The 69,368-nt window shown below is 37.9% G+C and overlaps 6 protein-coding genes across 12 annotated transcripts in view; 3 read left to right on the forward strand and 3 right to left on the reverse strand.

Moving 5' to 3' along the window:
* Positions 1 to 11,969, forward strand: part of HIAT1 (hippocampus abundant transcript 1) — a 13,518-nt gene extending 1,549 nt beyond the window's left edge. Inside the window, exons 2-12 of the mRNA XM_010563609.1 lie at positions 3,774 to 3,869; positions 4,974 to 5,036; positions 5,645 to 5,772; positions 6,882 to 6,996; positions 8,143 to 8,361; positions 8,624 to 8,737; positions 9,223 to 9,294; positions 9,783 to 9,895; positions 10,078 to 10,175; positions 10,792 to 10,955; positions 11,622 to 11,969. Coding sequence (XP_010561911.1) covers positions 3,774 to 3,869; positions 4,974 to 5,036; positions 5,645 to 5,772; positions 6,882 to 6,996; positions 8,143 to 8,361; positions 8,624 to 8,737; positions 9,223 to 9,294; positions 9,783 to 9,895; positions 10,078 to 10,175; positions 10,792 to 10,955; positions 11,622 to 11,828 — 1,389 coding nt within the window. The 3' untranslated portion in view covers positions 11,829 to 11,969. The remainder of the gene's footprint in view (positions 1 to 3,773; positions 3,870 to 4,973; positions 5,037 to 5,644; positions 5,773 to 6,881; positions 6,997 to 8,142; positions 8,362 to 8,623; positions 8,738 to 9,222; positions 9,295 to 9,782; positions 9,896 to 10,077; positions 10,176 to 10,791; positions 10,956 to 11,621) is intronic.
* A 1,405-nt stretch (positions 11,970 to 13,374) lies between these two features.
* SASS6 (spindle assembly 6 homolog (C. elegans)) lies at positions 13,375 to 27,458 on the reverse strand. 2 transcript variants are annotated; one of them, XM_010563608.1, is made up of 18 exons: positions 27,372 to 27,458; positions 26,097 to 26,157; positions 24,242 to 24,321; positions 23,034 to 23,138; positions 21,912 to 22,083; positions 20,873 to 20,950; positions 19,760 to 19,879; positions 19,464 to 19,655; positions 19,059 to 19,253; positions 18,577 to 18,666; positions 18,304 to 18,483; positions 17,605 to 17,686; positions 17,062 to 17,171; positions 16,058 to 16,180; positions 15,651 to 15,739; positions 15,078 to 15,184; positions 14,873 to 14,975; positions 13,375 to 13,546 (listed from the first exon to the last, which is right to left on the reverse strand). In XM_010563608.1, exons 1-17 carry the CDS (start codon positions 27,437 to 27,439, stop codon positions 14,890 to 14,892), a joined length of 1,938 nt encoding a protein of 645 aa, XP_010561910.1. In that variant the 5' UTR covers positions 27,440 to 27,458; the 3' UTR covers positions 13,375 to 13,546; positions 14,873 to 14,889. The 2 variants fall into 2 exon arrangements, with proteins under 2 accessions (XP_010561910.1, XP_010561909.1); XM_010563607.1 differs by lacking the exon at positions 13,375 to 13,546 and having other exon boundaries at positions 14,792 to 14,975.
* TRMT13 (tRNA methyltransferase 13 homolog (S. cerevisiae)) lies at positions 27,449 to 35,431 on the forward strand. Of its 2 annotated transcripts, XM_010563606.1 has the most exons (11): positions 27,518 to 27,664; positions 28,112 to 28,158; positions 28,246 to 28,312; positions 29,165 to 29,227; positions 29,357 to 29,426; positions 29,854 to 29,960; positions 30,937 to 31,104; positions 31,409 to 31,481; positions 32,189 to 32,263; positions 34,294 to 34,708; positions 35,025 to 35,431. In XM_010563606.1, the coding sequence occupies exons 1-11, from the start codon at positions 27,530 to 27,532 to the stop codon at positions 35,221 to 35,223; spliced, it is 1,419 nt and encodes a 472-aa protein (XP_010561908.1). In that variant the 5' UTR covers positions 27,518 to 27,529; the 3' UTR covers positions 35,224 to 35,431. The 2 variants fall into 2 exon arrangements, with proteins under 2 accessions (XP_010561906.1, XP_010561908.1); XM_010563604.1 differs by lacking the exon at positions 32,189 to 32,263 and having other exon boundaries at positions 27,449 to 27,664.
* Positions 35,432 to 36,147: 716 nt separating this feature from the next.
* Positions 36,148 to 43,125, reverse strand: LRRC39 (leucine rich repeat containing 39). The gene is made up of 7 exons (XM_010563603.1): positions 43,013 to 43,125; positions 41,983 to 42,088; positions 40,740 to 40,896; positions 40,029 to 40,165; positions 38,342 to 38,487; positions 37,796 to 37,948; positions 36,148 to 36,717 (listed from the first exon to the last, which is right to left on the reverse strand). The coding sequence occupies exons 1-7, from the start codon at positions 43,123 to 43,125 to the stop codon at positions 36,540 to 36,542; spliced, it is 990 nt and encodes a 329-aa protein (XP_010561905.1). The 3' UTR covers positions 36,148 to 36,539.
* Positions 43,126 to 47,697: 4,572 nt separating this feature from the next.
* On the reverse strand, positions 47,698 to 60,283 carry DBT (dihydrolipoamide branched chain transacylase E2). 4 transcript variants are annotated; one of them, XM_010563612.1, is made up of 12 exons: positions 57,472 to 59,802; positions 56,736 to 56,800; positions 55,629 to 55,752; positions 55,381 to 55,456; positions 54,325 to 54,506; positions 53,837 to 53,964; positions 52,808 to 53,051; positions 51,849 to 52,015; positions 50,750 to 50,827; positions 49,644 to 49,835; positions 49,410 to 49,481; positions 47,698 to 48,486 (listed from the first exon to the last, which is right to left on the reverse strand). In XM_010563612.1, the coding sequence occupies exons 1-12, from the start codon at positions 57,557 to 57,559 to the stop codon at positions 48,319 to 48,321; spliced, it is 1,584 nt and encodes a 527-aa protein (XP_010561914.1). In that variant the 5' UTR covers positions 57,560 to 59,802; the 3' UTR covers positions 47,698 to 48,318. The 4 variants fall into 4 exon arrangements, with proteins under 4 accessions (XP_010561914.1, XP_010561913.1, XP_010561915.1 ...); XM_010563611.1 differs by having other exon boundaries at positions 52,808 to 53,078; XM_010563613.1 differs by lacking the exons at positions 56,736 to 56,800; positions 57,472 to 59,802 and adding an exon at positions 60,214 to 60,271 and having other exon boundaries at positions 52,808 to 53,078.
* Positions 60,284 to 61,173: 890 nt separating this feature from the next.
* Positions 61,174 to 69,368, forward strand: part of RTCA (RNA 3'-terminal phosphate cyclase) — a 9,451-nt gene continuing 1,256 nt past the window's right edge. The window contains exons 1-9 of one of the 2 annotated variants that reach the window (XM_010563615.1): positions 61,174 to 61,349; positions 61,474 to 61,574; positions 62,597 to 62,740; positions 64,203 to 64,326; positions 64,835 to 64,893; positions 65,415 to 65,556; positions 67,330 to 67,454; positions 67,588 to 67,646; positions 68,278 to 68,372. In XM_010563615.1, the coding sequence (XP_010561917.1) occupies positions 61,305 to 61,349; positions 61,474 to 61,574; positions 62,597 to 62,740; positions 64,203 to 64,326; positions 64,835 to 64,893; positions 65,415 to 65,556; positions 67,330 to 67,454; positions 67,588 to 67,646; positions 68,278 to 68,372 (894 nt within the window). In that variant the 5' untranslated portion in view covers positions 61,174 to 61,304. The remainder of the gene's footprint in view (positions 61,350 to 61,473; positions 61,575 to 62,596; positions 62,741 to 64,202; positions 64,327 to 64,834; positions 64,894 to 65,414; positions 65,557 to 67,329; positions 67,455 to 67,587; positions 67,647 to 68,277; positions 68,373 to 69,368) is intronic. The other variant, XM_010563616.1, reaches the window with a different exon arrangement.

Genomic DNA, 69,368 nt, shown 5'->3' on the forward strand with positions numbered 1-69,368 from the left:
TTTAATTAGCCTTCTCTGCTCAGTCTCCTTAGCTGCTTTGCTTACACAACATGCTATGTGACATTATGGGAAACATGTAAATGAAAATGGCCCATGTCTTGAACAACTCCAACTGGCAAACCAGTAATTCATCAAGCATCTAAGTGTACAGTCTCCAGCCTGATTGGTTTGTTTTGAAACTATTTGACATCAAAGAAAACTCTGTGACTCTTTTGCCGGCAAGAATATACAGCTCTTTAATGAGGCAGTGTCACAGGCAAAAAGAGTTTACTGATGGGGAGCTTCAGTCAGTTTATTTATTGTCACTTCTAGTCACTGATTCTGATGTGGAATGAAAAAAAAAAAAACCAAGCAAAAGGGGAGAAAATCACGCATTGCCTCTGCAGAGGCTCTCCTTCTGCCACAGGTTACGCAGGGTCCCCTTGGTGAGGCAGTGGGTGGTGCAGGAGGTTGGATTGCTACATGGTGGTCTTTTTGTGTTGTTCTCTTTGCAGCTTAGTTAGTAGCTGTATCACAGAAAAAAATGTGTAATGGTGTGTGTACTCAAGTGTGTGTGGTCAGATTCACTGAAGAGGCAGTAACACCACTGAAGTGGTTTCAACACTGTTCTTAATTTTGCCTTCCTTTATGACCAGTTGAAATTCATCCTATGTAAGATTATGCATTTTTGAAGCAGTCATGAAATGGATTAGGAGGTGCACGCCTGGGCAATGCTGGAGAGAATTAGAGCTTAGCGCTTTCTTTGGTGCCTTTTCCTTTGCAGCTGAGGAGCAGCAGCTATGATCTTCTATCTGATGCCTCTGTGGCTTTGGTAGTTATTCTGTTGTTGTCAGATGTGTGTTCTTATGGTTGCCTGGCATAGACACTTTTTATCACTGGCATGACTGACAGTACAAAGTGTTTGGTTAAAGACATTTTCTCTCTAACTAGAGAAGGGGGCATTCTTACAGCACTGTTTTGTGCCACAGATTTTGCCAAACGTAAATACACTCTGCTCTGGCTACATGGTTGCAGAGAAGGGTTGCTATTACTCTGGTTGGAACATCTCAGTTTCAAGCTGTTCATGCAGACGGTTCCTATCTTTTATTTCCAGGTGTAAGGCCTTCTGATTTGGTTGCACTTAGGTATTGGGTTACATTATGCTACATGAGACAGTTTGTAAAGCACAGCGGAGCAGGTTTGTAGAGTTAAGACAGGGCTGAATACCCAGCCTCTGCACTATGCATGTTGGGGTAGGAGAGTACATCATACTGGTACTTAAGTCTTGTGGACTGAATGCACATAACGTATCTTGATGCACTGTAATGTAACCACTTATTAATCTCCTTCCCTCTTTCTTTCACCTCAGGAGTATTTTTGCTACTTCATAGTTGCAACAGTCTTTAAAAATAGCTATAGAGGTGATGGTCTAAATGCGACTAAATTACTTCTTTTTTTTATAGGTAAGAACAAATAATAATAACTGTGATAAGTGAGCATTAGCAACAAGAAAGCAAGGAAGTTTAACCCTAGTGAATTAAATGTCAGTTCTGTTTGTTTCTGCCAATGTAATGGAAACATCCGATAAGGTTGCTTACAGCTGGATGACAAGGCAGAGGGCAGCCAGTCACCTGCTTGAATGCCTCAAATTGCCAACGCTTTAGCTGTGCAGAACAGCCACTGGTTTCATTCTACTGTTTTGGTTTGCTGTTTTGGAACAGCCACTGGTTTCATTCTGCTGTTTTGGTCTGAGTAGCTGCCCAGAACTGGACGAGGGTGGCATAGAGATGGATGGCTGTTGAGCCTGTGTTTGCTGTATGTGAACAGTGCTTTGGACCCCTGGTGCTTGGAGGGGCAGGGATGGATGATTTGTGACTCCTACCTCACCATCTGTAATACTTTGGGGAGTCATGAGCCAGTAACTTGACAGGAATCTGGGGACTATGAGAGTGAACCTGATTTTCTGTATGAGACTGAGCCAAACAACCAAGATTGTTACTTACGGTTTGTGCGGAGCTGGATAAATTTTTAACCCAAAACTACAGTAAGGTTTGTGGGTGGAAAGGGAAAGGAATTGTCGGAAGTGAAGATCATTATAGCCACTTTCTGTACCTATAAAGACTGTTAATTTATCTCCTTAAAAGAATAGGCTGAAAAAATAGAAATATCTGTATGGTATGTCTGTATTTACTGAAGAGGGCTTGGGAAAGAAAAACAGCACAGTGCTAAGGTACTTTTGTAGCTCACCTTCTAGGTATTGATATGGTTACTTTTGAAAATTATGATCTTTTCTAGCAATAGGGCTGAACAGCCAGTGTGTTTTTCTGTATTTATTTCCTACAGTTGTTCAAAAGGCTTTTTTTTTTTTCTGTGTTGAAAGTATTGGAATCTGGAAAGAAAAGCTAGGTATGACTTGCATAAATCTTGTAATAAAAGAAAGACTCTAGTATTATGTCACTGAAACTTAAAATTGTGTAGTATTGGAGGTTGGAAGACACCTCTGAACATCTCTAATCCAACTACCCACTCTTCCCCCAGATAGGGTCAGCTGGAGCAGTTTGCTTAGGGCTGCATCCAGTCAAGCATGGGGCATGGAGATTTCACAACCTCACTGGGCAGCCTGTTTCCAGGGATTGGTTTTGTTCAAGTTTTAACTTTAACTTTAACTTTAGAATTTCCTGTATTTCAGTGTGCGCCTCTGGTCCTGTCACTGACACCTCTGAGAAGAGCCTGGCTGTGTTGTCTTTACTCCCTCCCATCAGATACTTATACACACGTTGATAAGGTCTCCCTGAGCCTTCTTGAGAAGCAGCTGAGGACCTTAGCCTGTGTGTGTTTGCTCAGTATAAATCCTAGGTCTAATCAAATTGGCCACTCTGTTAGTAACTCACCTTCACACAAAGCCAGGAAAGTAGATGTTAAGGCAGCACTTCTAAGCTTAAAGAATGCATATGAGATTTCTGATGAATTGTTCATGCTACCTTCACATGACAATAATTAGCGCACCGTTTCCTCAATTTGCAAATGATGAACTGTGGCATGTTGTTTGACAGGGTAGCATTTATAGAGTATATGAGATGAGCAGGTTGTCCCACCCATGCCCTTTTGTTCTCCTCAAAAGCTACTTCTGATTATACTAAATCACCTAAGAATCTGAAGTTCCTTATTTCAAATCTTTTATCCAGCTCTCTTCCTACATTTAAAGCACATTGTAGCTATTAGGCCTGCTCTCAGTATTTGGGAAGCAGTCAGTGCTGTTCCTGAGATTCACTTCTGGCATTCATTATTTCAGTTTTTCTTTCCTGATTTAGAGCTATCAAAATTTTGTACGTAGCCATGATGCCTTTTAGTAACAGAAGTACTATAAAGCTGTTTGATAGAGCTGGTGATTAGACTTTGGGATAGCCAAGTTTGAACACTACCATGTTTTGAAATTATGAAAACTTGATTTCCATGCAGCATTGTGTGGGCTTAAGCATTTTTCTCAAGGAAAAGGAACTAATTCTCCGAAGAAGAGTCTGTTTCTGCTTTCAGTAGCATCTTTGTTTCCCAGACTGGCAGTATAAGTGGTTTATTTTTTTAATTTGAGATGGGAGCATACTTTGTGTTCTCTGGAGGATTAAGACACTATAGGACGTTGGCAGCAAAGGGTTAAAAAGGGAATTTCACTCAGTACCAGTTAGCTTGAGTCCTGTTTCATTTCTTAATCCTTCTGTTTATAGTGTTCACATGCATTTCTCATGACTGTGATAGATTGTTAGATGTTTAATTACCTGTTTTTTCGCTTGCTTTAGCCTCAAGGAATAGGTTCACCGAGCGTCTACCATGCTGTTATAGTGATCTTCTTGGAGTTTTTTGCTTGGGGACTCTTGACAGCACCCACTCTGGTGGTAAGTGATATGCTTAAGCTTTTTCTTACTGTATGGGAAATAGGGCAGTTACTGCAAAGGCACTGAACATCTTCTGAATTCAGTGAAAATTACATATCGTAGAACTGCTCTCTTGTGCAAGTGAAAAGTTTTGTGTTTTTACATGGAATCAGGAATTTAAAATTATTTCATTAAAGCAGTGTAATGATGCAGCATAGCTGTTTATGTGCAAGCTGGCTAATGGTCAAGCTCACATGTAAATATTTTCTGACTTGAAACCAGTAAGACAGTAATGAAATTATCTTTCCTTTCAAGATCCTACAAAAAGTTGACACATTACAAATGTAAGGACAAAAACACACTTGGAATTTGGTAAAATTATGCAAGCATGTGTGTGTAGGTAGGGAGATGTGCTGTGCTTGAAACAGAAGCTTCAGAGCTCAGACCCTGTTACACCAGTCAAAGCTTCCCTATGATTAGCAAGACAGTCATACCAATGTGTTTGTACCAAATTATTTTCTAATGTAGTTTGTTGCTTTCTATTTGGATTTAATCTTTGAGAGTGGCATATGCTTACAAATTAAAAGGAGCAAAGGCTTAAAGATCTCCAAGCAAACTCCACGTAAAATGCAGTCTTGGTGCGGCTCTGTAAGCTGATGTTAACCATGAGCAGTCTCTTGGATATAAACTGCACATCCGTCACTGAATGGAATCTGCCTCACATAATACAAGTCAGACTGAGAGAGGTGCCTGTTTTAACCTGCATGTCTAGGCTCTGGTCACTGAATTGATAACACAGTAACATGTGGAGAGTCTGGTCTGAGATAATTTTCTAGGTTCTCTGTGGCGTGTTTAGATTTCAGACACAAAAGTTGGAAGACATGGATCCTTCCCAAAGTGTTGAGAGACCTGAGGTCCCTATCACGTAAAGCTAAAATCTCAAAATACCTTCCATGTGAATTAAAGATTAAATACATTATTTGTGGTGTCTTTTTTTTTTTCTTTCTCTGTATTCTATGAAAATAGAAAACTACTGTGCATGTGCCACTGTAGAAGTTGGATGCATCATGAGCAATATTTGTAGTTAATATTGTGTAAATGACAGTGTTCATATTTCTTCTCCAGGTTTTGCATGAAACCTTCCCAAAACATACGTTTCTAATGAATGGTCTGATTCAAGGAGTAAAGGTAAGGTGACAAAAATTAATCACAAGTACAATTTAAAGTGAATGGTGTGAGAAATATAGAAATTACTGTCAACTGAGAGAAGCATTCAAGAGGTTTTTCAATATAGATTTCATGGTATAAATAAAACGGGAATAAATTATTGCTAAAAAAGCAAATATGCATCATTTTACTTTTATTAAGATATTGCTTGGTCTGTACCTGCTGTTTGGGTTGAGCAAATAAAAAGGTATTTGAGTAATCCCAAATGACACACATGGTGTTAAAATTTGAGAATTTTTTTACTTGGAGCTTGTTGTTCCAGTAGGGTATTTTCAATTACTTACATTTATGTGAATTCTAAATATATAAAACACTGTTCATGAAACTGCTAGTATGACTGGATCATCTGCATTTTGTACTTTGTTTAGTTCTGAGGTAACAAATTTCAAATTTTATGTAACCAGACATGTAATAGATCAGTAATGCTTGATCATATTGCCTTTGATGCATTGTACTGTAGTCATCAACTTTAATGAAAATAGAGCCCAGGCTGCTATCAGATTGTGGTATGGTCAGCTATCGCGATTCTAACCACTTAGTTCTAACTTAAAATATTTTGTTTCATGTAGGGCTTATTATCATTCCTCAGTGCCCCACTCATAGGTGCCCTGTCTGATGTGTGGGGACGGAAGTCCTTTTTGCTGCTAACAGTATTTTTCACCTGCGCACCGATACCACTAATGAAGATCAGCCCGTGGTTAGTAAATTTTTTTCACACTAGATTTGCCATTTCTTGTCAATGTTGCTATACAATGCTTATGTTTGTAGCATTGTTGATAAAATATGGTTTGTGCTCCATGGAAAGTTGAGGCTTTAGTATTACTTCAGTGCAAAGTTGGGAGAACAGAGTCAAAGTGAAGTGGCTACCATGAGGCCAAACGACTTGATCAGAATTTTAAGAGCTGCTGGTTTTGAGCTCTGTGCTGTAGGCCCCACTTCCTACTTCAGCACATTTGCAAAAGATACTAGAATGCTATCCAGTAAACTGTGCAGGTCTTTATTGTGGCCATATTGCTCAAATACTAGCCAACTATGCAGAAATTAAAACCTTATCTAATGCTAGCTAGTGCATGGAGTAACAATTTGTAACCTTAAAACATTGCTGCAATTTTATACTTTTGTTTCTCAAGTTTTAAAATCCACCAGCTTTCATGCCGTGTGCAAGTTGGTAAGCTCTTAACTGGCATGTACGTTCCCCAGGTAGTGCGTGAGTCAGAACTGTGTTGTTGGACTACCCGCGTGCTGTACCTGAGGGTGTAGCTGAAGTAACACAGACTGCACTGATGCAGGGCAGAGCCAGCTGTTCTGGTAGCGCCGTGAGCCTTTTCAGTTTCCTTTCTGGTCACACAGATTGTTCATGGATTCTTCATCCCTTTCCTGGGAAATTGCTTGTTTCTAAATGTAGACTAATGTTTCAAATAATGAGTGCTAGTGTCTATAGCATAAAGGTAAGGCTAATGTTGAAACCTTTCAATGACCAGATTCTCAAAATACTGAAGTTCCTAATTTGCTTTGTGTCATAGGCATCTGGCTGAAGTTAGTCTAACACCCCATTTCCTAGAAGTACTTAATCACAGCAGCTTTTTGTAGATGTTACAAAATTATGCTGTTTATCTGTGTACTCAGTGCGCTAAGGAGGAACTACACAACTGTATCGAGACACGTTCGCATTGGCTTTATCCAAGTTTATCTTAACATTTATCAAGAAAAGTTGGACAAGATAATTTACTGTTGAACTGTACTTGGACTGTAAATAGAGAATTTTTGTTCTCTTTACCCATTCTAATTTTTTTACAATGCTCTTAGGTGGTACTTCGCTGTCATCTCTGTCTCTGGAGTTTTTGCAGTGACCTTTTCTGTGGTTTTTGCATATGTAGCAGACATAACCCAAGAACATGAAAGAAGCATGGCCTATGGTTTGGTATGTATTTTTTTGGCTCTGTTTCTGTGGTATTCAGTACTAAACACTTCAGTAGGTAAAGCTTTTCAAAATTGTATTTTTGTTTCTTCTGTGGCAAGCTGATTTTAGTTTGGAGTAAGGTTTTTCTGTTTAATTGTTCTTGTCATCCAGTCCTATATCTCTTGAATATTCTGCTTCTAACTTCAACAAAATACGACCATGTTAAAAGCTGTCTTTCAGACGTCTGTCTTAACAGTTACTGTCAGTGTTGATGTAATTTGAGGGGCTTCAGTTATTCCTCCATTGTTTCTCACACTAGTACTACTCTGTCATCTTTTCAAAAATCTAACCTTTTGTTCCTGGATAATTTTGGAACTGCCATGGTATATCATCTTGACTACTCCTGCTTGTGTCTTCAATCACACTGCTGTGCTTCAGTTCAGAACAAATGTAGTGAAGTAACTTGTCTGTCTTAAGTTCTTGCAACTCGCCTCCATTATCTCCTGATAACCTGCCAGATCTTGGGAGCCTCCACCGCCCCGTGTATTACGGATTAGCAGAATTACTTGTTCCATTCAAGTTACAGGATCCATTACCATATTCAGCAGGAAGAGCCAAAAGCAATGGATGTAGAACTGAATAGTTTCTTTCTGCTTGTACGCATCAGAGATTGAGATGTGTTGACAAAGTTCCTTCAGGTTTGAAGTTAACATCTTTCACAACAAGGCCAGCTGGTTAACTGAAAACTACTTTGTGAAGATCCATTGTACTCAGTTGGATTAACCAGCATATTAAATGTAATATGCCCTTGATACGTGTGATTTTTTTTCTTAACAGGCGTTGCATATTTCACTAATATGAAGATTAAATACAGCTCATCACTTCCCAGAGATATCAGCAGACTGTATAATTAAACCTAATTATGGCAGTACATGCAAGAGTGCTGTGAGCCTCACATTGCTGTCCACTTACAAAAAACCCCCCTTGTTTTCTGTGAAAAATTTTGACTATCTGAAATACACAGCTGCTACCACATAGTCACAGGAAAGAAGTTACTTTTAATCACTACCTCATTAGAATGGTTAGGCTTCTGAAAATGAGGAAAAGTGGGTAATAATACTGTTGACTTCTATCATTGAAAATCTTACCAGCCGTTATTTGTTCTAGGTTTCAGCAACTTTTGCGGCAAGTTTAGTTACCAGCCCTGCTATTGGTGCCTATCTTGGTCGAGTCTATGGAGACAGCCTGGTTGTGGTCCTGGCTACAGCAATAGCCTTGTTAGACATTTGTTTTATTCTTGTTGCTGTACCAGAATCGCTGCCAGAGAAGATGAGGCCAGCATCCTGGGGAGCACCCATTTCATGGGAACAGGCTGACCCTTTTGCAGTAAGCTATTAAAATACAAACTTTGTTACTTGTAAATGTTGAGCTTTTCAGACAGGGAAGAGAATGAATTTACTATGTTTCAGGCTTGAAAAACAAAGCTCATATTTTTTCAAGTTTAACCTTGTGTTGCTGCTAATACTTTTGCCAACGATCTTGCTAAACATGCAGGGAATGTTTTGGTACCACATAATAGCTTCATTAATTGACATGCTTTTCTGAATATGAAGATGAAATGTTTTATAATACCTTTTTATTGCCGTAGTCACTGAAGAAAGTCGGCCAGGACTCAGTTGTGCTGCTAATCTGCATAACAGTCTTTCTTTCCTACCTCCCAGAGGCAGGTCAATATTCCAGCTTCTTCCTATACCTCAGACAGGTAATTTAATGTTTTGGTATGGATTTGAACAAATGTAAATTTATAGGAAAGTTTTCAGAATTGCTGAATTAATACGGAAAGTATAAATCGCTAGTATAATTTAAAAGCTTCCAGCAGCCGACTGAAGTCGTCTTGCTGTTCTGTTTTTGTCTCTTTTTAGAGACAAAAAGAGAGAGAGATGAATGAGTTATAAAACAATTTCTTGTATTTTGTAATTATTTGCATTATTCTTGGGCTATGAGGTTCACTATGTTAAACTGTTTTTTTATTTTTTGAGGAAACCATTTACTTGGTTTCTATGCATGCCCCTTTATTTTTGTATACTTGCTTGATTTAATAGAAAAAAGAAAAACAACTTTTTTTCTAAGTTAGGGAACAGTTGAATAATACTGGTTTTCTGCATTGTGTGTTCCCCCACTGATGTTTGTGACATCATGGTACATGGTTTACAGTTAATAATCAAACTGCCTTTTTTTTTAATATAGATAATGGGATTTTCATCTGAAAGTGTTGCAGCATTTATAGCAGTCCTTGGGATTCTTTCCATTATTGCACAGGTGAGTTACTGTTGTGTATTTTTTTCATTGATTTGGTAATGTCAAAAGAGTTAAGCGTTGTGGGGAACTTGTGTAACACTGCTCGCCTTTTCTGTAGCTGTTTTTCTAAGTCTCTTAACAATTGATTAACACTCTTACTTTAACTTAGATGAAAAAACAGCTCACCAACCAGGGTTTGGTTCATTAATGTCCAAGTGTATTGTGTTGGGAAAACAAAATCCTTTGTGCATCAAAGAAGGGGTAACAGTTTGTTCATATTACTTGCTAAATGATTGCTGGTTTTTTGGTAGAGGCTCCTTGAATACTTGGCAAATACTGCTTTTGGAGAATTTTACTTGGCTTTTAAAAATAAATCTATTTATTTGCATGTATTTAACATTTAGAATAAAATGTTTTGAGGTGTTTTGTTGCTTTTTAAATTTATTTTCATGTATTTAACATTTAGAATAAAATGTTATTTTTTATCCCCCCCCCCCCTCTTCTGTCAGACAATAGTTTTGAGTTTACTTATGCGGTCCATTGGAAATAAAAATACCATCTTACTGGGCCTAGGATTTCAAATACTACAACTTGCATGGTATGGCTTTGGATCAGAACCATGGTACGTAAATTTAATTTTAATATCTAAATGATACAGTATTTTTCTGCATTTTATCCTTTACCCAAGGGAGACACTTAAGTATGTGTACATGTGTATATATACATGCATACATACATACACATGCTCCAAATGCAGAACGCTGTCCACACAAAGCAGTTACTTTGAGTCTGTATTTTTTGCAGGATGATGTGGGCAGCTGGCGCTGTTGCAGCCATGTCCAGTATTACTTTCCCAGCTGTAAGTGCACTGGTTTCACGAACTGCTGATGCTGACCAACAAGGTAGGTTTTGTCCTAATATTTTGAATTCTAGTCAAAGCATACAGTGAAGACAGACATGTCAGGGTGTTGTCATTGTGCTAGTCAGCCAGCTGGAATCTGGGCACAGAGTAGCCCATACACCTGAGCACAGGTCACAAAATGTTAAAATCCAAGTTACTTGGAAGTTGTAATAAATACGTGCGTGTCAAGTCCTGGCACAGAGGGAAAACAAACATTCAACCGGTCCCAACAGTAGCAAAATATTTAGCATACTTAATATGCTGTTCATTTTCCTCACTATTGACAAAAGTTTCTGTAGTTGTGCAGGTTGCATACGGCGCTTTCTCTCCTGTGTGAGACTGATAGCAAGGATATTGCGTACATATACTGGTCTGTGCACAAGCACAGCATGGGAAGTGCTACTCAGTGCCTATAGGGAGATGGAAAAAAAAAACTTGAATATACTATAATGCCAGTTTTTCTGTGCCCCTTGTTTATTGCTACCCATAGTGCAACACCATGTAGAGAAGCTTTCCTGCTTGCATCAGTTCAAAGGTGAATAAGTCTTATTGATCCATTAAAAAGTTAATTATATATGTATAAATAGATAGATAACAGCGTATTTCACTTTTCCTAGGTGTTGTTCAAGGGATGATAACAGGAATTCGAGGACTGTGTAATGGTTTGGGACCAGCACTTTATGGTTTTATATTCTATATATTTCATGTTGAACTGAATGAACTCCCCATGCCTGAATCACCATCAGGAGGTAGCGTGGTCACACAATACCATTTACAACAGGTAATCTTCTTTTATTTACTGATTCCAAAAAAGAAATTAGGAAGGGATTATGTGCCCACCAGTTCTTGAATATGATGCTGTATTACATTTTGTTATGCTAACTGTAAATGAAGCATGTAAAAAGAGGTTCTGAAATCAATTGGGAAGGGTTGTTGATCTGTTTGTTTTTACCTAGCTGGTATGTTTTAGTTTAGCTTTCAAATAGATACAGCTGATAGTAATTAGACAACTGATGACCCTTGTGAAGAGAATAGAATGAGGGAAGGATGGACTGATAACAACAGCATCCTGCTCTGCTCTTGTCTCCAACACTGTACTTAGCTCTCTCATATGTTTTTGTTTTGTTGTCATTTAACCAAGCACTCCGTATTTTGTTAGTTCCTAATAGATATTAATTTGTTGAGGAAACGCAGCAGCAAGAACTTGCACTAGCAAAGGAAGTTGGCAAGCATTAGTAAGAACCATGTGCTCCCTCTCCTCAATCTTAGGATGCAACATTCTTTCCCTATTTCTTCTAGAAGACTCCACATGGAGACAAATGCTGTGTTGGCTAGTGTAGCAAGAAAAAGTTCTTCCCACTCTTGAAACTTGTAACTAGCAATTGTAGTCTGTTAACATGTATCTAAAGGCTCAGTTAATACTTGGTGGTGTTACTGTTGATTGCAGAATTCTATAATTCCTGGACCCCCGTTCTTATTTGGAGCGTGCTCTGTGCTGCTGGCACTACTTGTTGCCTTGTTTATTCCTGAACACACAAACCTAAATGTACGATCCAGCAACTGGAAGAAACACTGTGGCAGTCATGGCCATCCCCACAGTCCACAAGCTCCTGGTGAAGCTAAAGAACCATTATTACAAGATACAAATGTATGACAAAAATCCAGAAAGATCTTTTGGACTTTTTTTTCATCAGCAGTTTGGGATACACATTCCAATTCCATCAAAAATGTCATTTCTTAAGGTAATCTTAAGAAGTATCTTTCTGCATGAAATCCATAGGAATTTAAAAAAAAAGGAAGTTTCTCCAAAGATGTTGCCACTGAATTAATAAGTTGCTTTTGAAAACAAACTGTTAGGTACTTGTCTCTTGCCATAAAATACTGTTACTACTAAACTTTACATTCTAGTTCAGAGACAAAAAAGAAGAGTCAAGGCATGAGCATGTGTCCTTCTGTCTCCTTAAGGTGGTGAGCTTTAATTCTAGTCATGCTAAGTCTCAATGAGACATACGAGCATCCATGTGGACCCATTCATTTTAATGTTGTAAAATCTTGGGTCAGATGATTCAAAGCCTTAATGTAAATGTACTCAAGTAGGGAGGTGGTGAATTGGTATCATTTATTTTAAAAGTCACATGGCAGGTTGTTTTTTTTAAGTTTGTACTAATATACAAATCACATGAGCACGCTTGCTGAACAGTAAAAGTTATTTTTATGTAAGTGCATTTACTCTTTCTATTTTTGAATAAACGGTAGTATCAAACACTTGTTTAAATATTAAGTGGGTGATCTGAGCCTACAACTTTTAATATTGGCTCCAAAACTCTGCTTTCCTAAGTACCGTTTATTATACCACTATCTTTCTGATGTTTGCATAATCATAAAGGACCTCAAAACTTGAATACACAGACTGAACTATAAGCTGATAGCCTTGAATATGTCCGTGTGCTATATAGTGGCCTTTGAGGACTGTCACAATAACCCTTTTGCATTACAGAGCTAATGTTTTAGTCCTAAATTTTCAGGACCCTTAGTACAGAAGAGAGCTTTATACAATTACTGATGTGAATTTCTCTAAAAGTGTATATTTTTGTGTCCAGTTGTATTATTTAAGTGTTCCTTTGTATAAATTTGTGTATAAAGTATTGTATAGGTTTAAAATGTTTTCATCTTGTGGTTATTGCTTAATGCTTTTTTACCTTTGAACATTCACCATGGTTGACCAAGAGCAAGAAAAAAAATGTAAATATACTGTTAATAAAGTTGAATATTTTAATGAATTTTTAAATAATTGTTAGTGTCTCTTAAAACCTTAATTGATGTTCTGCAGTGTATGTATGTGTGTTATACTTCAGCAGGTGGGAAAAAAGTCTGGAGTACAGGTGGAGGACTGTGTTTTCTCTGTTAGATAAGGCAGCCTTGAGCATGCTGACTAGCCCTTTGCTTAGCAGCACAGGCTGGCTGCAGCTGGCTGATTGGTTCCTTGGGCACCTAATGGAACAGGACTGCAAAAGGAATAGGTCAGTACCAAAGACCCTCAGCCTTTAGGACACTGCAGCTTCTGCCTCCCCTATGCTGCAATGTTGTTAAGGCTTCCCAGGCCCACTGCGGTTTTGTTTCATTTTAGGTTTGAATGGGACTGGGAGATCTGGAAACCTCCCACATTTGAATTACCAGCTTCCTGTTTGATAGCAGCTTATATATACTTCAAAAGAAATGAACCTGATTCGCATTAATTTACATCTACTAAAACTTAACTAGAAATAGTAGCATAAGCACAGACCTTAGAATGAGGTGGCTGCCACCTGGGGATTGTATATGCTGGTCCAGTAGCACTGCCTCGCATGGGTAATGAACAAGCTGGGAAGAAAACTCCCCCAAAATATTCACCTTACCTAATAGGACTGTTCTGGCACTTACCTCATCTTGGAATTTCAGTACAGTGGAGATGTTGGTTTGGTACTCTTAGAATTAACATTACTAATCAGAGTTTTTGATAAAAACCATTTAATACTTCCATTGAAACTTACACATGCCAAAACAAGTGAATGTACATTAACATGGTGCTGATTTATAAACAAATATACACACTTTGCACTGCAAAACAAACCACTTAAATATACAGTCCTCTGGCTGCACCTAAACAACTAAGGTAAAAGGTATGAAATATCTTTAACAACAAAAGTATGTAAATAGTAATTAAAAAAAGTCTGTGTTACAAATACTTGCATGCCCATTCTTTATTGGGACAGCAAATAAAAGATGGCACAGAATGAAGCTGTTACATGATTCTAGCATTTGAACCCAGGTAGTAAACAAGCTGAATAGACTCAGTCCACCTAAACTTGAGTGTTAAGAGTATCTTAAATTTCTGTACAGTCTTACAGTTGTAAAATATGATTAGTAAAATTAAAGTAGCTTTTAGGTGTTATGATACTTTCAATAGTTAACTGCTCAGATACTTCATCTTAAACAATGTTTTATGCATGGAGGCCTGTGGAATGTAATACTGACAGATTAATAGAAAAGTTAGGGTAACCAAGAGTAAGAATTTTAAATTATAATTTTATACTTTCAGTGAAATAATTTAGCATCTTTAATATTAATTAGATTATTTGTAAGTCCATATGCAATTCAAATAAGCTGGATCCAAAATTAAGCAGGTTTTTAAAATTAAAACTGTATGGGAGGATTTAGTGAGGCAGTCATGCTAATTTATGAGCTTGACCATTATTAAAACTGAGAGCATTGCCCAGTTCTCCAGTGCTATCTGTTTGTATCATCCTTTCTCTGAAAGGAGTCAAGAAAAGTATTCATGGAGAAATGTTCTCTCTCAGGGAATACTAGAGTGTATGTTTCATCTGTTAGAGAGCCACGCTTGTCAATTCCTATAATAAAAAACTCAATGCACTTTGGTAGGTTTTTAGGAAGACTACAGCATCTCTACTATACTAAAAGTCTGGCACAGCCCCAGTGAATGACTGACTGAACTACAGCATTGTTCCCACTAAGGCTGAGGCTGCTTAAAGCTTTTATCTTTTCTTTAGGCTCAAGTATCCTGAAAAGTCACCCAAGATACCTTTCTCAAAGAAAACAGATTCAGACTTATAAAATCACGTCAGTTCACATTGATACTTTACTAATACATTATTACAGGACATCCAAAAATTCCCCAAATAGTTAAAAGAGGACTCTTACTTTAAGAACCCTGTCTACTATCCAGGAAAATAAGCTGAGGCTGGTGTTACTGCAGCTTTTGGTGACGGTTGGGCTTTAGTTGGCAAGTACGGTTTCAGATACTCTGTAGAATAGCAGAAACAAGATACTGTTCTTAGAACCATAACTATTATTACCCTTTAAGTATATTTCAAATAAGGTCTTGTTTTACTATTTCCATACATACCTGAGTTAAGTGCATTTTGACTAAGCCCTCGTAAAGGAATGCTGTCATCTTTTTTCTTGAAATACTTTGATTCCAGCCCCAAATTATCACCAGTAGAAGTAAAAAGGCTAATTAAAATTTAAAACAAATGTAGTTAGTTAGCCATGCATTAACAACAAGTGTGGATACAGAAGAATCTTAACTTGGAAGTGGAACTAGTGCATTTCTATGAACTTTATCATTTAAAGGTAAACCATGACCAAGCAGGTTAAGAACAGTCTAGAACTAATTTTTTGACTGACCATCACTTGATAGCCTTAGATCTGTCACTAGGAGGGACAATGAACTTTTGTTCCTTGGGACCCACTCCTGAAAACTCTTCATTTGTTATCTACAAACCATACTTAATGACGAATTAAGTCTGCCACAACTTAAAATTCATTAACATATTGATGGAGAAAGGCAGGTGACAGAACTAGCTTGGTACTGGAAAAGTTTTGTTAAGTTCCAGACACACATAGAAGACAAATGGCTTTATAAAACATAATAATAAAAACAAACCCCCACACTAAAAATGCAATAGATGACACTTACTTCTCCTTATTTGCTGGATGACTAGTTGCAGTCACTATCTGAACATCTGAACATTGATTCATTTTTGAAAGCTGTGTGTTAAACTGAATCTGCAGAAACGTAAGAGTTAGAGGTTAGAGAGAACTACTCCAGATATGGTGGTCCACCAGTAAGCTTATTTAGAGAGTGAACTTTTCAGGGATTAATGTTTCTATACCTTGCATAGCACTTCTGTGCAGCAAAGCATGCAAGAATAAGCAACTTAAAACCAAGCATTAGCTATTACTAATAATAATGTTGAAGACAGAGTTTAAAAATACTAGGATATATAGTAAATATTTATGCATTTTCAGAAATATTCCAAACATTAAGCTTTGATATTTTATGCTATCACATTCTTAACCAAACAGAAGAGTCAAAGTGCCTGCCTTTGGTACTGGACATTGTGAATTGACATTTTTATTGTGTGCTGGTTCCAGAAAGTTCTGGAAGGCATACAGAGGAGAAATGGGATGACTGATTCCTGAGCTGGGAAAGGACGGTCGGTCAGGCTGTAAGAGAATAGAATACATCCATAAAGGAGAAGAACAATTCTTGAAATAATTGTTTGTAGAGATTCAAAATTCCCAGACTAACAGCTAACAACAACTACAAAGCTAATGCTCATTTGAGTCTTCCTGACAGGAAGAAAACGTCACTTTTCCAAGATTCTTCAGGAAAACCTGTAACTTTTAAGAAGTTAGACGAGTTGAGCACTCTTAGCTAATAATTCTAAGCTCATAATGAGCTACACACCCTGTAACTGATTAATATATTAGATGTACCTAGCTATAAATCAGAGACCTCTTTGCACGAATATGCCTTTCCACTACAGAATAAGAAGCTCATCAATTGCCAGGTGACAACAGGTATCCGTACACACAGGGGCAACAATGAACAAGAACCAGTAAGTCATGGTATTTAACAAAGATGATAGGTAATGTTTCCTGCCCCTTATTTTCAAGTTTCTAAATATCACTAGTAAGAGTATTCAAATAGTAGACTTTCCTTTTCAACCTATACAAAGACAATTAGTATGTAAGTTAACCTCACAACACAAAAATGCTACCTGTTTTTGTCCCTTCACCCTGCACTTCATCTTTTCCAAAATAATTTTGCATTGTTTTGTGTATTTTAATAAATAAGAGCTTAGAAAATTCTCACTTAGAAGACCAGGGCATCAAGTAGCACCCAACAGGGTATTATGTTATTACAAAAACAAACAAACAAAAAACCCCCCCCCCCCCCCCCCCCCCCCAAACACACCCACCAGAAATTATAGGGCCCAAAGAAGATGAAAGCACTTTTTTTTTTTTTAGTTCTTCTTTTAAGGCCATACATTTCAGGAATTAATGACTACATCATAACCATGTTATTTATAGTTATATCTTACCATGCCATGAGGTGAAATGGCAGTCCTAACACCACCATGTGTACTGGCAGAAGTCTCTAGCTTCTTTGCCATCTGAATTTCATTCAGCTGTTTGTTTAACCATGTGATTACTGAAGAGAGAAGAAAAAGGTCAAGCTCACTTCCTACCTCTTACAAGCTGTTTAAAACAGCAAGTAGCCCTTCCTCAGAAGTGACAGCTTAGTGGGCTGTTTTTCCTCCTTAAGCTCAAGCATCACTAGAAGGCCTAGTCTCAAGCTTCCTCCACCCCTACATGCCATTCTGTTTCTTCCTCTAGAGTTGGCCCCCCACATGCACACCACCCAAAGCACCAGCTGCAAAGAAAGTCTTCTCTACATGCACCTCTAGGTTGTTGCATACCTACTACAGACAGAAGCTTATTTTCCATAAATGACAATAATCACAGCCCTTTACAAAAAAAACCCCCCACAGGTAAAGCATTATAGTTGCTCCCATTAATTTTCAGTAGCAGCTCAATCACAATGTCATTTTTACAGAGGGGGAAATGAAATTGTATAAACCTACCATTTTCATTGGTTTTCAGTAACTGCTTACTTTCTTCTAGTTTTTGCATTGTAGTTTCTAGCTGTTCTTGTAGCTTGCAAACCTGCAATATTCCCATAATAAGTAAGTATAACACCATCAGGAGCTACTACTAATTACAAACTGAAGAAAAAAATATAAATACATAAAAAGGATCTATGAAATTGTTCTAAAATTATTTAGAGAAGTCTTTTACAAAAGCAATATGAGCTAATTCTTTTAAAATAAGCCCTACTTTTAGCTAGAGTTTTGACAAGATGACCGCCAGAAACCTTTCTGACCTTAATTTTTCTATGATTAAATAATGCAAGGACTCATAAGCATGAAAATATACTTAATGGAAGAAAAAGTTCACTCTGTTCCTGTTCTTGCCACCTTCCCCAACTTTGACATGAATATGCCCTCTAAAGTATGTCAGTTCATCCATTATATTGCTTTGTACTGTTAATACAATTTCAGTTTTCTTCCATATGGATGGATGGCTCTTACAAATCAGTTTAACATGAAAAAAATGAAAAATTGATTACCCATTTAAATAAATGTGTTAACTAAGTAAAAGAGTACATTCTATTCCACAGAAAGATTTAAGACCTTATTGCTGTAAGTAAGTTAAAAAACATAGAACTCAACACACTACATACAATAGCATTTACAGGACAGAGGGTTAACCTATCACAATACCTCCTGCTCTTTCATTTGAAGAGATTGTCCCATGTCCTGCAATTCTCTCTGCTCTTTTTGAAGTCTCTCTTCTTTTTCTGCCAATAGTTTTTCCTGCTGAATTGTTACTGTATTTTTCAATTTTAATTTACTCATTAGAGTTTTCAAATCTCCTTGTAACTTCTTGATAATTTCATTAGCCTATTAAAAAAATAATAAATCAGATGTTCTTAAAATAAAACACCTAAAAATAAGGAAGACATTTCATAAGGATAACGGAATGTTCAAACAAACCTTAAGAAGTTCAGCTGACAGTGACTTAATTGTTGTCTCTAGTTTTTCAATATGACTTTGTTTTTTCTCTGTACTCTCTTCCAGTATTGCCTTTAAAAGAATATTAAAAATACTATAATAAAGATACATGATAGACACCGCTTATGATTTCAAGTAGAACCTCAATAATTCTTTGAAAGATAATCCTTACAAGAAATTCAGTCCTTGCTTTTCAGTCAAATTACATAGGATCTCAATTCATCCATTTTTTTGTTTACAAAAAGTACCACTAACTTTACTCCAGTACCACAATATTAAAACAGTAGCAACCTTTGTAAAACTGAATCCAGTATACTTTTGATGCCATTATTTAGAATCTTTAATTACATATGAAAGCTTACTGGCTGTATTCATAGGAACTAGTCAGCTGCTAATCTATAGATACTGCAATTAAGAAGGTTCTACAGAGCTTTAGAGAAAGTTATTTTGAAACGTGAAGGAACCTTTTGTTCTTGCGTTGCATCTAATACTTCTTTTGTTCTAATAACTAGCTGATCTTTATCTTTGATCTCTTGTTCCAGAACAGCAACCCGTGTCTGTAGCTGATTAATGAGTTTCTCTTTTTCATGACATTCAGCATCCAGAGTAGCGTTCTCCCGACGCAGTGACAGCACCTCCTGCTTTGCTCTTTGACATTCCTAGAATGTTGGGAAGGAATTTTATTTTCTTTTTTTTTTAAGAAAACCTGTAATAGTAATTTAAACAAATCTATCTAAATAGTAAGCATAACGTGGAGTGAAGAGGAGCTGAACAAACTTAATATGCTATATTTTCTATTACATGCATAGGCAGGCAGTGTTAATGCTCTAAAAGTAGTAAGTTTGGTTATGGAAATTAATAAGCCATACATCTTCTATTCCAGAAAGCTTTGCTTTCAGTTCTCTGACTGTGGAGTCTCCTTTGTATCTCCTTTCTGTTAGATCTTTGTTGATGACCTCGAGTTCTGAGAGTCTGTTCTGTAACTGTTGAATACTTTTCTGATGCAAATTTTCTAACTCCTTTTTCTGTTGTTCGTGCTGTTGTTGGTACTGAGCTTGTGCCTATGAGAAGCAAAGAAACTAAGTAGTTATTCAATGAATCTGAAACTTAAGCCAAGAAACTATTCACATATAAGAATACTGTTAATTCTTTTCTGTTGTCATACCTGGAGAGCTCTTTCCTTTTCATTTGTCAGCTCCTGCGTGTGTTTGTTTGTTAGAGCTGTAGTGTATGATGTCCATTCATTTTTCAGTTTGTCTAGTTCTCGGCTCTTCTCTGACAAGCTCTGTTTAAGTTTGATAAAGCATATAGGGTTTTAAAAATTTAAGCATTTCAGTCAATACTGAATGAATGTTTACTGTTACTTCTTCAAAAGGACACAGAATTATTAAGAAAAGTCTAAATTTCAGCACAAGATGCCAAAATGTCTGTTCATTCTGTAAACAGGAAAGTAAGGCACTGAGAAGCTAAAGAGCACCTTTCTGGCACTGTGGGTAAAATAATCTTCATTTCCACTTGTATTTTCTTCCAACCACTATTTAAGAGCGAAAAAACAGTCTGCTGATATTCCCTACCCTTATAACTCAGTGCTGTAGTGGGAGGGGGGGGAATTCTTCAGCAGCGTCTTTTCCTCTTTTTGATTTGTAATTCTACGTTCCAATCTAGCAAACACATTCCAGTAACTCCAACTGAAACTGCAAAGATGAGGTAAACAAGTATTCCATTCCAAAAAAGGTCCAGAACAGGAGTTTTAATGGAATTTTTCTGTTTCATAATAGTCAAAAGTCACCTTGGTAATTCTAGAATTTGGCCTAAATCATCCTCTTGAAACACAAATGTGAAGTCATTACTGGGCTGACTGCAAAAATCAAGAAGTAGTACAGTAACATGACATCCAAGACTTCTGATTTACTTATCATGGTTTCACAAGTTTTCCAAACATAAGGCTTTCCAACCACTCACGGAATATGTAGAGTGTACTTATCTTCACACTACCATTATTTAGTACATAATTTGTGTATGCACATACAGGCAGACCTCTGTACAAAACCAAGTAATATTCTGTTTTAGTACTGTAAGAACTAAATTTTATTCTTCAGTTGCATGCTTTACTCATTCTTAAGAAAAGCTACAGTAGACTTCTTTTCTTCTTTTCACTCGCTCCCAAGTCAATTATCTTGGCTAGGTAGTGGCTAACCAACAAGCCCACAAGAAGGTACCTTTTCCATAGATTAAAAGAAGTGCAACTTACAACAGGAAAGTTAAAAATTTACACTACCTGTTGAGTGTAGCTCAGTTGTCTGGTAAGATCCTCTTCGGTTTTTCTAAGCTTTTCTTCCAACATCATTTTGTCTTCCTATGTACAAATTGACATCAAGTCAAATTGTTAGTTCCCAAAATACAAGTACTATTTAGCTTCCATTTTATCAGCATACCCTGCCTAAGCAACCACATACCTATTATATTTGTGGAAAAATCATCTTATTATATCTTATTCAATATGAAGTTTACTTAATTAATAAATTTAAAAGAAAAGGCATTAGCTCACAAGGTAAAACCCAAATTAAATTCTCACCAAGTTTCTATAAGGAAATAGTATCTTATCATAAAGACTTGTTTACAAAGGAGTTGCATGAACAACAAATTAACTGAAATACTGTAAATTTATGTTATTAAAATAGCTTATTAGGTGGCTATAGACATGACAGCACAGCAGGAGAGGCACAAATCCCAGGCTATAAACGGAAACAGACAACAGTCAAACTATGAGGCCATTAATTTCTCATTAAATAAAACCTAGCATGCTACCAACTGCATCAACATTACAATTTTAATTTGCTATTTATAGCTACTAGCCCTTAGAAGTCCATAAAGCCACAGAATTATATACACATGCATGCTTTCCCAAACCCAACTGCAGAACAAAGAGATTGAAAGTTTACAGTATTTTACTTTTCAGTTGATCTGGCAATCAGCACAAGGCTATGAAGCACAAGACACTGGAGCATTCAGAAGCATTGGACAGCTGCATACTGCATGCATTGCATGTGTAAAATACCTGATTTTCTGCCAGTTCAAATTACAGTGCTTGGCTGAATATACATGTAATATTTTCATTGCTAGAGTGACAGTAACAATTTAGTTTTATAACATGCACCCAAATAACTGCATGCAATGACATATGTGAGCTAAAAATAAAAAAAATAAACCAGAGCATACAATTTGGGACATACTTTTGAAGTATTAAGATGGAAAAAAATGCTTAAGTACACATAGCATCAAGGTCTAGTTGCAGCTTAGACAAGCCCTCATTTTACCTTAAGGCATTTCAAACAGCTGGCTAAAAACTTCTTTATTTCTGCATCATTTCCTGGTAGGAATTTTAGAGAGAGGTGAGTAAGATGTTTAAATGGGTTGGTCTCCACTACATTTAAAAAGACAGGTGTGTGATCTAGAACAGATGCTGAAGAAACTAACTGCAGCAAAAACCTAGGGAAAATAAAAAATAATCAAATATTTAGCATATTTCTTTTCCTGAAATTACTTGTAGGTCCTACAAGCTATTTTCAAATAAAATAGGTTTTTATATGTGCAATAAAGGGCTGTCCAGCTTTTGACGAAGAACAATGAAATTCAGTCCCGATATTGTAGTTAATACTACAAACAAATACCAACTAAAATGCTTGTACCTTACAGTAAGAAATGTACAAAACTGATTAGTTTGTTTATTTGTAAAATTTTCAGAAGCCCATCTTAGACTTAAGAGTCCAAAACCAAGTAAGGCCTTTGTAACCAAATTCAAAAGGAAAACAGACTCCTGACTTTTAAGTATCCTACAAGCTAGTAAGATTCACAGCCCACAGTACATACTTCAGGAAATGACCTGACTACTGAAGTGGAGCTAGGTACTCTGGACAGGCCTTTCTACCCACACAAACAAAAATAATATATGAAAAGGCCCCTACAGAGAAGAGTGGACTTCAGGTCTCCCCCCTCACATCTTAATATCTGAAATGAAAGTAGAAGAATCCTTGTCAGAATGCCTTATAACTTTGCCTTCTCCTGTGAAACAGAATTATTTACACCTTGGTCCACCAAATTCAGATTAGCTCTCTAGCAGTAAACTGTTTAAAAGAAAAAAAAAAAAAAAAAAAAAAAAAAAAAAAAAAAAAAGGACCAGTGCTGCATCCTTGCACATCTGCTAGCTTGTGAAGCTTGCCAGCTTCAACTCAGATGGGGAAACTATTACTAGACATCAATTCCACTGCTCAGTCCTCCTGAGACTTAGGTTTTGTCAGTAACATCCACTGACTGATACTCAAATGCATCCAGGGGAAAGTTAAATTACCCTTGTTGTACTGACCCTGAGAGTGGCTGACAAGTATTTTAAGAACTCAAAACACACACACAGAGTAATATGGCACTCACGTATTACCTACCTTGGGATATCTTTGTTCTGTTCCTGAATGCATTGCTGAAGCAGATCTATAAATTTTTGTGGGAAAGCAGAGAAGTCTACCAAGAGACCTTGCTGAGATTTTAAACTATATAAACAGAAAAAAAATAATTAACCATATGTGTAAGTGTAGTTTATTTCCTATGAAATATTTTGTTTACACTAGTAGAAAGAACTAATTCTGATCATGTCATTAAAGTTCGCTAGCATGTTATTTTCAATTCTGAACACAGAAGAAATGTGATCACATCTTGGATAATAATCAGCAGAGGATATTTTTGATTTCAAGAGTTTTTGCAAATGGGCTGCACTGAAAAAAAAGAAGTTACTGTAGCACAATAAATGTGCTCGTTTGAGTAGATGTCTTTCTTACAGCACAGAGTGGTACAGTTATTCAACAGAGGCACATGGAAGAAGCAAAGGACAATGAGGGGAGACTCAACCATTATGAAGACTTTATCTGCCTACTTGTTTATTTAATCGTGCACCTTCACCATAGACACAGTAAATTCAAAGACAGAAACATTCAACACTGTATGCACAAAGCCATACCTCATGTAACAAAACACTGCTTCTGCATACCTGTTTTACAAACACTATTTCACTTTTGCCTTTTGATCCCACACTGATCACATCCCTTTAAAAAAAAAACACAAAAAAAACCAACCAAAAAAACCCACCAAAAAACAAAGCAGAAAACTGAACTGCTCATGCCTGGTGCCCAAATTTGATGATAAATTCTGAGCAAGTAAAGTAAAATGAGACCCAACAGTACAATTAGTATGCAAGAAACCCATACGACAAAGGCTCAGGTCTATGAATCCATGTCCATGAAAACAGACTTTCCTCTTGCAATTATTTCTTGAAATAGTTCACACACATATAATAGTCAAGTAGTTACAATAAACAGAAGATGCAAGTAGTAATATTAACTGCGTTAGTGTAGCTATGCAGGGAACTTAACATCAGGATTCTGTCTTTCATCTGTATAATCCTGAGCCAATCACTTTCCTGTACTTGGCTGTTTAACCAGCTGGCCAAAGAGAGCAATACTACCAAAATACTGACAAAACTCTGCAAGTGAAAAATGCCAAAACCTAAATTCTAAGATAGACCATTCTAAGCTAAAAATATTCCTTCATTCTTTTTTGCCATTTAGAAATGTTTTACAGACATTATAATTTCACTTACCTTTGAAAATCTTCCTCAGATATGACAAGATTATAAAGGAAAAAAGGATCAGTATCATCAGTCAATCGAACAGCTAAATCCTGAAAAGACAGACATTTAAATATGATTTAAAATACTATAAACCACCCTGTAGGATTGTTTAAATATTGTAAACCAATATCGCAAACAAAAAATAAGATAGAATTGTGGCAACTAATTCAGAAGGTGAAAAACATTAGGTTTAACACAACTTCAAATATTACAGTGGGAAAAACAGGATTCCTCACAAAAATAAACCAAGTAAAAACCTTCAACTTTGAGCAGCAAAGGTTTCAATGTGTCTTCTTCATTTTACAGAAAGAAACCTATTTGCTATTCTTCCCCATCGTGAAATAGCGTAGCACTAGCAGTCCACTGTAATGGATCACAAACACATCACTCCCATAACTGGAAGTTTTTCAGAGCATAGTGCTCCTAAACATTTAAGAAACCACCTTCTGAGGAGTTCATGTATTTGAATACAGAGCTTTGCAAAGCAAGCATAAAAAGGATACAGCTGAAGCCCAGTAAGCTCATAAGGAAAATTGTAGCATAAAGCTGCTTAGCTTTTAAAAATAAACTTTTTTGTTCCCTGGAGGTCTACACAGAGTTTTGGAAAAACTGCCTTCTCTATAAACATTAGTCTTTCATTACAAGGCTGGGTTATGCAGAACACCTGGTACATTAGGCCCAGGCACCTGTTCTCTATGAGGCTCACACCCATGTGAAGAATATTCCCTAGCAGAGGCAAGAAAGGAAGTAGAAACCTGACAGCTCTTCCAACATAACTCAAGTGTGACCATAGCACATGTACATACACAGATCTGAAACAAGTTTCAGTAATTCAGATACCAGTAACACTAACAAAACTCTCAGTTGGAGATGTATAAACAAACTTAGGGATTTACATGTGCAGCTAGCTTGTTAAAACTAATATCACCCCAAACCAACTAGGGCAGACTGTTGAGCAGGATAATAATGTCCACTTGGTTTGATGTGCCATTAACTGATCCAAGCATTTGAAGGTATCTTTTTAGACTGATCACACACTGATGTACCCAACTGGATTTCCAGGCTCCTGCTGACACAGGCTGCAACTTGGTACACAGTTCTTGACTGAACTGCTTCTTCATGCAATATTATCATTGTCACAGTTAGCAGGATCTTACAAAAAAAAAAATGCTGTGCTCCTTTACAAACAAATCTTTACTCAATAACACTATAACAAACTAATGACCAATCTTAACATCATGGTAGGTGGATGTACAATTTAAGTGACAAATTAGACATACAACAAAAAAGATTTTATAACCTCCAGTAGTAATCTCATTGCTATTTTTCCTGAGAAAGATGATTTTTTTACTGCAAATTTAGTACATTCCTTCCTACCCCCACTGGATAAATTCCAAACATTCAAAGACTAACACACTTATCAATAAAAAGCAAATGTTACATCCACATACAAGTTGTCATTTTTTGCTAGTTGAGGACTTTGCAAAGACAACTGCTGCTCTACATTCTTAAGTAAGTGTTGAGTATATTTAAAGTGAGACCGCTCTTAAGCTCCAACTTGGGTTCCCCTGAGGGTCTCCAAATACTTTTAATTTGCAAGTTTACCAAGACCCATGAACAGCCAAACTAAGAGATATCTAAAAAGGCTAGGAAAAAAACCACCATACCAAACCAACTAAATTACTCAAGAAATGTTATAAAAAATAAGGTCAAGTGACAAACATACTAAAATCCTATTTTACTTTTCCTTTGCCTATTTATCCTCTTATACAATGAAATTCAGATAATACCTAATGAATGACACAAATTAAACTAATCCACAAACCTTTTTATGAACAGGATTAGAAATTGACAGTAGCTCAATATTCACCCGAACATTTACTCTCCTGTGTACAAAAAGATGAAGCTTAGTAACAAATCAAGAAAACATTCCCCAAATAACATGTGTTCATAGCCACATTACAGGAATCAGATGACACTTTGAAAACAAAAATTTAGGCAGAACTATCAAGAAAGTTCCCATTGATGACTACTACTAAGATACATGAAAGCCCCACAGTTTCAGTTATCATTACAGCTCCTCAGTCAACTCAGGTTTTTTTGTTGTTTGTTGTCCACCAAACTTTAAATAGCAAGGCAGAAATTTTGAAACATCGTCCAGAAACTAGAACCTTTGGAAAAGCCTGTTGAAATTTATTAACTATTGCTGAAAATTTTGATAATCATTTATACAGTGCTACCTTGTCTTCATTTACTTCTTGTTGAGTAACCCGAGAAGTTACTTGCGCTACAAAACACACCCACAGACATCAGCCTTTCCCTGCCTTCTAATACAGGCATGCCAGAGTAGCCCTAAGGCCTGCCTGCACACACTGCCTAATCCAGATAGGACCTATATTACTGAAATTCACTGTATTTTGAATAGACACTTAACGTCAAATACTCCCGGGCTTTCCCAAACCCCAGTGCTAAGCCATGCACACACGCACACGACTGCCCACGCCGCAGAGGCAGTAACGAAGGAGCTGAAATGCCCCAGGAGACCGCGGTAAGGCCGGCTCCAGCCCGCGAGGAGGAGGAGGAGAAGGCGGGCCTGCCCGCGGGGCAACCGCTGCGGCCTGGGAGACGCGCAAACGCAGCGCTGCGAGGACCCCTGCGGGGCCGAGGCAGGAATCCCGGCCCTCGCATCGCCTGCAGGGGGGACGCGTTTGGCCCCATAGCCCTCAAGCGTTTCTGGAAAGCCACTGCGTGTCTCCTCCGCCCCCTCTCCCCTGGCAAGGCACCCGCGGCAGCCACTCCAGCCCTCACTGACTGCCTCCAGCCTTGCTGCGACCAAGCCCCCTTCCCTCTGACCCAGAGGGTCCCCATAAGCAGCCCCAAAGCAAAAACAACGCAGGCAGCTACTAAGCTCACCGCCCGCACTACGCGCGGGGCCCCACCTCTCGCCCAGCAGCTGTTAGGGCACAAGGCAGGAAGAAAAGAGAGCAGGAAAGAACCTGCCGCTCAGCAGCCCTTCTCCTGAGGAATGCGATAAAAGCTCCCCGCAGCTAGCGAGGAAACCAAGTCAGAGCCCGCCGCACCGTTCAAGCTAGCCCCTCACCTCTCCTCGCAGCCCTGGCACCTCACTTGCACGCACACCGGCCGGTTGAACATACTCTCCGCCGCCATCTTGCGCTTCGAGTTTGGCGCCCGGCTCCCACGGAGGAGGAGCCTCAAGATGGAGGCGAGGCGGTGACCGCAGGGGGTCCTGGGAAGGAAATGGCGGCGGCGGAGCAGGGGTTAGGGTCTCCAGTTCCAGGGCGATGTGCCTACTTCGTGGAGAGGAAGAAGCGCTTCTGCAAGATGACCCCGGCTCCTGGGAGGCGCTTTTGCGGAGAGCATGGGCAGCAGGAGGTACCGGGCCTTGCCGGGCGGAGCAGCAGGCTCCCTTCTCCGGCTGGGGAGGATGGGCTCCTGGTCTCAGGGGAGCCCCGGCGTCTCTGGGAGGGGCTGGGGCAGGCGGAACCCCCGGCGGCACCCCGGGGGGCTGGGGGTGGCATGTCCGCCTGAGCTGGTCCCGCAGCAGGGGCAGGAGAGGCAGCGCCTGCGCCTTCCTTTGAGCCCTGGATGTGCTAAGGCTGTCGGTTCAGCCCAGCATTTACCCTGCCATTACATCATAGGCTTATTCTTTTAGGATCCGTTTATGTATAAAATTCTCGTCTTAGTTTCTCCATTCCGGTTAACCCACCTACCTCGGAATAGTTGTTGTATGAAAGTCAGATGTCCCTCAACAGCTTTTCTAAAACAGGAACACTGAAAGCATGCTGAAGTGTTGTCTAAAACTTTTTCTTTTGTAACTAGGAAGAAAATGATAGAAAAAGAATTCCGTGCCCTCTTGATCCAAAACAGTAAGTATATGTAAATGCTTTTCCTACTCTTTGTCAGAGTTCACATGATAAATGCTGTTACTTACTTTTTTTCCATTTGGATTTTAGCACTGTATATGAAGACCAACTACAAAAGCATTTAAAAAAATGTAATTCAAGAGAGAAGCCAAAGCCAGTAAGTGCAGTGTAAATTTAGCACTACTCCCTCTCAGATTTAAGACCCTAAACATTACAGGTCTGCAGAGAATTTATTGTGCTGACAGCAGCTGTGAACTGGAGGACAGCAGTCTTAGCAAGCACTACAGTAAGGACAGTGTGGAAGCTGAATAAGTACTTGCTGAAATGGAAATCACATTCTAGTCTCCTCATCTTCTATGTCCCCTCTCAGTGTAGTTCAGTACAACTTTTCAGTTCTCTTAGTTACAAATGAAAATGCCGAATTCATTTTTCTCAACAGCGTTCTCGAAGAACAGTCTCACAATGCCATTCATTTTAGAGGCATGATGAGAGATTGTCCTCAGAAAGCAAAACTAGCAGGGAGGCTCTAGGCATTTTCCTGCCTCTGGCAGTCTGCTGCCCTAGCCAACTGCCTGCTTCACTCCAGCTAGCAGTGAATTATGGAAAGCTAGGCTGACAGTTGCACCCAGTGCTGAGGGAAGGAATAGGATGTATGTCTTCAACAGCTGTTTCTAGAAAACAGAAGATGGCTTCTTTATTGTCTGCCTTTCTGCCTGATTGGTATTGCACCTTTAGTATTACCTGGAAAACCTTAAAATGGTCTCTGGAATCAGTCTAGTAAGCATTGACAGCTTAACTCTTATGAACATGTTCAATCTTGTCCAAATGTGTCCAAACAGTCATTTCTGCTGGGGATTCCGGATCAGACTATAGGAAAAAAATTACTTGGAATATCTTCTTTTGCAGTGGATTCCTATTGCTATGTACCTTATGATAAAACACTGAAGAATTTAGCTTTTTGCTTCCTGGTAATTACAGAATCAGATTGCTTTTCTTTTGATTTTTAAAGGTCTACTTTGTTCAAGATATTAATGCAGGTTTAAAAGATGTAGCAGAAATACCAGAAAAACAAGTAAGTACATTTATTTGTTCTAAAGCTCAGTCCCTACATAACATGTTGCAATTTATCATATGACTAAAGAACTAGCAAAAATAAAAGGGTCTTATATTTATGGGTGGTGCTTTTTTTTTCCTTAAAAAGGTACCTATCTCTTCTCTATCCAAAGAAGAGCTGGAGAACTTAATTATCAAGTTGAAAAAAGCAAGTAATGGTGAGCTTACTTAATACTGAAAATAAGATGTTTTAAATTGAATTGATTAAATATTTGATTGTTATTTTTTGTTAGATATCTGAAAATGTGAGATATTTGGCACTAAACACCTCTGAAGTAATTATCAACAAGATGTAGGCAATCCTCCAATAGCTAAATTTTACTCGGAAGAATAAACTAGATTGAGAGAATGTTCATATAGCGAATTTCCCTTCTTTTTGTGTTTTTTGTTTCCCACTCAAATATCATTACAGATAACAATACAGCTGTGTTATAAACATATGATGATATATTTATGCTCCCAACAGACTATGTTGTTAGCACTACAAATTGAGCTTATGTCTGAATATTGTAACTTGTGTGTTACAAAACCAGAAACCCTTGGAAACTGGAAACTTCTAGGTATAAGTTTTGCATTTGCATGCAGGCCTGGAACTTTGCCTTAAGGAACGAATACTGTCCCACCAGGCTTTACAAGAAGCCTTAAATGACCCAAAGAATGGGGAATCTGCTTTCAAACACTTGAAACAACAGGTATTGTCACTGCTTTACTAATAGCTATAGATGTTTTTGAACATGTGGAACTCTGCTGTTGTAAATTTGAGTGACTGTGCATGCATAATGCTAGTCAATTCATACAGAGGAAATCTGATATGGTCTATAACTCTGTGCTCTTCAAATAACAGCATATATATAACTTTTGAATGGCCGCTTTGTTAAGCATTAGTAACAAAAGTCACAAAAGTTTATTAGGATACTGAAATAAATTACAAATTGTGTGGTGGTGGTTTGAATTTTTACTTATATATTCTTATTTTATATTAACTCATAATAAATCTGAGCTATAAAAGGTAAAATGTTGTATTTGCTAAGAAGTAAAAGGAATTTTTTACTTTTTCTCTAAGAGCTGGTCCTAGATTTCCTGGTTATGTAACAGATGCATAAAAAGTATTGGAGAGCCTGAGTTTACCTTCTGCCTTTTTAATGGATATCGAACAGCAGGAATTTTAAGGAAAATGGATTGCATACTGTAGCAAAATAGAAAGTTTGGGGAAGAAAAATTTAAAAGTGAAAAATGTCTGTTTCGTGTACTTTCTTCCCATGCTCTACTTTCCTATGTATTACAAAATGTGTAACTGCAGCAGAGAGAAAGGGCTCTGTAGGCACTGATGCTTCACAGAAAATTCAGTATACTACCCATATATTGGATGGCTACTTCAAGAATCAGCAGAGAAAGATATTATAATGGGTACCTGATCCCAAAAATCCATTCCAGGAACTACTGGGTGGAGCTCTGTGAGCAGTGGAAGAAGGGCAGGGTGATGCTGACTAGCCAGAATTTATAATCCCTTTCTTCTGTACACACAAGATCTTTTCCCTAATCCCTCATAGAAGGGAAGGCTTGAAAAAGTCCTCTGCAGTTTGGTGAAGTAATCATTTTTCTATCAGGCATTACAATACATAGTGTATGTATTTGCTTGGTTCATAAATAATCTTTTGATGTTTGTAGGCTTCTATTTTAGGTAACATGGAAAAATTACATTTACTTGGTCCAGGAAGATGTTTTGTTGAGTTTGGAGCTGGGCGAGGAAAGCTGTCTCATTGGGTTGATGTTGCCTTACAGAATGTTGAAAATGTGCAGTTTTTGCTTGTGGAAAGGGCAACTACAAGATTCAAGGTAAGAGAGGATATCGTCACATTAGCAGAGTATAGTTTTTAAACTGTTGTCATTGAAGCTGTTAGTATTTGCTTTTTATCTTCAAAAATAACATAAAGCCTTTAAATTTTAAAGTTTTGAAAGTGTGATTGTCTATGTTCCATACTTCGCCAATAGTAAATTTATTAGAAAAAAATCCTGATATATAATGTTGGAAATGTGCAGGTGTTGACATGACAGGAAGACAGTCTGGCATTAATACCTGGAGCAAAATTATAATTATTACTGGCCAGCCCTACGTAATGATCTTCTTCTGTTTACACAGGTGGATGGAAAACATAAAAGGAGAGGTTCTATATTTGAAAGGCTTCAAGTTGATATTCAACATCTATGTTTAAGTAAGTTCCTTCTTGGCTTGCATAATTCTGAAATAGAGGCTTAATTTTAGATTTCAAATACTGGAGTTTAAGTCAGTTTAAATGGTTTTGAAGATTATTCTCAGTGGTTGCTTGGACACGTTAATGCTGTGTGTAGATACATATGTACACACATGTATATTAAATGGAGATTTAAAATTTTCTGCTTTTTATACACTTATAGGACATCATTATAGGTGAGAAATACCAAAACAAAAACATTTTGAAGGTTTTTTTAGAACTTGCAGGATTAAACACCTTTACATTTTTTGTTTTAGGTATGCAAAATGAAGCAAGTCCTGCATATCATTGATATGCTATGCATATCAGTACTATAGAATTTGTGGGAATGCCTGTCATCAGGAGATGCATTATTAATGTCATATTTATATTTCATAGGCAGTATAAAAAGGCTGAAATAGTTAAATATGCTTCTCAGCCACAGCATCCGATTCTCTTTTGTTTTAGAAAAAGAAACTTTCCTTTTAATAGCTTATAGCTGTATGTACAGACAACTATACTTTTTGTAGTGGTAAATATTTATTTCTTTACATGTGCTGAAATTATATTATTGAAATAATATATTATCAGAAAAAAATATTGCCCCAACTACAATAATAGATGTTCTGGGGTTGTTGTGGAGTGTGTGTGTGTGTGTGTTTATTTTCTTTGGGTTTTTTCCCATGTAGAGAAGGTACCTGTTCTGGAGAAGAAAAAACTACCAGTGGTAGGAATTGGGAAGCATTTGTGTGGTGCTGCAACAGGTATAAATTATATATGTGTTAACTTGTGGTGGGTTAACCCTAGCTAGATGCCAGGTGCCCACCAAAGCCATTCTATCACTCGCCGCCCCCCCCCCCCACTCCGCTGGACAGGGGAGAGGAAATAAAACAAAGGGCTCATGGGTCGAGATAAGGACAGGGAGAGATCACTCACCAATTACTGTCACGGGCTAAACAGACTCGACTTTGGCAATAAATTAATTTTCCCTGTCAACCAGAGTAGGATAATGAGAAATGAAACCAAATCTTAAAACACCTTCCCTCCACGCCTCCCTTCTTCCCAAGGCACAGCTTCACTCCTGGATTCTCTACCTACCTACCCCCCCCAAAAGCAGTGCAGGGGGATGGGGAATGGGGGTTACGATCAGTTCATCACACATTGTCTCTGCCACTCCTTCCTCCTCAGGGGGAGGACTCCTCACACTCTTCCCCTGCTCCATCGTGGGGTCCCTCCCATGGGATAGAGTCCTCCATGAACTTCTCCAATGTGAGCCCTTCCCACGGGCTGCAGTTCTTCACGAACTGCTCCAGCATGGGTCCTTTCCACGGGTTGCAGTCCTTCAGGAGCACACTGCTCCAGAATGGGTCCCCCCCAGGGTCACAAGTCCTGCCAGAAAACCTGCTCCAGCATGGGATCCTCTCTCCACAGATCCACAGGTCCTGCCAGGAGCCTGCTCCAGCGCAGGCTTCCCATGGGGTCACAGCCTCCTTCGGGCACCCGCTTATTCTGGCGTGGGGTCTTCTATGGGCTGCAGGTGGATATCTGCTCCACAGTGGACCTGCATGGACTGTAGGGGAACAACCCATCTCACCATGGTCTTCACCATGGGCCGCAGAGGAATCTCTGCTCTGGTGCACCTCCTCCCCCTCCTTCTTCACTGACCTTGGTGTCTGCAGGGTTGTTCCTGTTACCTGTTCTCAGTCCTTTCCCTGGCTGCTGTTTCTGTGTCCACTGCAACTTTTTTTTTACCTTCTTAAATATGTTATCACAGAGGCGCTACCACTATTGCTGATTGGCTCAGCCTTGGCCGGCAGCGGGTCTATCTCAGAGCCGGCTGGCATTGGCTCTGTCGGACACAGAGGAACTTCCAGCAGCTTCTCACAGAACCCACCCCTGTAACCCCCCGCTACCAAAACCTTGCCACGCAAAACCAATACATAACTGCAGAAAGTTAGGATACTAAATCTTACAGTCTGAATGGACTGATCTTCCAAACTGTCCTTTTAAGCTTTTCTTGCCCTCTAACCCTTTGTTGGTGAATGTAGCAATTACATTCTAAATATCTACTGACTTCTTCAGTGGAATAGTAAATGGATAATAGGTGCAAGCCTACTTTAGACAGAAGTAAAACCTTTCTTGTTTTTTATAGAGTAGAACAAAGAATAGTGTATGGTGGCATGGGTCATGAATTTGTAGTGGTTTGGGTTTTTTTAACACCATTGCCTCTACTCTGAAATATTTTTCTTTCTAAATTTGTATTAGCTATCTGAATATGCATCCCAAGCAAACAAGAGACTAATGTGTTTCTGTCCTGATAATTTTAAACTAATACACTCTTTAATCTCAAATATGACACCTATATAGGTACTGTTACAAAGATGACACAGTTAAGCATTTAGGAAGTACATCTACATATTAAATAGATTGCGTCCTAGATATTAAACTTTTAGAGCAAATACTTGCATGTTTTACTGGGAGTAGATCCTCCTACAATACACCAGTTTGTTAACAAAAGTATTTCAGATTCACTTGTGTAGAACAAATATTCAAGAGGATAAGCCCTTGGTAGCTCCAGAGGTCTCATAATACTCATCTAGCACTTAGGGTTTTCATGTTTTCAAAGCATGCTTGTAATTTCTAGTTATCCTTAAAATTGCTTTTTGTCTTAGTTTGCGCTATATACTTTTATTCTTCTTTGTGGGAAGTACATTCCCAACCACAGCAGAGCCTGTATAAATAATGGCATGGTGTTCATCACTAATTTTTGGGGGGTATATCTGTTTTTTCCCAGATCTTGCTTTGAGATGTTTGGTTGAGAGTTATACAGCTTGCTGTGATGGAGAAAATGAGCAGCCTGCACCAAAACGCTCTAGGACTGATATGACAGAGGTGGCTTCTAATAATTCTGCTGATAACGAAGGCAACAAAGAATACTGTAAGCCTGTAGCTGGAATTGTTATTGCACTGTGTTGCCATCACAAGTGTGACTGGACACACTATGTAGGCAGAGAGTTCTTTAAATCAGTAGGACTTGGACCAGTAGAATTTCATTATTTTCAGAGAATGAGTAGCTGGGCCACTTGTGGCCTGCGAGAAACCACAACCAAAGCCTCTACAAGTGAAGAAAGTGAAGATCAAACTAATGACACAGAAGAACATGAGCAAACATTCAGCAAGACAGAGAGCGGTTCTGATACTTTACAAGGGTATGTAAATTTTTTTCTAGCAAACAGACTCCTGCAGAAAAGCAAAATTATGTATAGTGGTATATGAAATTGTTTTGAGTTGTCAGAATTACTCATTTTACAGAAATGTTTTAATTACTAAATTTATAGAAATATTCTACTTTAAAAATACAATTTTCATGGACATATGTTTAAAAGTTTTTAAACAGTCATGCTTGCTTGAATTGAAATGAACTTAGTGATTTCAGTAGTTTTTCTAAGCTTAACTACTAATGTTAGTTAGCAAAACTGTTCTGACACATGTTGTTCATTCTTTTCCTCCTTTTTATGGAACTAGGATACTTACTGTTGAAGAACGAAAGGAGATAGGTTGCCTCTGTAAACTGCTGATTGATCATGGACGGATTGAATATTTACAACAACGAGGATACAAGGCTGTGCTACAGTATTATATAGAGTCTGCTGTGTCCTTGGAGAATGTCCTGTTGACAGCTGTCCCAAGTCCATCTTTGATACCAGAGCCAACTCATGTATGACAGGAGATAGATTTGGAATTGGTAGGAAAAAAAAACAAAACAAAACTATAAAACTTATCTGGATTTTCTTTAAAAAGCTAATTCTTTGCTTAGAAAAAAACTGTTTTAGTCTTCCCTGTACCCAGGAAAAGGTCTTTTATTTCCCAGTTTCACTGGGAATTACAAATATGCAAACCAGTTCTCATGAGTGGAAAAATAAAATCCCTAAGAATATTTGAAACCTGTTGTATGCTTCTTTGCTAGGAAGAAGTGTACTTGATATTTTCTTCCATTCACAGTTACATTCTTTATTCATTAGCATTCATGATAGAAGGACCAGAAGTACAGCTTTGCAGATTTCCTGAAAGACAGTGGGTTAAAATAAGAGCGATTAACGTACTTTATTTTCACTTTGAAGTTCAAGGTAGCTTTGTATTTCCTCTTAAATTATTTAAGTAGGCCTAGGTACTTTTTCTCAGCCCATGCTGCTAGGGGAATCTGTTAAGGAATAAAACTTATTTGTAAACTGTCATCTTGATATATTTTTGCTAATTTGATCATTCATTCATGAAATCTTGATAAGAAAAAAGCTGGCTTAGCGTTCTAAATCAAGAGCATTTCAGTCATTTTTTTTTTTTAAGCCTTGACAGTATATAGAATGAAGATCAGAGAGAACATTTCATATCTGCAATGAAGTTGTCTCCACAAGTAGCAGCTGCCACCTGCACATCTGTTCAGAAGTGCTTATTTTGGTCTCACTGCAACCTTTAAGCTGTTACTTTTGAGAGTACTAACAGCATTTGTTTTTGTCATAGTGATTTAGAAATGGAATGAAATTGTGGGGATGTTTTGTTTAAGTGACTGGATTTTTTGTCAGGAAAAACAAGTTATGAGAAACATCTGTTTATCAGATGTTGATACTTCATTGCTAAAAAATGTTAGGCATCTCTCCCTTACATCCTTCTTTGGTAGTCCCCATCTGGACAACATCCAAAAACAGGGAAAGTTGAGCTTCATGAGACAAACAGTGCTGGAAGACCCACACTATGTAAACTCTGATTAAATTGCAAATACAAGAGACAGTCATCAGCTTCCAGTTACCTACAGCCTGGATAACTCAGGCTTTATTCCAATATTCCATGGTTCCAGTATGTTTCTAGTAGAATATATGCTGTTCATGTGAAGACCAACTCCTGATATAAGCACCTCTGCCCTCGGTAAAAATCTGTTTACAGATTTTTGGAAAATGTTACTCATTTATTAAGAAGATTATTCATGTTTCATTTGCATATGTATCCTAGCTTTCTTTTATCCAGTTTATCCTTCCCTTCCTCACTCTATTCCAGAGAGATTAGAATTAATAAAAAAGCCATACCTGTTTTCTTGAGTGACTCCTGGATATACATGTGCATGAATTCGATGCCAAACATTTCCTGTTGCTCCTCTTCTTCTGTATTCTTGCATGGAGGGAGTGTTACCTCTAACTCCAGTGGGTTATCTCTGAAGTTGACAAATCTGACAATTCACCAGAAAAGGTTACTCTTGCAATAGGTTTTGTCCAGAGAGAACAACTCTTTTTTGAAACTGAATTAAGATTCCTCAAACAGTATTTTGAGCAAAATAAAATAAGTCTTTTCTTTTACTAAACTCACCACTATATTAGTAGCATGAAGTAAACTAAGCTCAGAAGATGCCTTATAGTAATAGTAGCTTATTGTGGTGGGAGAAAACATTGCAGTCCTCATAATTTTGTCTTTAGGTTTTAAGCCTTATTATATCACAAGCAGATGAGCGGATAAGAACTAGAGTGCAAATGCCTGCATCTTCCCAGCTTTGCAAGGTAATAGCTAGCCCTGTCTCCTGTTCTTCATTCATCCCTGGGCCTATGGTTGTATATACTTGTTTAAAGAGGTGCTGCTTCTTTCAAAACATCTGAAAACAGGAATTGTCTTACTGGGTTAGATGTGATTTATTTAGACTAGCATTCTTTCTCTAAAATGGCCAGCATCCAGTAATTCAAGTGAAAATGCAAACAACAGGAAAGTTTCTGTCACAATATACAAAATAATATTTCCAATTCTACCAATTAAAAATTTACATTCATTCTTTTTTATTTTTCAAATCAAGTACAGGAGAGTTTCATCCTTATACCTAATCCTTTTTGTTTAATCCCGAATGCTTGACTTCTCATTGCCAAAGTTCTACTTTTTTGTCATTTTTATGCTTGTCACATATTTTTCCTCCTAGCTCTTGGCTTTAGAGAGTGATACAAAAGGCCAGTTAGAAGTGGGCATTTGGACTTTTTGAAAATGAGAAAATGTATTACAGTCTCCTTTTTCATTTGGGACTGTAACTATCATAGCTTACTTCTTTAAATGAGTTGTGCTACACAAAGCTTTCTTGACCAGATCCCCAACTGTTGTGAATCTGTGTAATTACGCTGATTTATATGGTACTGTGTCCATCTGTACAACTGTGGACATGTCTTCTCTTTTCCACTTCCTTAGTATCATTCTATGATATACAACTCAAGGGAGGCTTTAAAACTTATCTTCTAGTATTTTTATTTATAATTTCTGTTGATTTTTCTTACCTCAGATTTGTCATGTCCTTCATACAAGTTGGAATATCCTTAAGTTTGTTGTTGCTAAGAACAAGAGTACTAAGATTTTTCATATTGCTAATAGTTTCTGGCAAAGAGTTTATCTCATTCCTTTGGAGCCATAAAGTGTGGAGATTTTCCATTCTGTAAAATAGGTATTTGCACAATCAATTCAAGATTTAGAAAATTAATCTTATCAATCATTAATATAAAGTAATTGATTAATTTTTACAGCCACATAAAGGACTGTCATAAAGAATACAACAATACTCAAAGGAAACCCCATATCCATGATGATCACCTAACCTTTGGTTGAAAATGTCATTGGCAAGAAATACTTGATAGTCGATACTGAATTTATTGTTTGTTGTTTATTGAATGGATTATTTCAGCTCGTCCAAAATATCACATTAGAGCTGATAACTCTTAAGTAAGTTTGTAGTGAGGTTAACATTAAAATAATCTTTTTAAGTAGGATTTAATAATTAGAATTTCAATGCAGTGGAATTGAAACTGTGAGCTTTAATCCTCATTTACCTGTCAATTGCATCAGGAAGCTCCTGGAGTTTATTTCCCCCCATATCTAACCATTCTAGATTTGGCATATTGAGAAGAGCTGAAGGGATGGTAGTAAACTGATTCATGCACAAATCTATGTGTGAAAGCTTCTTCAAATCACTGAGCTGAAAAGAAAGGGAGATTTAATGCAAGTTTGTATAGCTGTTCCATTACACCAGTGCTGTAATAATGTTGACTGAAAAAAAAGAAACCATTTAAAAACACTACAACATATTCCAGAGTTAATAAACACAGAATAGTTTCTGAGTTACATTAGCTGATATTACCTAACAATTACAGTTCTCCCCTGAAAGGTAGGTAGGTTTGAAAATGATCAGGCAGAAGAACTTTATCTCCCACCTGGTAGTAAGTGCCCTTAACTGCTGAGAAGTTAAATGCCATGACTACAATACAGATATACCCCAAGCCTTGAGAAGAAAAGGAATTTTAAAGACACCACTGTCCTTAGTATTTCATACTCCATGCAATATGCCATTTTTCATTAGTCAAAATTTAGATTTTTATGGATCACATTGCATAGACTGTATCTTATCGAGTGAACCTAGACACCTTCCATGTCGTGAAGTCTATGACTATGGCAAGATATTCTAAAAATTAAACATAGCATCACTCAGTATTGCAACATCTAAGTCCTTTGATAAATCATGCCTGCAGGTGCTTTTACAATGTTCAAGTGATGCAAAGATGATTTATTGCAAATCTGGTCCAATGTCTAAACGCTGAATGCCACTCAAGTACACATAACCAAAGCTTCACGGTGTTCACTTCACCATAGTCTCAATAGGACAGAACTATGTATTTGCTATGACCTGTTAATTTAAAAGCTATTACTCTGCATTACACCATGTAACCTGTATCCACATAGATTTTATAAATTCTGGATTCTGATTAATACCATATATTTTCATTTGAAGATCTGTTGTTAGGTATCACTCTTTGGACTCACTTAATTTTGCAAGGCACTGATTGCTGTCATTATTGCCACTACGGTTTTTTTTAAATAGATTATAACAAGTAAATATGGTTACATACTTGTCATCTCTATCTAAGAGACTAATAGTTAGAGATGCAGGTCTCTTTCATGTTTGGGTCAGTCCAAATTAAAGCTCAATAGTAGGTGAGCAGTTGTTTTTATTCTCTCTTAATTGCTTTCAACAGCTCAGAACATTCATTCAACTCGGTGCAGAGGCAGTTGTATAAATCACACAAATGCTTTTCATAGCTAGCAGCTCTGGTAAAGATGCTTACAGTTGTGTCCTGGTACATGGTATGAATTTGTATTCTCAACTATAAAAGGAAACTTCTCTGCTAAGGTGTCAGATCCTCAGTGGGGTAAATCAGTGAAGACCTTCAGCCTAAACAAATTAACATCAAGTGTATCACTGTCCTGTATGCACCACCAAGTCATTTATCTGAACAAAATAAAGATTGTCTCCTTCAACTACTCAGGTATATGTATGTCCTTCTCATGTGGCTGCAGTTTGACTAGTCATATAAATATTGTTCACATATGTGTTTCTGTGGAGTAGTTGTGAAATCAGAATATCAAAGCAAATCTGAAAACATGGAGTGCAACACTTAATGATAATTGGGCTTGGATAAATTGAAAATATGCATTAAACAAAACAAAACAGTCTGTCAAAACCTGAGGAGGAAGATCACAGATACTCCTGTTGACAGCCAGTTCCAATTTTTCCAGACTGACACAGTTACTTATTTCCTTAGGAACAAACTTTATTCTATTGTAACTGAGAAGCAGCTCTTGGAGGCTAGTCAGCTGGCCTGCAGAGAGCACAAATGAGAAAGGATAAGTGTTCACGTTCATTGTACTGGCAATACATTACTTGTTTTGTGTTATCCTTATACTGTTATGCAAGTGCTCTGTGTTCTCACTAAAAAAAAAAAAAAAAAAAAAATTCACTGAAATTCAAATAGTAGGACTTAGGATTCTTTAGTACAGAACTGCACTCTAGCTGAGTGCTACAAAAAAACTCCAAAAACTCAAAAAAACCCCAACTTATGAACATAGGCTACTCATGCTGTGGACTGAGAAAATGAAGCATGTTTTTCAATATCACTTTTCTAGCTGCATTCTGTTGTCTAGTATCTGCTGTGCTTACAAGCTTTTTTCTCATGGGGAGCTTTCATAAAGATACATCTGCTCCATCTGCCCATTTTTAAAAATTTATAGGGAATCCATAGTTTTAAGATCTCTATCTCACTGACAGATTTAAATTGTCTGTTTGCTAACTACCCAATATGATTGTTAGACAGGCAAAGTGCACAAAAATGTCATGTTTGTGTAAGATTAATTTTCTTTGAAAAGCAGCTTAAAATAAAAGAAAGCACAGCTCACCGATTTCTTTAGGTATGCTTTCAATTGAGTTCCGGGACAGATCCAGAACAACAAGATTGTGAAATCTTCCAATGAACTGAGGAATTTTCTGCAAACCAGTTCTATGAAGCTGCCATTCCTGGAGATGGACTAGTTTCAATAAGCACGAAGGTAGTATCTGAGACAAGAAATATAAACCAGAAGAAATTCAGCTTAGTATACAACAAGAATACAGGCTTAGGTAGAAGTTTTATTTGAAACAGTAACAGTCTTATGACTAAAAAAAAGAGGAAAAAAAAAAAGAAAACTTTCCTTCTTCTTAAGCTATACTGTAACATCCTGAAATGAACATCATCAATGTGGGTCATTCTGACCACAGATTTAACCTACCCACTTTTTGCTCCCAGGATTTAGATACCTGCACTACTGTAACTGCTTAAAAAGCCTCAGGCTTGCTTGCTTTTGTTTGCTGCCTTTTTTTAAAACAAACCCAATATAACTGAAGATGAAACTGGTCTAAATAGCTTTTTGCATTTAAATGCTGATCTAAATTGTATTTCCTAATCTGTTAAGAAAAACAGTGAGTAGTTGAGAGCAGAAGAGCTGAGGGATAGTAAAACTACAGTGTCTGTATGCCTTGAGTTCTGAACAAGCAACACTGGCGTATGGACCACCAGAGTATTCTGGCTGTGGCTGTCACTCTCTCACTGGCCTCAACATGGTCTAATTCTCATCACTTCATAGGAACTGGCATCTGCATTTCTGTGTGGCTCAGAACAGACAGCTTCCACTCTGTCATTGATTCTACAGTTAGCTGCTTCTCCCCCATGCATTAGAAACAAGAATAGTATTCAGGGAATCTACTGGCTCATTTTCACTCTTAGAAAGTAAGCAGCAGAGAGAAATATTTTCATACACCTAAACACAGAGGGTTTTCACCTTGATACATTTCAGTAGTTCTGGTGTGTTAATGTTAAATGACAATTTATGTAATTAAACTCATAATTTGCAGTGTAAATAATTTCTAATGCAGAAAAGCCTTTTGGGCTATGTTCTTGCACAGTAGTGCTTAAAATTCAGGACTAAAAAAGTCAGCTTGCTTTTACACGCTCACAACAGTGTGTCTCAATTCATTGTTAGCAAAGCACACAGTAAGCACTTCAGGGATTAAAAATAGTACAACTGCGAGTGCAAAGTTGTAAATAGTAGTTTTCTAATACACCAGTCATTCAACCTAAGCAACATTCATTCCTATCAACACTACCTTCCATTCTTCTTCCTCTATCCTTAAAATTGCTCTTCCATCTTCATTAATGACTTTTTCTTTGAGCTTTGCTAAAGTGGCTCTTTCCTCCCAGACAAGTAGTAGCCTACAAGCGAAAGAAGATCTGTCAGTGGTGCAACCATGAATACAGGCAATAATTACTATCCATTGTATTTTCTGGAATAAAGAGACAGTAGCCTTTTTAGATGTCAAACTATTTATTATATCTGGATGCTAAGTATACTATCAATTTGAGTGAAGACTAGAACATAAAGTAAAGTTTGGCTGAGGTAATTTATAGGAATTCTATTTTACAGTTCTTCAAATTTACAGTCAGAAGGAAGACACAACTTCATTCACTTTCATCATGTTGCAGCAGGGCAACAGAAAGTCATGTGGAATTAAGTTCCAAAGCCATTAATTTTGAAGCAGTCTCCTAAAAAGAAAGCCTTCACTTCCACGAAGTGTAAGTGCAATCAAACAAGGTCAATCAGCTAGGGTTTCTTTCAGCTTGATTTCCAAAGGGGACTTGAATGAGCATTATGAAAGTTAGGCTAATTCTCTTTCTTCCTGCTTCTATTTTCCATTAGTAACTTTTGAATTTGTTATTCCATTTCAAACACATCTGACAAATTAGGAAGAGTTCCAAAAATAGAATGCTAAATCTCTTCACATTTCATGAAATTGCTGGCCAGATAGAAGACCAAGTGACCCTGTTAATGCCTCCATTGAGAAGAAAGCATAACAAATTAAATCTCCCTTGGTTAAAATATCCACACAGGAGAGGATTTTAATATCTGAATTTAGGGGCTTTAGTATATATGCTAATATTTTTATCGCAGAACACAATTCTTGGTTTGACCTGACCATATTGATACATTCTAACCAGTGGGAATTCTTCTGGAGTAACGACTGGAGAACTAGACTCTGGATGAGTTTGAAAAGACCAATTGTAGTCTTCTGAAATGTAACATATGGTCTAGCTTTTCACATACTTAAAAATCTACAGTTTACCTACCTTCCCGCAGACCTCTGTCTGAATTCCTTTTCTTTCTGTAATTCTTCATTTATCTTGTGTATTCTCACTTCCCAAAGTGTCTTCACAGCAGTGAATGTTCCAATGCAAACTGCAGTTTCAGTCATGATCCTTACATGTTCAGATTCAGTCACAGGAATCAGACTGTGAATTTCAGGCTCAATGCATCGGCACATGCATCAGCTACCAGATGGGGACAGTGACGTGAAAACTAAAATACTGCAATACCCACTTGATTATATTATTAAATTTAGTTTAGGTGTAGAACTGACAGAATTTTACCAACTGCTTTCTTTTTATGAAAACAGGTAATTGCACCTAGTTAAATTTTCTTATAATAAGAAGTGGTATTCTTGCAACCTCTCTGCATTCTTAGTGAACAACTGCTTCCCTCAGATCCTTCCAATGGTAGGCTAAGTACTGACCAGATTTATTAAATGCAGATATGAGCATTCATTCCCTTCCCAGGAATAAATTAAGCTGTTACTTGCAATTTAAGGCAGTTAAATCCTGGTAGTTGCATCCTGGCAGCTACCTGGTATAAAAACTTGTAACTAAAGGAGTTTTGCACTTTAGAGAAACTGAACTGTTGCTGGAAATAAATTGGTATACTTTATTTGCATTCATCTTCTTCACAGTTTATCTCATTATAATATATTTTACAGTTAGTAATGCATTACCTTTAAGAAAAAGCTTTCTAACTTCAGATCTCCCTTTGAATCTTCTTGTAGCCCTGCTGAGGGTCAGGATCCACATTAAAAAAAAAAAATTAAAAATTCAGCCTAAAGTTTTGAAGTCATCTATTCCTTGGTGAGATAATACATATTTTCCTGAAAAGCAGCAAAGTAGGATGGATACTCAGTCATCCTAATCAGTGCATCCCTCTAAAAAGCATTCTTCTTGCCATCGTTGTAGTCATTTGGGAAAGGTTTTTTTGGAAATAAACTGGAGCCAAGATACTGATATTAAGATAAGCTTGGAGGGCTTAACTTCATGGCAGCAGCAGTGTACTCTGATGATCCCTTTCAAACTTTTACTCATACTTGCAGGGATGAGTAAGAAAAATGTCTTATATAGCCATTCAAACCAAAAAAGGGAGGATAACTTTCTTCCAAACAAGCAGGTAGATAACAACAAAAGTGGAATTTCAGATCTTTTCATACATTTATTTCCCTACAGTAATTGCTGCAGGTCTGTCTTTTAGAGCAATCTTTTCTATCATATTTATTCTATTATAATATTGTGTGGCATGGATAAGTCACAATTGCTTAGTGAACATTTTTGTGTTCAAACTGTCAATCATTCTATTTTATGTTTACCATGTCTTTTGCCAACATAGTTATTTGAAAAGCCTGACAATACTGAAATCACTTAATAAAAAATATATAGGCAAATAGTAAGAAATGTAAATTGTCAGGATTGCTTCCTGTTGTAAAGACAGCATAAAAATCAAATTATAATGCTTGAATAAAGAAGAATCTAGTCCAATACATTAATGTTAAGGATTCTTGACTGTTCTGGTTTTTAAGGAAAAATGGCAGGATTTGACAGGTGATGCAAATGGCAACCACAGTGCGGCACAATGCAGTCTGGCATTTGGGTTCCTAAAGAGGGACTGAATTTCTTCCTGTAAAGAGAGGATTGTATCCTCTTCCCCCACTCCCCATAAATGTGATCACAGTTACTAGTTTGAAGGATTAACTTCTCTTTCAGTGGTCTTTGAAGTAATTACCTTTCCCATTCCTCATTCAAATATACAACAGTAATGACTAAGACATGAGGTTTTTTCCTCTGATTAGTGGTTACAATTTAAACTGCCTTATTTTTCTGGATTGAGCATCTACTGTGATTAAGTGATTTACCTGATCTATCATTTCTTGCTCTTTTGAGATCTTTTGAACTATAAGCCTTTTTGGGTAGAAAACTAGTAATCTTTTTATATAAATTGTGCAGAAAAGAGACATTTGTTAATACTTGTACTACTAAAACCAGTATCGGACTATACAGTCGAAACAATACTTATTTTTAGTAAAGCTTACAGAACTACCATCAAAAGCTTCTTGTTCTTAGATCTTATTGTCAGCAGAATAAAAAACATAATAATCATGCCATCACAGCCAAGAATTCAGAAGTGAATTGCCAAGCGTGGCTGTAAAACAACTGCAAATTTACTCCCAAGTAATCAGATCTCCTAGCAACTTCACCTCCAAGTATCTGAAAGACTACAACAACAACTTACCTCAATTATTTGGCATTTTCAAGGATTTTCTGTGACTCATTGCTTTCTGCGCAACAGCAGAGATAAATTATGAAGCTTGTCTGCACTACCAAAACCATTTAGAACTCTCACCCAGACTCCAATGCAATGTCAGTCTAGTTCTAATTTTAACCTATGCTGAGAATAGAAGGTATCACATGAGGCACTTCTGCAAAACCCCCAAGCATTCACCACTCTTAATGTCTTCCCAGTTTGCTGAACATGACTGGACTCCCATAAACTCCCAGATTCATATTAACAAAAGTTACAAATTGTGAACAAAAAGAACAAAGGAGTACTTGTTATGCTCCACAATGAAAAATGAGCTAGTTTTGAATTCAAAATGACAATTACTTGCTTTACTCTAGTAATGTTTCTCTGCAAGATAACTGAGCTTCAAAGTGCTATTAAACAGCAACATTGACTAATTATACTAGAAAAAGTATTACATCACTAAGTATGTTACTCATTACTTTTTGTCCATGCTGAAAAATTCTTGTTGAAGAATTTTAGTGTAAATTATCGAAGTCCAGAAAGAAAAGTAATCTTTATCAGGATGTGCAGAGGGGTTATTACTCACCCCTTTTCAGCTTCCAATTTAACACTCTATTTCTTCAAAGAGCCCTTGGAGAAGATAAAAGGAGAACAACTCTGTCAGAATTTTTTCTTCAACCAAACGGAAAGAGGCAGAGAGCAACAACTGCAGGTCACTATTTGAGATAGAAGCCATAAAACTGGATAACTCTAACCAATTCTTGCACTGGAATATAAAATGTGAAGATGAAATTTTAAAAATAGCATTCATTTGGTTATAACCCTCTTTCAGGGGAAATAATTTTTCCTATTAGCCTTGGATTCTAGCATTACGACATAGAACTTTATAACCAAAAAACCCTTCTCTAGTCCATGACCAACTAAAAACCTGAACACTGATACCTTTTTAAAGACATTAACTGCTTAACTTTCAATCTTCTAAGCTGTTTGTTTAAGTTATGCAAAAGCAAAAATAATCCAAAGGGTTCTTTGGTATTTCTTCTTTCAGTTCTGGTATTGATTCCATCCCCACAGTGTTTTTTAATCAATGTTTTTTCTTGATCTAAAAAAGTCGTAACTGAAAACCTAATCGCTACTTAATTTTCTCCTCCTTAAAAGAGACAGGTAAGTAGAGCTAGGAAAAAAACCCAGCTTTCCCTTTTATTGGAGTTTTGAGACACAAAAAAATTTCAGGCACCTTGTGTGAGCAAAATTATTCTGTCTCAAATACTTAAAAAATCACTTTATTGCTTTCTATCATACACTTACATTTCCTGAATTTATTTTCTTCATGGTCATCAGATTAAAAAATATACTATTTAGACTAAGCCCTTACCACAACAATATACTTGTAGGAAAGTAGCCATTAGGCTGTGTTCTTCTGGTAGTCTTGAGTGCAGTAGGTTCTTTAAGATAAGAAGAAATAGAAGTTTGAGTCACCTATACAGGATTGCCTGCATAAAATTCACAAATAAAAACAATATTACTGCAGTTCTTTGTGGCTTTAATTTTTTTTATTAGGAATAAATAAATCTGATAAAAATGAAATAAGCGATAAGCACGATATATTACTCAAACTTTGCAAAAAATGACCTATATATAAAAGACCCTTATACCACAATAGAAATATAAATAGCACCTTAAATGTATGCTCCCATGCTCCCTCCCCTATATTACCAGCTTTCCTCTTGCTCAGTCTCAGCATCAAGGATAGCAGAGACTACCTCTGGTAGCTTGTGTCTTCCATCTTCACAGCTAAATGCAATAGACAACTTTGGTCTACAAATTTTGGAGAATGCTCCTGTAGAAGCAGTTTTTGATATATCTAAAGAAAGGAGAAAATGTCCATTTTGTGCCTCACAAATTGATTCTTACAGCCATGTAACTGTCTTTCTTGTGTCTATTTGCAACTTATGTTTCTAGAAGGTATTTATATGCAACGGTTTTCTTCATATCTCCTGTTAAATAACCACTGCAATCCTCATCTGTTTAGTTTACCTTAAAGCCACATAACTGTTGTCTGTTCTGAAGGCATTAACTTGAACCTATTCATTATGTGCCTTGTATCTGAGTTTAAAAAGTCCTTATCTCACATAGTATTTTTTTAATGTTAATTCTTTGTTGTATCTGATTCATCTGTCAAATTCTAGTATCTGAACATCAATAATACAATGCAAGCTTTTAGAACACGTTCTGCTTACTGTCAGGCTTACCTGATGACAGAATAACAAATGAGATACTCTTTTTTTTTTTTTTTTTAACCAGACAGATGCTTTCTATAAGAAACAAAAATAACTGGAAAGTATTTAAGGACTGCAACTACTTCCAGCGTATCAAAGTACAGGATATTCTAGAGAGTATTAAGGCCCTGATAGTTATCAGTAAAATGTTACCAGTAAGCATCTGAATAAATACGGCCTCTTCATTTATAATTTTATAAAGAGTACCTGTGCAAGTAATTGCCAGGAAAAAGTGGACTAGCAAAAGACTTGAGAGGTTCACTCAGTTAAATAACAAAAAGCTCTCTGGACATCTTACAGCAGAAGCATAAAAGGCATTTTATTTGTATATGATTTTTGCATAACTTCTTTTGGGAATTTGGATATTATTTGTTAAAATAAATTTACGTGTTCAACAAGAAAGAACTATGAGTATTTCCCTTCAAAACAGGTTAATCAGGTTATAAATACTGCAGATGTAGATCAGTGTCATTCAGTCACACCAGCCTCACAGTCATATGCATTATAAAAGGAAAAATACATTCCATCACCATATTCAGAAGTTGTACCATGACCTATTAAGTTTGACAGTCAGCTGTAGAAGAAATTACAGCACTACTAATTAAAAGAAGTAACAACTAATTGATAGACTGATATCAGCTGCTGAGATCTTTTAACCACATAAAATTATATTATGTGAGTAGCAAAGGGCATGTGCTAGGAAGGCCAGCTTTTATAATTATTTAGTCCAGTCCACAAAGTTTAAAGGCATATTCTAGCCATGGTTTCCTTTATTTAAGGTCTAGCAGCATCGAAGCAGGGTTCTCCAAGTAAGATTTCCACAAGTTAGAAAACCGGGCCATTGTAGCTCCATCAATGATGCGGTGATCAGCTGACCAACTCACGTTCATTATCTGTGCTTTAAATACTTCACCTTTTCCATTAAACCGAGGAAGAACCTAAAAATCAGAGGAAGGACAAAAAAAAAAGAAATGTTAAATACTTTCATTAACAAATCTGTCTATTGTTAATTTGTTAATCTAAATTTTAAAAAATTGCTAAATTAGACAGCAGTAGTGCCGTTCAAAAAACAAAGACCTTCCCATTACTGTTTGTGCTGTGGATTAGAATATATTGCAAACCTACATAATGAACAGGCATATCCTGTTTCCACCATCATGGAAATACTGAAGTAGTGAAAACCTTTCTTGACTCAAAAATTTCTAAATAGTTTATTGCACTGTTAGTGCTCAAAGTAACAGTTTCCTTAAAGCATCCCCTAAACAAAAGGCTCATAGGGAGAACATAGAGAAAGTATTTTAAATTAATACTAATTTCATTTCCAGCATTGATCTCAAATGTCTATATTACAGAATTAAAGCCTGAAATTCAGAAAATATGAAACTGCCTTCACCATACAGAGTTCTGCACAGATTCAGCTATCTGGCTCATGAAATTAAACTTCGTTATCAGAATACTTTCTTAGTCTCAAGGTTTCTCCTTGATGGTAGCAAAAATGCTATCACCATGTTGCAAAACTTGTAAAACTATATTTGTTTCTTAATAACTAGAAGGCTAAACGTGTATGTGAGTGAAATATAACAGGATTCTAGAAAACAAATCTGAACCTTTGGCATAAGGTTTTCTTAAAAAAAAAAGTTCTATTAAACTTAAAAAAATGTTCTATTTAAACATTTGGTGTCTCTGCACAGTCATCTAAAAACATCACAAAACTTTTCAATCACAAGCTATGCAGTTTCTGTAACAAGAAGGAAATGTTTATACAAGAAAACCAAAACAAAGGGACACTCCACCTTTCATTTTCATTACAGTTGACCTCAGTTAGCCAAACACTCACATCACTGAGATAAAGTTAATATACCTGTATCTTTCCAAGTGCTCCAATAGCGACTTCAGGAGGTAGTATCACTGGTTTGGTGTAAGTGCCACCAATCTAGAAAAGAAAAAGCTGGGGATATTAGTTAAAATTTTTTTTTAAGCAAATTGCCTCTTGCATTAATTGCTACAGGTTTTGTTCATTGCATATTAAACTTTACTAAGTTATTCATTTCAGAAGCAGTTTTCAGTTCCAAGTTCTCATTTTTCCTGTACTTACTGTGCCAATATTTGAAAGGGTGAATGTTCCCCCAGTGAGGTCATTTGTTCCCAGCTGGCCTGCAGAGCCCAAGGACTGTAGGCGATTTAATTCGGAAGCAATCTCAAACACACTCAAGACCTGAACATTTTTCACATTTGGAACAATTAAACCTTGCTCTGTGTCCATAGCAACTCCAATGTTGTGCGAAGCCTGCAAAAAGTTTCATTAACCTGACATTAACATAAGCAGTTAACATAAAATGTATTTTACATAAAAAAAGCACTTGAATAATGTCTTCTTTATATATCTTTTTAACCTAGAAAGTGCTGTCTGTAGCAAGCAACTCCTCTATACAACTTTGAGGGGAAAAGGGGATGTAAATTTTTAAATATTACCTTTCCACATCTGCAAAGTGCAAACTGATTTCAGCAATTTCACATCCAGGAAATACAAAATCCTGGAATCAATTTCACACTATAAATATTTCACTTTAGGATGATTATATGGGTAACAAAGCATGACTAGCAGATTTTAAAGAGAATACTAAAATTAAAAAAAAAAAAAAAGGAAATTGAGTTGCCTTTCATTTGCTAGAATGAATATATAAGGATTCATCTGAGAGATACTGATAAAATAGCACAAAAAGAGTTTGTACTGCAAGGAGCATGTACACATCACTTAAGAAAATAGACACTTGCTGCCCAGAAGTATCAATCCAGCACCTTGTATGAAAATTAAATAGTTTTTATCAAAACTGAGTTTAAAATATTACTTTAATACATAAGGGTTGAGCATTGGAACAGTGGAACCACTGTGCCATTACTAAAAAATTACTGTATTAGATTTTTAAATGCTTGGCCCATCTTCAGGTGAAAGATAGGGAGTCACTATATTAATATGCATTTTTGAGGCAAGCCTGAATAACAAAGTGACTCTCATTAAACAAACTACTGAAATAAGATCATTAATAAACCAAATCCAATCTTAGAAACTGGACATATAAATAATTTTCCACCATGACACCATAATTTTGGTTCTTACAATTAGCTCAGACATTCTGAAAAGCCCTTGTTAGCTATTAGTTTAGGTTTTCTGCTTACAACTTTTATCAGTAGTTTACAAACCTTATATGTGACGTTTTGACAGCTTTCATCCAAAGAAGCATTAAGAATGGGATACTGCAATAATCCCAGAGAGGCTGCCTGTTAAGTATAAAAGAAGAAAAAAGAAGATAGATTTTTATATTTTATAACCAGAGAGCAGCAAGGAAAGGAAGGAATGGTGGGAGACAATTTAGATTAATAACAATATGGATTTCCTCAGTGCAAACAAATTTGGCTTAAAATCTCCTAAACTTGTCTGTTGATACTCTGTCATTACTAAGATAGCAGAAGAAAAAGATGACTTACAAAACCCAAATATTTATCACACATGTAAGAAGTGATAAACCCTTTCCCAAGTATCGTTGAAGTTGAATCTGCATTTGTTGTTTCTGTTCCACAATTCAGATCAAATATCCAAAGACCAAAGTTATGACATTCAGCAGCAATGTCATTCTCAGCTCTCTACTTAGATGACAATTATTTCAAGGAAGTAATATTCATTCACCCTAAAGAGAGTGAGCAGAACGAGTGCTTACTTAGCACTCTAATTGAAATAGCATTACCAGAAGTTTCAGACTAAGCTATGCATTCAATGCATAGCTTAGACAGTGCATCAGCCTTCACTGATGCCCACAGTTGGAAATGGAACCATGGCAACTAAATGAGTGCAAGTGTCTGGTCTTCTGAACAACAGAAGAGAGAGACTGATTCACCCAAGGGATTCATTACCAACAAAAATATAACAACAATAACAATAATAATGATGCATTTCACGTGAGGCTCATTTTAATGGAGCTCATAAAAAATACTGACAGTTTCCAAAAGTTGTTTTGTATAATCCAAACACCTAGTGATGCTTACCCCCATAATGAATAATGCTTTATCTGCTCTATCCTTCTCCATTCATATTTAACAAATTTTCCATGATAATATATAACCCTAAATACAATTCCAACAGTAAATTGGTAAGTGGTTCAATAAACAAGAAAAGTTGAGACATTTCTTGTGACCTGTAATTATTCAGATGATAGAGAGGTGCTCCAAACTTACAACAATCATTTATCAGATTTTGGCAAAATCTGCATAAGTACTCCATGCAGTGCTCTGCTGCACATCTCACCTTTATAAAGAAAGGCATAAAGGAAAGCTTAACTCCACGAATTTGTGCTAGAGGTTTCAGCTCTTCTCGCAACTGAACAAGCTGAGTCAAATCAATCTCATCACAATAACCGAAGTGGGGTATCTTCAAGGCTGCACTCATAGTCTTCACCATTGCCTTCTGAAAACCTGGAAAACATTCACTGACTTCTTAAACGAACAAAATTTGCTTCTGGAAGCTATGGTGAAATTTCAATTATTTGTTTCGATTAAACAAATTATACAACTTAAAAAAACCCAAACCAAAACAAAACCCAACCACAACAAAAAAAGGACAGGGTAGAGCTCACTTTAGGATCAACAGTTATTCAGCACATACAACTCAATTTTTATGATTGTAATATTTCAGATTATATTACTGCATATCTCTCCTATGTATGTATGTATTTGAACGCATAATACAGTAACCTGCACTACTCTCTCCAGCCTCTCCAAATAAACATTGCCTGAAAGGCAAGCAAAAACCTTTTATCTTCCTCTTTTAATGTGATTTTTCTTACCTTAGTGTCTTTTGTTGCACTCTTCTCCAGAACAAGTGTGAATGCTGAAGTACACTATTATTAAGCACTGATAAACCCTTAAATTCACTGCACTTTGCTGCTAATTGCATAATGATTCATACTGTGACAAATTAACGTTTCAGAATTCCTACCTGTTTCAGCATACATTTGAAGAAACACAGACTAAAAATGAGCAAGTGCAACTTGCAAGCCACCTCCATCCAACCAAAACATGAACAATTATTTCATAGAATAATAATTTCATGCAACACCTTCTTACAGAGCATGTTTTCCTATTCCTCGCTTGCATGACAATAACATGAAACACACTCCCATCAAAAGGAATCAACTGTTCACTGAGTAACATTTACTGGTAGTCTACTGTGAACATGGTCTCAAGATTTTATATTTCATGATTTACCTGTTACAGGTTCAGTTTTATCTTTTCCTGAAAACACAATGGGTCTGGAAACAGGTACAGGAATTTTGCGTGCTTTGTCCTTTGGAGCAGCTGGCAGAGTCTCTGATTTTGGCAAAGGTGGGATAATTTCAGCCTTCGGTGATGGAGGTAAAATAGCTCCTGTTTGTTTGGCTAAGTAATTGAGTATGTCTTCTTTAAGGATTCTGTTATCTTTCCCTGTTCCAACAACTTCACTCAGTTTAATCTGAAATGTATGTAACAAGCTATGACACTTTCGATTTACAACAATCTAAAAATATCCTATGTTGTGAGCTACGGTAAAAAATTATTCCAGTTACTGATCTAACACACCTACAGTTTTCCTTCCCTTTCTATAATTTATTTGGTACTCAACATTGTTCAAATCATCCAGAAGGCCCATTAGGTGTCTAATTGCATACTTTAAGGAGGAACTATGAATACTACTTACCTCTTAATTACCTCACAGGATCAATAGCGAAATATTAATTTGAGGAAAGTTATTTGTCACTTAATTTTCTCTACTCACTGTTTTATTTTTCTCCTGAAAATGCACCACAGGCTTTCAAAACCAGTGGAATATTCACAGATCCACAGGAAAAAAGATTTAGAAAAGTGCTTAAAATATCACCTAGTACATCCTCTGCTCTGATACAAATCTGAAAAACATAACAAGGTAGCTAAAACTGAGATTCCATTTTTCCCTCCTCCTTCCTCTGTCCCAGGAATCTATTCTGATACTTTATTATTTTTATTCTAAAAATGTTTTCTTAATCTCCAGCCTAAAGCATCCTAGCTGCTGCTTAAGCCCAGTAGTTCTTTTCCTATCCTCCATAATCATCAGAAACCACAATCCTCTTCACCTTTGCAACAGTTTTTACGTATTTGAAATGTATTTGGAAACAAGTCATTTCTCACTGCACTTTCCTCTAGATCAATGTTCTCCTAGTCAGTCAAATTGCTATATAAAAGATGGATAAAATGCAGCAGGATCTGATTCAGCAAACTTACATTGTTCTCCATGGCCAGACGACGAACTGCAGGGGTTGCTAATGTTTTGTGACCTTTTATCTCTTGGTGAGTGTGCTCTTCATGAGACATAGGAGGTGTTTCAACAACATCTTCTTCTGGGGCAACACCTGCAAATGAAAAGAAAAATTTTAACTTTACTACTTTATAAGCATTTGTTAAATTCCAACCTCAACCATTCTGTGATTCTGTGACAGCTGAAGTTTTTAACATTTACTTTGAGCTACTGTGAATGAGAACATAGCATGCTAAAGACTGCTGCTTAAGCTAAATTTTCAACAGGAAATGTCTGGCTTTTGAGATTTTAAGTACTAATAAAATATCATGGCTTTTTCTACTTAAATCTTCTTGACTTTATAAAGGGAAAAAAATAATTCATTTTTTTCAGGAGGAGAAACTAAACTCCTCTGTCACTGATGGTTTAAAGACAACAAACAAAATATGCAATAGAAAAAAATGGCTTACAATACCTTTTGAGGCATCAATTTCAATGTCCACTAACGGTTTTCCAACATAAGCAATTTCATCTAAATTGTAATGGAGTTTTCTAATGATGCCATCATAACGACTAGTAATAGTAACGGAAGCTTTATCGCTTTGTACTTCACAGATGCTATCAAATTGAGATACGCTATCACCTTCTTTTATATACCTAAGAGAAAAGACACAGGCTAGTATAAGACATATTAAGTGTAAAAATCTATGCTGTGTATTCTTTTGATAAGTTCAGTTATGTACATCCCCATAACATAAAAATGAATATAACTTTTGCCTGACTACTCCAGAAGCCTTTGTTGTGTGAAATGACACAATTTAGAATATCATCACACGTATATTTTTACTATTACTTTAGTAAAGCAGGGTTTTCTTGACAGATTATAAGCCATCTAAAAATACGAATGAGCCCAGCTTAGTCTGAACCTAAGCAAGTTCTTAGTTTTAAATTGCCAGGATCAGTATATGATCAGTTTCAGAAAAGAAACTGAAAGTGGGCAACACTGTCTTCTATGCAAAGAGAAGCATTTTCAGCTATTCGTACAAAGAACAAGGCATTTCAACACTGCCTTCCTTCACTGTACACTTTGATTTTGCTTAATCTGTTCATCATTGGCTTTTTACAAACAATTTAAACGTTCAAATCTTTTACTAAAGTCAATAGAGAAGGGCTATAGGATAAAATTTTGTGGATTCTCCAGACTAGTCATTTGTTTCTAAAGGTCAGCCTAACTAAGTATAATAAAAGACAGACCTCCTGCACTCTGAAAACATTAATCACTGAAGGAAAGTCTATATACAGGTGCAGTTAGGGCATCCCATTCCTTCCATCTTTTCCACTCCCAAATAAACCAGACTGCAAATAAACAAAATGTAAAGCTCAGTATACACAAGGTTTTAAAATGTGGAAAATGAAACTTGAAAAACTTCACTAGTAACCCAGAAAACATATTCTCAGATAAATAACTGGTAATACAGCTGTTAAACTACTTGCTGATTTCTTAGTATAGTTCTAAGAAAGTAGAGCTTACCATTCTTTTACAGTCACCTCTGTAATCCCTTCTCCAATGTCAGAAAGCTTAAACTGGACAATTTGGCCACATGAAACTTAAAACAGACAATAAGGAAATACAGTATGTTTAATAGTAAATAAAAGATATCAGACAGAAAAATCTGAATGCATCAAAAATAGCCTACATACCAGTCATATACAAACCGCTAACATAACAATCATAAAATAGCAAAATAAAATAAATTATTTTATTATGAAAAAGATTACCAGCAGATGTTCTGAATAATCGCTGTTGATGACTAAACTTGAGGGCAGATTTGTCAAACACGCACACATATTTTGATTTTATAAAGCGAATGCTGCTGCACGATCTAACACGGTGAATGCAAACCTGGGGGAGAAAAGTCTCAAGTGTTAATATAATGGACTGAGGAATGTTGAGCTCATTTAATATTCCTGATGCAACAGTAATACTAAATAGTTTAATTCCAGTTTATATAAGAGAAGTTCTTATGGAAACACAATTATACTGAATACATACTGAATGTACAATAACCATAAATTAGCATAAGCTTTGCCAGGTCTTTAACTTCTTTCACTAACACAACACGTGGGGACATTGAAGCCACAACAACATAACCAATTAACAAAAATCATGACAAGAACTGGTAAGAGATTCATACTTGCTATTGTTTCTCTAAGCAATTAGTTTAATCAGGACACACACACAAAAAGCATACGTAATATCAACTACATTAGCCATCTGAAATAATTCTTATCCAGAATGGGTGCTGGAAGGGTCCCCTAGACTGCAGGAAAAATCAGCACATTTTTCTTTGTCGGTTCTTATTCCAATCAAAGGTTGATCAGAAGTACTAATTGGAAAGGAAATTCACACCAGAGGGCACAGACAGTTGCCCTTTTATTTCTGCTAATATATAGGAGGTAATCATCTTCAAGTAAATATCATTTCACATGAACTTTAATGACATTTTTTAAGAACTGGGCATGAGATGGCTTTCTTTCATGGTTACAATTATATTTATCCAGAAATCAACTTAAAAGGTCAATGGAATTTTCTGAAAGGTTCTTCAGACAAAACCTTATACTTTAAAGCACCATGTAATCAGTCATGATTTTGGTCAAAAGCAAAGCCAGTAGCACTTGCATTGCCATAAACGGGCATTTTATCATTAATCTCAACAGAAGTTAGTTCAGACCCTTCCTTATTTAGTAAGATTTCTTAAATCTAATGTAATTCTGGTGTTATGTTGTCTTAGAGTGCTGTAAAATTAATAAAAATAACAACTTATCTGTAGATACTATCTCTAATTAATTTAGAGATATGAAAAAAATTCAGGTGCTACAATGTACCTCAAGTAGCTCAAAACTGTAAAATTTAGAAATTATCTTCTTAGAGGAGCCAGAAAACAGCACACCTGCATGGGAAAGTTCATTTTAACTTTTTTTTTTTAAATCCTTTCAGTAATTACAGACCATATGAAACTTCCTGATTGCCCTTCCCACCCCCCAAGCTGTTCAACTATTTGATTTTATATTACACTTTTAAAAAGTAGATTGTTCAGAAAAATGTACAGTTCTGAACTGATGATGTACACATTTTCTATATTATTTAATCTAGCATTGCAAGTTATATTTAATATCCCCTTTCTTTTAGGAACAAATATTTATACAATACAGTCTACCATAAAGGACACAACAAAGTTATATCAAATTACATTGCAGCTGCCTGCTACTAAGGTTTTATCTACTGATCTAGAGTAAGTATTTTTCTAATTCCTATAATTAGTAAACAGAAAAACCTTTTCATCAGTCCTCCAAACAATTTTCCCTATTAAAAAAATCAGGTAAAATGGTAATTTTAAGCTATGACAAATCTTATTTTATGAACACATTTAAAATTCTCATTCAATTACAAAACTGGTATATAATGTACATCTTCACAAGCCTATTTTCTCCTATTTTTAATTCTGTTTTTCTTCCCACTTGAATCCATGGTTACATTTTTTTGTCCAACAAGATCTTTTTGTCCCAAACTTAGAATAAAACTCTTTTCTATGACCCTACATGGAAAACATTCAATATTTACCTGCGAAGATGATCACAAGGAGCACATCAAATCTCTGAACTATTTCTAAATGTGAAGTTTCATAACGCTTTCCATGTGTTTTTAACATTTGGTAACCAATGCAGGTAGTGAATTAGTAATACCACTGCCAAAAAAACAGACTGGTTTTGTTACAGAAGAGTTTCAACGCTGCTTCAAATTATATTTGTAGGAATAATTCAGAACTACTGCATTTTTTAAACATGGAGTCTTTTTGGCTTGCAGTTTTGCACATTCTCTACTAAAAAGTTGGTGTGCTAGTACGTTAAAGCAGTAATACAGTACTCAATCTCTTCATAGAGCAGTGTTTCTTTCTAACACGGGAAAAAATTAAAATCCGTGAAATACAGAGGTTGCGCTTACTAATTTTAGTATTTAATCATTGCAATACCATTTTCTGTGTAATGCCAAATAAGGAAGTAACAAAAGCATATAAAAGACAAAATTAGTTCTAATATCCATAGCATACCCATCTACATATCTTGATGTCTGAAAAAAAACCAAACAAACCAACAAGCACAGTACCAGCAGTTATGTTTATGTCACCCCTATTGTGCCATATGACAATTTAAAGGCAATAATACCACAGTAAGATAACATCTGTCCTGTTCAAGTCTTCAAAGTGTGAAGTTACTGTTGTGTGAAGAAACTGAGGGCCCGCTCCAGTCTCTCACTGAGGATGCATCAGCCACTGATAACCTGGTTGACTAAGAGTTGTTTGAACCAAGACAACATGGGAGCTGTATGCTATCTGGGGGAGAACTGCCTTGCCCCTGTTTAGTTCAGTTTTGGTTGTTTCCTTAAAAAGAAGCCAACTGGGGTTTCCTAAATCACCACTGATCCTAAAAATCTACTGCTGGCCTCAGAACAAAATGTTTTTATGCAGCCTGCAGGCAACTGTTTACCTGATGAAGTAACACTGAATTTCAAAGTCAAATTGAATAGCTTGTGCTCAAAGGCAATGACTTCTCATTAGAGGATACTCCTCTATAGAACTCTTTTGACTTGCTGTCACATTGAGTGATTTTAATGAACATTTACTTACATTGGATTTGTTTTGCATACATATTCTACATTTCCAAGTACATAGTTGCCTATATACTAAACCAATGTCCTTGGTAGCATATTTCAGTCAGACATTATTTCTCGCCTAAATAACTGGCACCATGTCCTCATGTCTAGGTAACGGTTATCTCCTTACTACTTAACACAAAGACCCCTAGGCTCATTTCTTCTTCACAACTTACAGCCCCCATGGACAACCACCATTACTTTGTCCTTCTTCTCACCGGCGAAAGTGTTTGCAAAAGCATTGAGAATATTAAAATAAAGACCTTTAATATTATAATAACCATATTATTTCTTGGATCTTATCACTGTTTCACAGTGCAAAATTCAAAATGTGCTTGCAGGAAACACACACTATAAATAGCCAATTCTACAGTTCAGCATGCACATAGATAAAATGAGCATTTTCATCTTATCAGAATCTCCCTCTGGATTTAAGGGTAGATGGTTTAGTTAGAAAGAAAACTAAAAAGAAGCTGCTATTTGCAATATTCTTAAGCAGTAAAATTACTTATATGTAGCCTAAAACTAGATAATTACGAAAGTATCACTGAAAAAAAATCTTCACTACTATGCTTTCAAAATACAATATGGATTATTATTAAGAGCAAAAATAATAACAGAAACTAGAACCAATCCTTAACTTTGTTTTCACTTGGATTATCTTACAAAAAGATGTTTCTTTTCCTGACATTCCACAACACAGCAGTGACATAATTGGAAACCAACACTCTTTGCTACAGCAGTAAGACTATAATACAAAAAGGCAGGAGAAAGCATGAAGTAAGCCTTCATGGTGGTATATGTTTATAAGATTGTAAGTGTCCTAAAAGACAACCAAGTAGATTCACTTTTTGAAGTACGGTAAGGTATCTCAACTACTTAATTTACAAACATCAAGGCTCCTGGGATTCAAAGAAATACATTTCCCCTTTCCGTGTGTGCAACTACACCGCCTCTGTGCAGATACGGTATGCAAAGGGGGCTGACGCGGAGTAGCGGTGACGGCAGTATAGGCAATGCAATGAATCAGCTGACTAAGCAGTAACAGAAGAGAAGGTTGTCAGTGGCCTATTACAGGAGGCACGCGTTTCTTTCACAGGCAACATGGGCAACGGGAAAACACTCGGGGGCAGCAGCGTGGGGCGCAGGAAGGCTGTTTTGGGGGTCCCTGGGGAGCGAGGACACCCTGACCCCCAGGGAGCAGCGGGCGGGCTCCGCCGGCACCGCGGCAGCAACGGGGCGTGCGGGGCCGGGCACTGCCGGCTGGCTGGCTGCGGGGGACACAGTCACCTGTGACGCCGCACCCTGGGGGCAGCGGCGCGTCGGGCTGGGGCGCTGCCTGCGCGGAGGCGCGGCTGAGGCGGCCGGGCAGGCTTGAGGGGAGGCGGGGAGGGTAGCTCGGGCACCGCCCGCCCGCCCGCCGGCGCGGAGGAGGCGGCGGCCGGGAGGGCTGAGGGGAGGTGGCCAGTCCGCGAGCGTGTCATGTCTGCTCCGAGGGTCTGTCGCGCGGTCCTCCCTCGCTCCCAGCTGGAAGGAATCAACAGGGCTTCAGGATGCCGCCGCCGCCGCCGAGGCGGAGAGGCCGCGCGTTGCCCACCCCCTCACCGGCGAACCGGGAGCGCCACCACCCGCAGGGTCCCCTGCTCCCCTTACCAGGCGCCCCGCGGCTCGGCAGCTGCTCCTCGCAGCGGTCACGGCCGCCATCTTACTCCGGGAAGAGGCAGCCCCCACGCCCCACACACCTCCCACCGACCAGCCAACCGGAGGGCAGCCCCGCCAACCGCAGCCAACCAGGCGGCGGGCGGCTACCCTGGGCACGGGCCAGGGAGGCCGGCGGCGGCGGGGGCCGGGAGCGAGGGGCGGCGGCGAGGGGCAGCCGTCTGGTCCTGCCCGCCGCCGGGGGAGTGCAGGCGGCCCCTCGGAGCTGTCACACACCCACGGGAAGTAACGGGAGGGTGTCACTTGTCCCGAGCGCCTCACGGGAGTTTCCGTAGCAAAGCCGCTGGCGGTGGTGGAGGGAGTGCGGCTTTCCCTTGGCCGAAGTGGCGTGAAGGGCAGCGCGAACTGCCCGGCGTTTCCCGGTACAGCTGTAGTAAAGTGTGACTGCCAGACCAACACCCGTATTGTCTCTCTGCGCTTATTTTAGCGATCTCGCTTCTGGGGTAAACTACTCGCTCGTAACCGTGACAGCAGGAGTCGGCGGCGGCGCAGGGCAGACCTGTGCCCGCGGGGCTGCCGTCCCAGCCGCCGCTCGGTCGCGCCCTGCGGGGTGCCGCGCTTGCCACCGCTCCGGCCTAGCCTGGCCCTTGGCCGTAGCCTCGGGAGAGAGGAAAGGCGTTGCCTCCTCCGGGACGCCGAGCCGCCGCAGCTCTGCCCCATGTCGGGACGTAGACGTTAAGGCGGGGAGAAGGAAGCTCCCCCTGCCCTCTACACGGCTGCCCGGGCGCTGGGACCCGGCGGCCGCTCCTCACGCAGCGGAGCCGCCCCAGCCAACCCGCGGCGGGTGGGCGGGGAGGTGGCTCCGCTCTGCGCCTGCTCCGGCGCCGCCGCCCGGCCCAGACACCGGCACCGGCAGGTTGGGGCGCCGCCGACACCGGAGCGCGTTTTGGGCGCGCTTCTGTCGGCCAAGCGTTCGCGGCCCCGGGGGGCTGCTTCTCCGCGGGTTCGCCGTCTGCAGGGCCCCGCCGGGATCCCATCGGCGCGGCTGGGGCCTCTGCGAGAGACAGCTCCGCTCGCCGCCAGTCATGGACGGGGACAAGGTGGAGATAGACGGCGGGATCATGGAGGGGGTGAGCACCAGCGGCGGGCTGGCCTCGCCTTGCCTGGCCCCGGGCAGCGGTGACGGGCGGGCCGGTAGCCGCCCGCTGGGTGGGAGGTGCCGTAGCGCCTGACGACCGCCGTTTCTCCGTTCAGGGCGGGCAGATCTTGCGAGTATCCACGGCCCTGAGCTGCGTGCTGGGCCTGCCGCTGCGGGTGCGCCGGATCCGCGCCGGGAGGAGCCAGCCCGGCCTCAGGTAATGGCCCTTCCTGCGTCCTCACGTCGGCTCGCCCGGGGGGGCTGTCCCGGGACGCGGTGGTCCCGGGGCCCTGTGGTCCCCGGGCGCGTTCAGCGGCGTCACGTCACGGCGTGTGTGAGGCCCTCCCGGGCCGGGGGCGTAGCCGTGCGAACGCCTTGGCTTGCTTTTGTCTGAAATACTTGCAAGAACGAAGCCCGTGTATTTCCATTGCTTTGAGAGGGCCTTTTTATCAGCAAACCCCGCCCGTGGCTCAGCTACGTGGAAGGACTGAGCGCGGAGGGTACTCGCTGGGGTACGAACCGGGCGCCCCGCAGTCTCCCGGCGAGAGGTTTTGGAGCCCTTCGCCCGCTCCCCTCAGGGCAGTTCCCGCCCCTGGCCCTGGCCGGCTGCCAGGGCAGGTGAGGGCGCCGCCCCTGTCGCCACCTGTCAGGCACCACAGCTTCACAGAGCATCTCGAAAATATTTTCAAAGGTGCTAGGCAAACTGCATGGTATGAAATATGAAGTACGGTTAAGGCCGTGTAATGCCTCAGCAAAACATGGTTCACCACGCATACAGCATTAGGAACAGTTCATTTCTTTCCGATTTAAATTACTCAAGCAAATGGAAACACAAGCACAGCAAGACAGATACATAGCAAAGCTGTTAGCTCTCTTGTGGCTCTGGCAACCAGTCACTGGCTTGGCTCCAGTTCAGTATTGCCATCGTTATCCCATTGCGTTTTTGTTCAAGCATTTGTCACATTAGAGCAAGCGACTGTGTCTCATCTGTCTGTCTGGACCCATTCTAATGGAAAACACACCAGAATCCTGCAAATTCCAAAATGGCCTGAATGCTGCTCCTTTAGCTCCTGTGAACTCAGGAGAAGTACTGTAGGAACCAGATCGAATTTCCGATCCTTGTTTGATCTGAAATTTTCAACTGCAGTATTTATTAGTTGGTGTTTAGTAGTTCTTTTAATGTAACATGAGTATGTAGTCTACTTGCACGTATCTTTAATTTTGTATTGTCACTCCAAGGCCTCAGCATCTGTCTGGATTGGAGATCATTCGAGATTTATGTGAGGGGAAACTGGAAGGTGGAGAGATTGGCTCAACAGAAATAACCTTCACTCCTGGGAAAATCAAAGGTGGAACCCACATAGCAGATACAAAAACAGCAGGGTACGTCTTTGTACACAGATAATGACTGACTGGTAACTGCTCTTAACTGCTTTTGGTAACTTTAAAATTATGACAGAAGATGGTCTGGTAACTTTAAAATTGTCACAAAAGAGCGGGGAAAAAAAGAACATTAATACATGGGTAATGAGCCAAAATCTGTGCTGCCTGAGCCAGATATATGTGACCAAAGAACCATTAGTGTAGGCAGGATGTGTATGAATAAAGTATATGCAAGTGTAATAGTTTTTAAATTATAATTGATATATAAGTTGAACACTTGATTAATGTTAAGCAAAAACCAGCTGCCCATGTATTTGAAACTTTATCCGTTATTTTCTCACATTAGTACGTTGCATGTCAGGACAAATGCATCAAAATACATAAGTATCTCAAATCTGTGAGATCTGAAATAATCCTCTTCATATAATAAAGTAAATTTTGAGATTTTACTTATGCACATAAAGGTACAATATGGGATACTAGCCTTGGAACTGGGAACATATTCTGTCTGCGGTTCTTTGTGCTTGTGTTTCTTCTATCCTCTATTTCTGTGTTGGGTCATTTGTTCTTGGAATCTGTTGCAAAACCAAGTTTAGCTATGGAAGGCTGGTGTGAACAGTTGTTTGGAAGCATAAGCTACGTTAGGTGTATGTTAAGGTTTCCTTTAAGTTGAGAGAAATATTTTTCTGAGCTGCAATAGTATAAACAACAAAGCTGATGCCTTTTACTTAACACAGAAAGGTTTGAGTAAGCAACAATGCAGCAGAATTAGTAATAAAGCACAAGCTAAAAAAAAAGAGAAACAGTATGATTCACAAACATTTGGAAGTTATTTAAGAAAATAAAACCATGTTTTCTTTAGTTCAGTGGTGATTACCGTTTTCAAAATTCAAAATGATGTTTGAAACCCCTATGAGATAACTGTTTTGTTTTGCTGAATAAACTTCTGGAAAATTTATTTTGGAAGTTTTTTATTACCTATGAAATGTGGAGATTCAACGATAGGGGAATCTTGTATCTAAAAGCATATTTTCTGTGCCCCTGAATTTTCTTGTGCAGGATGCTGACCAGCTTCTAAGCAATTCTGTAATTTTCTAAATATTATTAAATAAGTATTAAAATGTTAAAATTGCTGCCTAGGCCTTTTCTGCTTTTACCATCTGCTAGCTAAACCTACAGTTTTCACAGGCCCATCACAATACTAAGCTACATTACTTTTATTTCAAACAGGAATAATAAAGACGCAATTATTGTGAAACAAAAACCTTCATATTTAGGCTTGCTAAGGACATGAAGTTTTAAATTAGTATTTTTTAAGACTAATAGGCTTACTTTATAGATAATGTTCAAGATCAAATACGTAAATGCTCTGGAAAGTCATTTGCCTTTGATATGTAATGATTCTATGGAATTCTATGGATTATGACTGCACGACATTTGGGTATCTTATAATTGCTTTTAGGAGTGTGTGTCTACTGATGCAGGTAGCAATGCCCTGTGTGCTGTTTGCTGCTTCCCCATCAGAACTTCATTTAAAAGGTGGGACTAATGCTGAGATGGCTCCTCAGATAGACTACACAGTCATGGTAGGGAAAAATTCCTTTGGCTTGGTGCATCTTTCATGCCTATATATGCAATGTAACTACTGTACTTCTGTTGCTCTTTCTGCAAGTTTATTTGTAATTATGGAATTAGGCATGGGAATATAACACTATTAGTGCACTGTATGTAGAGAGCAACCAGTGTTTCATGGAATTGCCTGAAACAGCAGCTAGTCTGTTTGCTTTTAATTACTAAAGAAAATTTCACTTAAAATATATTCTTATATTCTATAAGTGCTGTGAATTTTTAAAAATTTCTCTTCCTCTTTCCATAAGAAAATCCTTTTACACAAAGTGTCATTCAGAATGAAGTATGGGGAATGTCAAATAAGCTGTATAGATGAGACTGGCTATCTTTTTTTTTATATATATATATAATGTAACTGAAATGTCTGTGTTAACTTTTTTTTTTTTTGGAAGACTGCATAAAATAGTGGGAAATTAGAAATGCAAAATGGATTTACTCTGTGGTTTATGTATGTTTGTTTTTCAGGTTTTCAAGCCAATAGTTGAAAAGTTCAATTTCACATTTAATTGTGACATAAAAAAGAGGTGAGTTATGGAGACATGTGGCAGAGGCAGGCCATACTGAACCAGTGTGTGAGCAGAGGCACACATACAAGGTGCCCTCAATCAAGCTGAGGGATGAATTTATAATACATGAACTAATCTGCATTAGCTGCCCCTGTATGTACTGTCACCATATGATGAATGTGATATGGTTCTTTTCTGTCTTTTTTTTCATTGCCGAGTCTTCAGCTGCTGTTTAATGTTTCCTATGGGCCACCCCGGAGGGAAGTGCATGCTGAACAGGCAGTACATTACTGAGCTTTTTCCTAGGTGCCAGTTATGTTGGTGTTAGGTAGTTAATAAGGTGTATGTTATGAGGTAATACTGTTAGAGAATGTAATTCTATTATAAAGATATCTAAGGCACACATCAAGAAAATTTGTATCTACAGTAACAGAGAACATAAAAATGTATAATGAAATATATGAAGAGCCTTCTAGCTCTTTTCTTGGTTTCCTTGTGGTCTTTCCATTTAATTATATCTGATTACTGTTTCTAAATAGGGGCTACTATCCTCAGGGAGGTGGTGAAGTTGTAGTCCAGATGTCACCAGTCAAAGAGTTAAGCCCAATAAACTTAACAGAACGTGGCACAGTGACAAAGATATATGGAAGAGCATTTGTTGCTGGAGCACTGCCTATAAAAGTAAGTGTCGATAGTAGCTCTGGTAGTATCCAACTTCATATATCTATGTAAAATTGCATGTAATCTGCTTAACATGCCTCTATTGTTCCTGTATTCTGCAGTCTTTCACATACGAACTAAGTAGCCTTATTAAATGGTTTCAATTATTCAGGCTGTAGAATAAAATCTTGGACATTTCTAAAATGCATTTATTGCATAGTAATATGGTAGCAGCTAAAACAGGAAGTGAAAATTGTATCCTTGATATCCTTCATATGACTGTTCAAAAGTCTTTAGCATAAATTGAGGGGTATGTCCTGGTTTCAGCTGGGATAGAGTTAATTGTCTTCCTAGTAGCTGGTACAGTGTTATGTTTTGAGTTCAGTATGCGAAGAATGTTGATAACACTGATGTTTTCAGTTGTTGCTCAGTAGTGTTTAGTCTAAAGTCAAGGATTTTTCAGCTTCTCATGCTCAACCAGCAAGAAGGCTGGAGGGGCACAAGAAGTTGGGAGGGGACACAGCCAGGGCAGCTGACCCAGACTGGCCAACAGGGTATTCCATACCATGTGACGTCACATCTAGTATAGGAACTGGGGGGAGTGGGGGCAGGGGATCACCACTCAGGGACTAGCTGGGTGTCGATTGGTGGGTGGTGAGCAATTGCCCTGCGCATCATTTGTACATTCCAATCCTTTTATTATTACTGTTGTCATTTTATTAGTGTTATTATTATCATTATTGGTTTCTTCTTTTCTGTTCTATTAAACTGTTCTTATCTCAACCCACAAGTTTTACTTCTTTTCCCAATTTTCCCATCCCACTGGGTGGGGGGGGAGTGAGTGAGCGGCTGCATGGTGCTTAGTTGCTGGCTGGGCTTAAACCACGACAGGTATCATATCTGATTTATGTATCGTTCATATTTACATGGATTATTTTAAATCTGAAATCATGGCCGTCATTCATAGATTTATGGGTAAACTATGGTGCACTGTAGTAGGCAGAGGTCAGACTACATAAAATTTTTCAACTATTGCTAAGGGTTATTAGAACAAGTTAAGGTTAGGTTTAGCCGAAGAGAAAACAGAGAGAAATTTGCTCCTTTGTACCTCCGTTCTTTCTATTACTCCTATCCTGTCTGTGTTTACAGAGAATGAGTGGTGGGATCTCCTTAAGGCTCCTTCTCACACAGGCTAGAAATTAGGGAAAGGAAGAGGAGAAACTGAGTTACTTTTTGAAGAGCTGTGGACTGCTGGTTTTGGTCTTAAAATCTCCAAACCTATGAATATTGGCTATGATTGGATCACAAGGATGGGATAAGCTTCATCTGCCCCCACCTGTCTGTGATTTAAAATTGTTATTTTATATATTACACCTTATAGAGTATATCCTGTATATAATAATTGTGGGGTGGTGTTTTGGTTTTGTTTTGGTTTTGTTTTGTTTTGTTTTGTTTTTTATAATCTAATGACTTGAGATAATCAAGACTAAATCAAATCTTTCTCCCTATGAATGGAGAAAAGTTCTTGAATTTCTATTGATATTGAAGCTTCTACTTACATCACTATAATTGTAATTTGTTCAGCATTTCATGTTACCTTAATTTTGTGGGAAAATTCTCAGAAGAGATGAAGTTCAGTACTTGCTTGTAGGGGTTTTATAACAATCCTTTGTTTTTCTAGTTAATAAAGTAGCCCCTTTATTCAGGGATTCATTGTAATAATTAGACTTATGAGGAAAAAGTATTACTATAGTTACATAAATTAATGAATGTGTTTACCTCTTATCTTGTTAGCTGGCAAAAGACATGTCAGCAGCAGCAGTGAGATGCATCAGAAAAGAAATCAGAGATCTTTACATTAACATTCAGCCAGTTCGAGAACCTGATGATCAAGCCTTTGGGACTGGAAGTGGAATAATGTAAGATGAGCCCAATCTTTCTATTGACACCTGTAACCTTGCTGGTTGATTAGCTAGATCCTGATTACATATCTGATAAATAAACTGTAATGTGATTTTGTTCTTAATATTGGTTCTGTTTTTTTCTGCTTAGCGTTGTTGCAGAGACTTCAACAGGTTGTTTGTTAGCTGGGTCATCACTTGGCAAGAGAGGTAAGAGTTCCATGAAGTATACTTCTTTCAGATTTAACTTACTGTACTATCAAAAAATAGGAATCTGAAGTATATTCAAAGATCTGATACTTTGAGTGTTGCATTTTTAAATGGATGTTGTTTAGTAATAAAGGACAGTAGAAATGAGCAGATTTTAAACATAGTAAATGGAATCTTACACTTTGTACTAATCTGCTTCTGCATAGTGACAAAAATGACAAAATTATTAAACTCAATTTTTATCAGAATGGTTTGTTAAGGATCACTGAGTTGAAAATACTTCTGGACTTTTAGAACATACAGTCTTTGTGGTTTACTTGTAAAGTTTTTGTTCAACAGTGAATCTAGATGCGTATCTAGATTAAAAGGAATAGAAATTATTTTGGTTTTAAATGGTTTGAATAAAATGTTTCTCTGACTAAATGGGGCTACTTCTTTCCACTGCTTAGAAAGTATGAACTATATGTCATCATAAGATGGGGGGGGGGAGTGTTAAGCAGGCATTTGAGGCAAGAGCATGGAAGTAAGGTTTAAAAAGTTGATCATTTCTTGATTATTTTTTTCCCTTCTGTATTTTTAAAATGTTAAATAATAATTGGCAGCATCCTAATCTCCCAGATTTCTCTGTTAGGAAAGAATTCTGACAAGGTTGGCATTGAAGCAGCTGAGATACTGCTTAGGAATCTTAAACATGGTGGAACTGTGGATGATTCTATGCAAGACCAAGTAAGGCTTCTGTATGCGTTTACATGAAGTTGAAGTAGCAAGAACATGCATGTATGTATTACTTGTAAAGAATATAAATCTGAACAGGGAAAGAATGAGATGTAGATTTCAAAGTTAGACTGTATCTCCCCAGGTAGGCATGGCATTACATAATTATTTGATAATTAGAAGTCTTAGGAGGTTTCTGGGTGTGGTCACAATATCACTAGGATTAGCAAATTACATACAGTTCTAGGAACCACAGATGCTCCTGGCTTTGTACCAACACCCTTAAATTTTCCCTTCCTGTAAATCTTAGTAGGTATGGAAGAAAGAGGTAGAAATTTGCTTCTATTTGGCACTCTGTGTAGTGGAGTAAAAATAGCTCCCTGGTTACGTAATAAGAAAGATACTAAGTGAAGCTATTAGAGAACAGAGAATCTAGGAGGTGCTCCTGTTTGTCTTGCTCACCTAATTTCATTTAAGAATGAAGACCCTCAACTATCTTATTTTCAGTAACACAGCCTGATAAGAATTTTGGGCTGTTCTAGATAGAAAGACATTACCTTTTAGCTCTAAACACCTGGCCACACATTATTATGTAGTATAATAGGAAGTATTCAGGTCTTGAACTCATCCTACTTTTTCTAAAGCATGCACAGTACAATTGGCAGAAACATGCTACAGCTAGATTCAGTGTGTATAGGAACTGCTTGGAGTTATATCACGCTTTACAGAGTACTTGTCATGGTGATGTTTGTAAATCAAACCAGATTTTTTTAGAAATCTGTCTGGCGAATATGTGATCAGAAAGTGTTAGAATTAAAAAGCCTGTTCCTGAATTTTTCTCTCCATAAAAGTAATCTGCCAATCTGGAGTCTGACATGACTTTGGGGAATTTCAGGGCAGGAGGGTGAGGGAGAGAAAAGTTAAATGTAGTAACAGGAATTCAGTGGCAAACTCCACTGTAGCACAGTAGCAGCCCTACGGTAATAGGCATTACAGTAGTAATTTCCA

The sequence above is a fragment of the Haliaeetus leucocephalus genome, unplaced genomic scaffold (assembly GCF_000737465.1).
Source record: "Haliaeetus leucocephalus isolate CR32 unplaced genomic scaffold, Haliaeetus_leucocephalus-4.0 Scaffold172, whole genome shotgun sequence".
NCBI lineage: Eukaryota > Metazoa > Chordata > Aves > Accipitriformes > Accipitridae > Haliaeetus > Haliaeetus leucocephalus.

Coding starts and splice junctions, on each gene's coding strand:
- LRRC39 (XM_010563603.1), bottom strand. CDS start 43,125: ATGACTGAAACTGCAGTTTGCATTGGAACATTCACTGCTGTGAAGACA. Junction 40,166..40,739: donor AAGCATACCTAAAGAAATCG/GTGAGCTGTGCT, acceptor TGCTCTCTGCAG/GCCAGCTGACTAGCCTCCAA. Junction 36,718..37,795: donor AAGGACATGACAAATCTGAG/GTAAGAAAAATC, acceptor GTGAATTGTCAG/ATTTGTCAACTTCAGAGATA.
- SASS6 (XM_010563608.1), bottom strand. CDS start 27,439: ATGGCGGCGGAGAGTATGTTCAACCGGCCGGTGTGCGTGCAAGTGAGG. Junction 23,139..24,241: donor TCTGAGGAAGATTTTCAAAG/GTAAGTGAAATT, acceptor CTGTTTATATAG/TTTAAAATCTCAGCAAGGTC. Junction 15,740..16,057: donor CACAATGTCCAGTACCAAAG/GCAGGCACTTTG, acceptor ACGTTTCTGCAG/ATTCAGTTTAACACACAGCT.
- DBT (XM_010563611.1), bottom strand. CDS start 57,559: ATGTTAAAAACACATGGAAAGCGTTATGAAACTTCACATTTAGAAATA. Junction 55,753..56,735: donor ACAGTTTTGAGCTACTTGAG/GTACATTGTAGC, acceptor TTTCTCCCCCAG/GTTTGCATTCACCGTGTTAG. Junction 53,965..54,324: donor TGAAATTGATGCCTCAAAAG/GTATTGTAAGCC, acceptor TTTCATTTGCAG/GTGTTGCCCCAGAAGAAGAT.
- TRMT13 (XM_010563606.1), top strand. CDS start 27,530: ATGGCGGCGGCGGAGCAGGGGTTAGGGTCTCCAGTTCCAGGGCGATGT. Junction 29,228..29,356: donor CAGAAATACCAGAAAAACAA/GTAAGTACATTT, acceptor TTCCTTAAAAAG/GTACCTATCTCTTCTCTATC. Junction 32,264..34,293: donor TTTGTGTGGTGCTGCAACAG/GTATAAATTATA, acceptor GTTTTTTCCCAG/ATCTTGCTTTGAGATGTTTG.